This window comes from Papaver somniferum, chromosome 1 (assembly GCF_003573695.1).
Source record: "Papaver somniferum cultivar HN1 chromosome 1, ASM357369v1, whole genome shotgun sequence".
In the NCBI taxonomy this organism is placed as follows: domain Eukaryota; kingdom Viridiplantae; phylum Streptophyta; class Magnoliopsida; order Ranunculales; family Papaveraceae; genus Papaver; species Papaver somniferum.
Genome location: NC_039358.1, coordinates 231,000,321 through 231,064,912, shown reverse-complemented (window position 1 = coordinate 231,064,912; position 64,592 = coordinate 231,000,321). Strand labels below are relative to the sequence as shown.

Sequence of the window (64,592 nt, the reverse complement as noted above, 5' to 3'; positions counted from 1 at the left end):
CAAATATTGACAAATTGGTAGAGAGGTACTGGGACTAATGATTCGGCCAATCTTCATAACATAAGGCTTAATGATTTATTCTCAACAATAATAGCTCAAAACATATATGGACTCTTATTTTGCCAAAGTCGATTCTCAAAACATTGGTTGTAAATGTTAAGCATGGAACATCAAATCACCTAAGCTAAGCATGACCCATCTAATCAAATAACACCCAATTTAATCAAATCATATTTCACTTAATTTTTAATGCAAAAGTCTTAAAAAGAATTAATAAAATTACCCATTTATGAAGCTCGGCCTCCTCCATCGCCCCAGTGTTGGGGTTTAACTCATCATAGTAAAAATGCTCTCAAAATATTTCATTGATGCTCAAAAGTGTTTTACAATGAAGAGAAATACAAGAAATTGATGTAAAACAGAACTCTGCGACCCACAGAAGGCGTCCAGAATCAACGACAGAGCTGAGGTGCTGTTGTCGTTGAAGAACTACGACCCACAGATGACAGTCGATTTCACTGTTGAGGAACGACTGCTTCTGCGAGTCCGTTCTTCGTGTTCTTCAGGCGTGTTAATGGCAGCAGCAGCAGCAGGTAACTTCTCTGCAACTCCTCCTGCGCCTCTCTGCTCGCCTCCAAACCTCCCCCAAACTCTCGACCCAACTTTCTCTCACTTCCACCAGCCTTTATATACCAATAGGGTCCAAATAACTCGATTAAATCCGAGTTTATCTCCCTTTTTTCTTCACGTGCAGTTGAGAGAGAAATCTCTTTTCTGTTGCTTTGTACGCGTCTTCTGGCAATTTCTTACGCTCCAAAATTCTCCTAATCCTTAAACAAGACTAGATACACTTTACTTCAACGTAAAACTCTCCCAGAATCTCTAAAAATATATTTGAAAACTTCACAGAGAACACGTATTCTGTTTGGACTTTGATCGCTTCTCCCAGCCATTCCAGCCCAAGTTGATCGATAAAATCACTTGCATACGATCTGTTTATTATTAACAGGCCTAGCCCAATTGATTTCAGGGATTTAATCTCCCTCAAAACTGCCCAGAAATCCAACAGAGAATTATCAGACGTGAACTTAGTTTTCCCGCCAAATTCCATTATTTGAACTTTGAATGTGGTGTCCCCTTAACCAGACCTGGTGTCCCTTTAGCAGCTGCTTGGAAATGGGTCACCCCTTAGTAATTAGGTTACCCCTTATCCAAAATCAAGGGTCCGTATAGCAAGTGTCCTCTGGGGCATTTTCCGCACTTTTTTCGGGGTTCCTCCGGGGTATTTCTGGGGTACTTCCGGTACACTTCTGGGGCGCTTCCGGCACTCTATCAACGGAGGTTCAAACGCCGCATTTTCATCCAATTTCGCCGCAAATCCTTATTCTTCTAAAAACAGCTACAAATAAATAAGATAACCAAATAAGTATAGAATCAAGCACTAACACTATATACAATAGAGATATATTAGACACATAAATGCGTCTATCATGTTTCTGGTGTGCGTACTTCTGGAAGATTTGGTTTCCGTGTGTGTGGAGAAAATACAGAGGCGGTCAGGCTAAAATGGGGTACTAAGTATGCTTATATGGGTCATCGAAGGTTTCTAAGAGATAAGTCTCACCCTTATAGACGGAAAACATCTGAGTTCAACAAAAGTGTGGAGACAAGGGGTGCACCAAGACATTTGAGTGGCGTCGAATTATTCAACGAGACAACAACCGCAGACAAATAATTGGGGAAGTTGATCAAGCGGTCGGCCGTACATGAGTCTCCGTGGTCGAAGAGATCGATATTTTTTTGTCTCCCATATTGGAAGGTAAATTGAGGGTATTGACCAATTATACTTTGTAGTTACCTTACTTCAATATGTTTGTGTTGTTTAAAATTCCTTTGTAATTAATTAATCTTATCAGTTTCTGCAAATCCGGCACAATGTGGATGTCATGCATGTAGAAAAGAATTTTGCAGAGAATTTGTTTGGAACTTTTATGAGCCATAAGGACAAGAACAAGGATCGGCATCTGGCGCAAAGATTTGAAACTACTGAACTTGAAGCCTAGCTTGTGGTTGAAGGAAGATAATGGAAAAGTGGAGATGCCTCGTGCACCTTATTGTATGTCTAAGGCAGAAAGGGAAGTCATCTGTAAAACTCTTAGCACGATTAAATTTCCAATTGGTTACAGTGGTAATTGGAAAAAGAAAGTATGCCTGAAAGAGTTCCAATTGAAGGGTTTGAAGTCTCACGATTATCACATTCTGATGCAGGGGTTAATGCCTATTTTTATAATGCATTGTTTCAAAGATCATAAGCCTTTGCGCGAGGCAGTTCGACACTTATCATTTTTTTTCAAAGTACTAACTTTCAAGGTTATTGATCGTGCTGAGCTTCTTATAATGCACGAACGTGTGGTGGAGTCAATATGTGTGTTCGAAATGTATTTCCCGCCTGCATTTTTTGTTAGTATGACTCATGTTGTCGTGCACTTGGCAGAAGAGTCACATCAATTGGGGCCTGTTCAGTTTAGGTGGATGTACCCTTACGAGAGGTATATACGATTCTTTAGTTTGCTAATATCCAGTTAATTATTTTTGGAACTAAGCAAAAATTACATATCTTTGTTTACTGACTGCATATGCAGGATGATGAGATACTACAAGGTTCTAGGTCGCAACAAAAATCATGTAGAAGGCTCTATTACCAAACAGTATGATGTCAATGAAGGAGCGCGCCATTGCGTGGAGATACTTCCTGCAGTGAGGCGAAAATCTTTGAAGTGTCGTGGAAAGATATCAATGCCTAGTGATGTTTATGAAGGTCCATACCCAGCTAATTCACAAGGAAAATCACATTTTTTGACCACCGTAGAATATGAACAAGTTCGTTTGTGGATATTGAGACATTCAGATGAAAATACTGAATGGGAAGAGTAAGTAAATCCGAAGTTGATTTCTATTTAGATCGTTTCATCGCATTATGCACTGGATTTTAAGTTCAAAGAAATGAATATAGTATTAATCAGTGATAGATCTTAGTTTATTACTTTATTACATCTAATGAACTTAAACCGGAAGTTAACTACCACATGCTAAAACTGAAAGTTTCTTATTATCTTTTATATTGTTTTGTCGCTATTCTTGATTTATGGTTCAGTTTATTGCCATTAATTTTTAAACATTGGGGATTGTTATAATGACATTTTCAAAAATCTGTGTGTGCTCGCTCGAAGCAAGGTTATCTAGGAGTAGTAGTACTACTTGATTATGTTGTTAGGTATATTAGTTAATGCTTATATCAATTGTCACTTTGTGTGTTGTTTGACAGGAAGTACAAGATATACGTCTGTAATTGTAACCAAACTCGTACGGGGAGGATAAAACCTACAGAATACATTGAATGGCTACCGAAACAACTTGAAATCACTCCCATGAAAGATTTTCGTAGGCTGGAAATTGTTCTTACCTTCACTACGGTTTCGTACAACTCATATTTTGTTAATGGCTATCTTTTTTACACAGCCGATGCAGAAAAAAATTTAACTACACAAAATAGTGGAGTCACCATGGAAGCTTGCACCAGTTTTAGAGCAAGTTCCAGAGATACTAACTTGGTCGATGACGATACTACATACTACGGCGTTCTACAACGTATACTTAAACTGAAATTATTTTTTACTGTGATTGGGTGCGAGTCGAAGACAAAATACATGGATCCTATGTGGATGCAGATACAAAGTTGAGGTTTGTCAACTTCAGAAGGTTTATGAGAAGCTCAAAAGAAGTCGACGAGCCATTCATCCATGCTTCTCAAGCTAGACAAGTTTTTTACTGCAGAGATGTGAAAAGGGAGCATTGGAATTTGGTTTTGGAATCTCCAATAAGATCAGACCCCAATAAGAATGCTTTGGAAGATCCATTTGTCTTCACTGCAAATGCGAATGAAGATCCATCAATTTTGACAACTGTTGGAGATGATGAGTATTGGAATGGAGAAGCTCGGGTAAGGTTTCATTCTATTTCTTCTTACATGTCTCTTCTAGTAGATTCCATATTTTTTACCTTCACTTTCGTTTTAATTTCATTTTCTACAATTGGTTATCTTTCCAAGGGCACGAGAAATGGGGATACACGTACGTGAATGAACTTGTCCAACACCTTATAATTCAACTATTGGAAATCATGCAGCTCCCCTGCGCACATGTGAGTTTTCCTGTGCATTTTAAAGGCATTGTATAGTTAGAACCTTTACAATCAGTACTTGTTTAGCTCCCCTACGCACATATGATTACTAGTTTAGCTTGTGCAACTATCTTCTTCTTCCCCTGTATCTGCCTTCGATTTCCCTGAAGCTTCTGTTTTGTTGCAATCTTCTCCTATCGTAGTTATGGTTGTGTGATGATTTCCCTACAGTTTGTGGCCAATACTGCATGTATTTATGATTGTATATTTCAATGAGTTTTGCTTGGATAAATAACTTGCTCGGTCTACCATAGCCTGTTGCTGTTGTTTATGGTTTAGGAGTTGTACACTCCATTTGTTGTTTTTGGCTACGCATAAGTATCTTGCACTGTCTGCAATAGCCTGTTGCTGTTGCTTTGGTTTAGGAGTTGTACACTCCATTTGTTTTCTTTTTGGTTGTCTGTGGTTAGGCTTTTGCCTTCCATCTTGTCACGCTTCGGCGTTCTCCATCTTGTATTCTTTTTTCTTTTCATTTCATGATGAATGAAATTTAACCTTTCTCTTCAAAAAAAAAAAAAGAGTTTTGCTTGGATTGTATAAGTTGTTCAAATGATGTGAATTGTAGTTGTGGTTTTGATTGGTATGGTAGAATGGAAATGATTATGGTTTGATCCCTGCAATTAATGATCCAATAACTGTTATCTACATCACTTATATGTCAAATTACCTCGTACATGTGCTTTCAGCTACTACCCATTGCTAGAATGTCTGTCGAATTACCTGACACTGTTGTACATGACCTATATCTAGTAACTTATTTTGTTCTACCGTGTATTGTGAACTGAACGAAGTCATTGTACTGTTGTTGATTTTCTTTGCAGGAAGTTGCATGTGAACCAAGGACATAGCACATTGATGCTCTGCTTAATATCATTTTGAAGTATTGTCATAGGAGGAGCTGAATTATCATTTTGTTTTTTTATCAATTTATTAGTTTACCATGTTGTTGTCAGAACTTAGCAATCTTGGACATGTGTTATCTGAGCTCAGTATTTCATTTTTTTTGTGTAGTTTTACACCCAATGGAATGAATGTTAAAATTCTCAGTTAAATTTGAAGCTGCACTTGAATTTCAGTTAAAATTGAGTTGCATTTGAATTTCAGTTCAATTTGAGGTTGCATTTCAATTTCAGTTTGACTGTAATTTGACTTGACTGTAGTTTGACTTAACTAGACTTGACTTGACTGTTTGACTTAAATACCAGTAAGATTAATCCAGATTCATCCATTCAGACATTCAGCTGATCTGAATCTGATTTTTTTTATATTATAATTCAAATCTACGACCAATATCGCGGGTCAACGTTTAGTTACTGTTAGAAACCGTCTCTGTTCAAAGACCCACATCTTAGGGGTCGTTCAATTAAAAAACGCTTTATAAACGACCCTTTCAGAGAACCCTACAACGGATCGTTTAACTCGTATATATGACGTGTCCTGACAGTCGCGGAATTGTTGTTTTCCACTAGTGATATCTCTAGAGAATAAAAATTAGTAATGTGCATATACTAATTGGAGATTTTATATTGAGAGATTCAGAAATTTTGGACAAGCATTTATTGGAATGAGGAAAACCGAATTTTGCTATTCATTGCATATCTTGAGAATATTTTCGATTTTGGAAATTCCTTGGTGTCCAAACATCCTTGGTCTATAAATACCTAAGTTTTCGTTTCTAGCAAACTATCCTAAGAGCCAGGAAAACTTCATTCTTGTTGTTTCTGGTGGAGCCGTCTATTCGGAGAGGAAGGTGTCTTAATTAGGTGAAATCTCTTACGACCGCTCGTTTAAAATTTTTGTGGGATCAAGAAGCTTTACGAGTACCGTTGGTGGAAAAATAGATAATTGCAATGTTATTAGTTTTCGAATGGGTTGATTCACGGAGAGTAGGAACTTGGAAAAATGGAGTTGTTCTGCTGTAGTTGACAAGGAGTAGTACGTAAAGACTTGATTTAGACTAGTACTTTACTCTTACCTCTCTCTAACTCTCTCTCTTTCCATCTTCCTCGCTTATAGAGAAATTTCTTTGTTCTGTTTGTTCAAGTAAGTTTTCATTTGTTCCTTCTACAATTTTTGTCTTCGATATTTCTTATTTGAAGGGTTTTACTGAAGAGATATACTGGTATTTGGAAAGAACGAGAGTACATACTGATCAACACTAGTACATTTTGGCAAGTCTTGATTTAGACTAGTACCGCTTTTTTATATTTCCCTTTGATGTTTTTTTTTATATTCATCTTTGTTTAGAGAGATTTCTTTTCTGTGGTTGTTCAATCTTCCTAAACATTACCAACAGGTGTTCTCCTCAGACTACTCTTGTCACCCATAAGTAGAACATTTGAATATGTAAAATGCCGTGTAATAGGGTGTACATTAATCTGAAAATTGGAGATCAGTAAGCGTGTACCCTTTTTTTCGAAACAGAAGTAAGCCTGTACGGTTATGTTCCCATGATTAACTAATGTCTTGCCGTCGGTGAATTATTAAGATTGAGCCCTCGGCACCATAATCAGGAGATGTTACCAAATCTCCGATAGTTCCTAGCTCTCCACATTCATCCCAATTTTCATCTAATCCTGAAATTATTTTTGAATCAGCTATTTGTTGTTTTCCTACGAGCATAAGATCAAAATCTTGGTGAAGTGACCGGACGGCCCATATTGTTTCTGCACCATCTTTTACCTCTACTTCTTTGTATATCAATGTTTCATCATGCATGGTGTTAACCCTGAAATGGTCTACTAATTCATCATCAAGAAACATGTTCCTCCCCTCAATATCAATTCTAACCGATTCATTGTAATGGTCAATAACTCCGTTGGATGATAAACTTGCAGGACCATAAAACCTAACAAGAGTAACAAACACGTGCGGATGATGAATCATATTCATTGCAAAAGCCAATGCTTCTCGATCATCCGGGCCACCGAAAAAAAGTACAATCACTCGGTAAGGTGTGTCGGGCAAGAAGCAACTAGATTTTGTTTGCAGATTACTACCATCCATTAAGATCCCGACTGAGCATGGGGTGTGCCGCAACATATTTTGAAGAAGGGTTTTTATTGCACGATTGGAAATATTTGGTCTGGCCAGATCACCCCTCAGACTTGCATCTTGCCTGCAGAAAGGGAAGATAACGAGAGCAGCCTTCTTGTCGACTGCCATGGTGCATATATCGTTGTGCATTGAAGCATATGGAGAGATAGTTGTGAAGGGATGAACCGTAACAAGGTTCTTGTATCGGTTTTGCAATTTTTGGAAAACATTGATTATCCTTTCTGATTTGGTAGGGTTTGATGTGGAAGCAAGTTCATCCAATTTGTGGGATATAAGGAGAGGAGAAGCACGACCCACAAGCTCAACGAGATGGAGGAGGTAAATGGTGAGTGGGTGGAGTTTGGTAGGATTGGAGGCTTCAATGATTCTCATAATGGCGGGAACATCATCTATGGTATGGACACATACAAGCACTCGAAAATCTGAGTTGTTTTCATTCGACTGCAAAATTGACCTTCCTTTGTAGGTTAAATATTTCGATGAAGGTTCATAGAGGTATTTCACCGCGGGTGTAATAATAGCTACTAGCACTACAAGTGCGAGAACCATGATTGTATTTGATGAAGTAAAAATTTCCTGCAGAATAAATAAGAAAAGATGTCAATGGATTATTCAAATTACTTGGTAAGATGCTATAACATATTCTGCAATAACTAAAAAAAATAACTTTGTGTTTGAAGACGCACTTTGGTATTTACTGAGTCTAACCAGGTGTTAAGTGTGGAAACCTCGACAATGCCTTTAAGATTCATAATAAGTACAAGCAAGAAACTATCTCGCGGCGAGACTCCAAGAAGCACAGCTGGGATGAAAAGCCCGATAAACTTTCCAAGGATACTACCGAGGATGATCAGTAAAACACGCCATAGATATACAAAAGTAACTAAGTGAATGTTCGTCTTATATCCAACGATACCCATATGAAGAGGCATGAAAAATACAGAAACAATGCGTAGCTTCTTAACTAGAGCTGATCCTAAAGGTGGACCATCAGGTATAGCCAAACCTAGTAAGAAAACCCCAACTGTACCATTCAATCCACAATATTCACTAGCTAATCCACACAGCAGAACTGAAATCATTATCAAGGTAATGTAAATATCATCTACAGGTCTCCCTTCAGGGGTATTCTTTACAATCCATAACGCTGCCGGCCGCACAATAAAAAACACATAAATCACCGTCCCCAATAAAATTAACACTGCAGGTAGCGCATATGTTAGGTTTCCACTTCTGGTCATTTGGTGGAAAATGCTCCAGAATTTTAAACCCAGATGAAGAAAATCAGCAACCATTGATATATGAATCGCTGAATTACCTAGCTCAGAGTTAAGAATTTTAAAATCATCGAGCACATAGACGATAACAGGGAAGGATATCATGCCGAATAGATCTACTACTCTATCAGAGTACCTATTATATGTCTTTAGTCCCGGTACATTTTCATTTACGAGTCCATGGGAAATTTGAAGTCCAGCTACATAAGAGCAAACCATACAAAAGAATCCGATGATGCATGGTCGCCACCCAGCTCTCTTTAATATTTTGGGATCCATTTGCACTCCAACTTTAAATATATAAAACATGCAACTGAAATGAGCAAGCATGTCTACTACTTGAAATCCATCTCGAGGGAATATGAAATAACCAATTCCGACAGGGTTCTTGAGATGTGGCACCCTTATAAACGGAACGCCAAAAACCCATGGGCTAACAAGTATCCCTCCCTGTACATGTATAAAACATACAGTAAAAACTCTTTTAATTAATACTCGATTATTTAATAAACTTTTTTAAATAATATTTTTGGCCGGTCCCGAGTCGTGGACACCGTGCCAAATTAATAATTCGCTAAAATTATAAGTTAATACTTTTTTAATTACCTATGTAGGCCTCGTATGAAATATAAATTAATAATGCATTATATATATATATATAATTAAATATATATATTTTTGGATATTATATATATATATATATATATATATATTTAATACATATATGATTTACGAAGACTTTTTGAAAAATGATTTAGGTGTCTTCTGTTGTTTGCTAAAATCAATATCGCATTGAATTTCTTCTCTAATTTTTCTTATTATTGCAAGAATTTTTGGTATTGTTAAATTATCCTTCTTGTGTGCTTGAGTAATGTTCTACGAATTTCATAGGTCATTGTTGACTTTTTAACACTTTTAAGATGAGAAGCCATATTTATGGTATGATTTGTTTGTGTTAGTAGTATGATTTCATATTGTATTTATATAAAATATTTTTTTATTTGTTAGTAGTATGATTTCATATTGTATTTCTATATGAAATATTATTTTTTTTGATAAAAATCTATTTAGAAAATATGATGTGATATTATGTTTATAAAAAAAATGATTTGATATTGATAAGAAATTAAAAATATGATTGGATATTATATTTATAAAAATATGATTTGATATTGATATTGTATTTATATAGAAAATTTAAAAGTTATGATATGGTATCTTGTTTGTATAGAAACTAATTATTTGATATGAAATTTATTTATAAATTAATAAGTATTAATTTATCGGTTGATTAATGTCTCATTTAATTAATAAATGTGATGGTCCCGGCAGCAGAGTTTCTACTGTATATGACCAAGCCATCAATATTCATAAAAACAAAAACATACGTCCTCGAAAAAATAAAGAAAGCATAATAAACAAGCCTTACCAGTATTTGAGAAACAAGTAAGGGTTGATGGAACCGTGACAATGCCATATGTATGAAATGGGGTACAAGAGAAAGTATACTAATTTGCAAGCAAATACTTGGTAGAGGACCAAAACTCTCGAACTTATCTAAATCTTCGTAAAATAATCCTCCTTTGTCTGAACCGACTATGCCTGGAGTTGTACACATCCGATAACCTCTCGGTTTCAACATATCTCTCCCTCCTAAGCAGCAGCAGGAACCGCAAGCGTTCGGCAGCGAGAAAGGAAGCAACAAGGAAAGGAAACAAATGTTTTTATGTTTCTTCTTTTCTTCCGAGGTTTATATAAATGAGATAGAAAACTTGATTGCTGAGAAATGATAGATTCTAAAATTTGGTGTTCATTTGTTATTGACAGACGAATCATTATCCAACTACAAGGTGAAATCAACCCATTGACTATTTTCGGCTATTATCAGAAAATAGTCTATCAAATTCAGACTGTCAACCCCAAATTTAGTAGGCATTTCAGGTGGCACCTCAATAACTGCGTATGATTTATTGGAAAATGATACATGGCATCGAAAGTTAGTGCATCCAATGCACCCAACATGAGGTGGCATCAACATAGAGCCCGATATAGAAAATGAACATCTCATTCTTAAATATTATCTATCTATTCAGTTTTTTAAGTTCTTGTCTCGTTTTCCCAGTGCATCTGTCTTGTACATAACTTCTACTTAATAATTGAACCCTTTCCTTCGTGTTATAACCGAAATTTTGTTTTTCTCTCCAAAATAGAAGGCTCTTGGGACAGTCAAAAATCCGTCCCAACAAGATGTTAGGGACAGTTTTGTTAGCATCCCCAGATCCAACCGTCATTAATACTTTTGGGGGCGGAAGTGCGGATGTAGGGACGGTTCCCAAATCCGTCCAGATGAATTTCTAATGGTCATATAATGACTAATAGCAAAACGTAAAAAGCGTTGTTAAAGTTTGAAAAAATTTGAATGTTCTTTTCAGTTTCTTAGGCAGGATGCCTTTCCCTTTATCCTGTTAAACATTTATTCGGACTGCATTTTATCCCAAAATAGATTCTCGTTCATGAAATCAAGTTGTTGACAAAAAAGATTCGGTCATTTACACTACCAAGTCTCATAAAAAAAAAATCTGGAAAACAACCAAAAGGTGATATTTTCAAACTACCAAAATTTTACACAACTTGGACATACATAGTGCACCATCTGCACTAGAAATGAGAACGACCCTTTATAGCTCCTGAAATTAGCTAAACAAATTGTATCCTAAGTTATATACTCAGTTCATGTTTGCTCATAACAGAAAATTGAAATGAACAGTTTGAGCAGCTTCACATGGTAGAACTAGACTCGCCTATTTAATCAATGTCACCTGGTTGCAAAGTCTAAGAAGTGGCCCTATCTCTTTCTTTGAAAGATCTCGAATCATGCCAAAAATCTTCTCTACATATGCAGCTAATTGCTGCTTGAAGAGTACAGTTGGATACCTGACTTCATTTGATGTGTTCTCGTCCGACGTCCCAGCATCTCTAAAAGAAGATTTTAATCCCTGCAGAAAACCAATCTTATTGTGTCAGTATATAAATATAAATTGACATGGATAGGCAACTGATGAATATGATTTCTTAAATTGAATAAAATCAAAATTACTTACCTCTGCTATCCTCCCAGTTAATCCACGCTGAGATGAGTTGACAAGAAACCACCATTTCAGTAATCATGCGATGCGACAAGACGATCAACATCAATTGCTTATTATTCGACTGACGAAAGAAAATCTATGAACAGAACAACACAACAGAGAAAGAGAAAGAGAGGAAAATTACAGACCGCAGCTCTCATCTGATTGAGCCCACCATTTGTGTGCATGTAGAAGCAAGTACCCACGCGACTCCTTAGGAACCGAATCAAACAACCACAAGCAAAAAAAAATAAATAAATCATATATCGACAAAATTGAATTACACGGCATAATTAAACACAATTATTAAACAAAAATTCAGGTTACTTATGTGAATACTCAGGGACTAGGATTAACACAGGGCACAAAATCCTTATTCTGGGGAGCCTTCCATAGCTTGTCGACATTCAGATTCCGATTTGCAACATTCAATTCTCGTCAAACCTAAAGGAGTGAAAACATGAAAAAAGTATGACTACTTTGTGGTCAAATGAAACACTCCTATCCTATCTAATCCAATATACTATACTCTACATTAAATCCGAAAGGGCCTAAATTCTGTAATTCAATTAGCATTAAAATGCACGCAACAATCTGAAAGAGATAATTATAACGAGTACATTCCTGGGCATGAAAACCACTTGGGGGAAAATTGAAGAACTGTCATTCACGATGCAGTGAAAGTCTCAGTTTAATCTTTGCCAAGAACTATCGTGTGAAAGGCTCGGTTTAATTTTTCACGACGCAGTGAAATATTGAAGAACTGTCATTCACGACGAAGTGAAAAATTGATAATTATAACCTGCTGTTATTCCCCGTTGGAAAATGTACAACATTCACGACGCAGTGAAAGACTCGGTCAAATATAAAACTTATGAAAACAATTTGAGCAGCTTCACACGATAGAACGGAACTTCACCTATTGAATAGTTGTATATTGATGAACCAAAATACTTGAGTAATGAGCTTGAGGATTAAAAATGAAGGAACCAAGAATTTTATAATACTTTACCAGTTGTTGTTAGGTGACTTAGATGATTTCACAGCATTTCCTCGCACAATTTTTGATGTCTGCCAGACAATTGGTCAATATGAGATTGACAAACTCGATGCCTGGTTATGTTTAGTTATCTAAAATGGATACAAACTAAAAAGAGATATGTGAATGTCACCTGGATGCAAAGACCAAGAAGTGGCCCTGCTATCCTTAGGTAAAAGTGGAATAGCATCATAATTACTTACACCTGCTACCCTCCCAGTTAATCCACGCTGAGAAGGAGTTTAATCTATTTGTTGTTGACTTGGCTTCAACCTCCATGTAAGACCCTCCAACTGTATCTCAAGTTTAATCTTTGCCAAGCATCTGTACTTTATACTCTGTTTAAACAGGAATGAAAACATTTTCCATAGAAAGTTCCGTTACAAGCAGCAGTCACCTCCCACATGTTGGCGCAATGCGGAAATGCGATGGGTTTATGGAAATGAATTTAGGAAGAGAGGCTGGTTAATTGAAAGGTGAGGCTTATATTAATATGAAAATGAAAATATTACAAGGGGAATTTTTAGTGTAGCACTTTGGCTCACTATGTTTTTTACAAAGAGGCACTTTGGCTCTTACTCTAACTCTAGCTCTCACTCTAAGTCTTGTCTACTCACTTGAGTTTTTTGATGATCAAAATGAAACCATGGAGTGCCTATTTATAGGCCTAGTGAGTGACTAAGAAGAAAACTCTAGAAATGAAAATTCTAGGGACTATGATCGACCATGCCTTAAGAGAATTCTAGAGAAAAAATTCTCTAGATTACACGTGATTAAAAGGAAGACTCTAGAGGCCCATAAACTCTAGAATGTACTGGGCTTTACCTAGTACAGGGGACTTCAAGATTATTCTAGAATAATGATCACAAATTAACTTGTATTTTTAACACCCCCTCTTAATTTGTGATGTTAAGCTTGTGTCTAAAATGACTGAACTTATCCAACGTGACTGCTTTTGTGAAAATGTCCGCATTTTGTTCTTGTGTTGGATAGAATTGGAGCTCAATTTCCTTGTTTTCGACCAGCTCTCTGATGAAGTGATGTCGTAGCTCTATGTGCTTCGTCCGTCCGTGGAAGATTGGATTTCTTGTCATTGCAATTGTAGACATATTGTCACAGTAGATAGTTGTCGGCAGTTTTTGCCTTTGTTGTAGGTCGGTCATTATTCTACTCAACCACACTGCTTCACATGCCGCACTTGTTGATGTTATGTACTCTGCTTCGGCTGACGATAGTGCTACCGTACTTTGTTTTTTGGAACTCCAAGAGATAAGTTTTGTTCTCATACAGAAAACATAGCCCGATGTGCTCTTTCGGTCTTCAATGGAACCTTTCCAATCGCTATCTGTGAAGCCAATTAAATCATTATCTTCTTCTCTTGTATACTTGACGCCAAAATCCTTTGTTCCCTTGATGTATCGGAGAATTCTCTTTGCGGCGGCATAATGTAATTTGCTTGGCTCGCTCATAAACCGAGAAACAATACTTGTAGCATTGACGATGTCTGGCCTTGTATTTGTTAAGTAGATCAGTGAGCCGACTAGACTTCTGAATAAGGTTGGATCAACTTTTGTCGCTCCATCATTTTTTACCAATTTCTCATTGGTACCCATTGGAGTTGCAATTGGTTTGCAATCCATCATGTTGAACCTTTTCAGTAAGTCTTCTGCATATTTTTCTTGGAAAATGAATATTTCTTCGGGAGATTGTTTTACTTGAATCCCAAGAAAATATCGCATAAGTCCTAAGTCTATCATCTCATATTCTTTCATCATCTCCTTCTTAAATTTTTCTGCCATCTCTTGTTTTGTACTGGCATAAATTAAATCATCGACGTAGAGACAGACGATTACAAAATATGTACCTTGTTTTTTGATGTAGAGTGATGGCTCACTTGGACTTTTCTCAAATCCATTATCTCAGAAATACTTGTCGATTTTGTTATTCCATGCACGCGGTGCTTGCTTGAGACCATATAGTGCTTTGCGGAGACGATATACTATTTTTTCTTTTCCTTTGCAGACATATCCTTGAGGCTGTTCAACGTACACCTCTTCTTCAAGTTCTCCGTTTAGGAACGCCGAATTTACGTCCAATTGGTAGACTTTCATTTTGAGTTGAGCTGCCAAAGCTAACACCATTCGGATTGTTTCCATGCGAGCGACTGGGGCAAATGTCTCGTTGTAGTCAATTCCTAGTTGCTGGGAATATCCTTTTTCAACTAGCCTTGCTTTGTGCTTTTGAATTGACCCATCTTCATTATATTTTGTCTTGTAGACCCATTTCAGACCAATTATTTCTTTGTCAATTGGTTGATTAACGAGCTCCCATGTCTTATTTTTCTCGATTACTCGCATTTCTTCGTCCATGGCGTTTCTCCATTTTTCTTCTTTTGCCGCTTCCTCATATTTTTGACGTTCTAGTGCTATAAAAGCACAATTAGATACATTATAAATATCTCTTAGGGAACGCACCTTTCTAGGTGGGTCACTTGATTCAGATGAACTTGTACTTTGTTGTGTCGAACTAGGAGATCTCGGGCTTGCTGGTGGAGTGGTTTCTTCTTGACGTGGCTGATCTGGCTCGTCTTCGATGAGTAGTGGCAACTCGTAGTTGTCTGCTTCATCATTCCAATCCCATGATTTGAATTCATCAAAAATAACATCTCTTGAAATTACTAGTTCTTTTGTATCTGGCTTTAGAAGTCTATACACTTTAGACTCTTCGCTGTATCCGATGAATATTAGCTTTTCTCCTTTTTCATCGAACTTTTCTCTATGTTGGGATGGAATATGTGAGTATGCTACGCAACCGAAAATTCTGAAAGAAGTTACCTCGGGTTTTTTCTTATGCCAAGCTTCATATGGAGTTTTGTTGAGAACTGCTTTTGTTGGCGAACGATTAAGGATGTAGACCGCCGTGTTGACTGCTTCTGCCCAATAATTGTTGGGTAGCTTTCTTGATTTCAACATGCTGCGAGCCATTTCCACGATCGTACGATTTTTTCTTGCCGCGACGCCGTTTTGTTGTGGAGTGTATCGGACGGTAAGCTCCTTCTTAATACCGTTTTCTTTGCAGTAGTTGATAAACTCATTTGAGGTAAATTCTCCACCACGGTCTGTAAGAAAAACCTTTAGTTGATGGCCACTTTGCTTCTCTGCCAACGCCTTGAACTTCAGGAATTTAGTGAATGCCTCAGATTTTTGCTCGAGAATATACACCCACATCATCCTAGTATAATCATCCACGAATAGGAGAAAATATCTTTTGTTGTTGAGTGAAGTTGTTCTTGTCGGACCGCAGATATCGGCGTGCACCAATTTGAGGGGCCTTCTTGCTCTCCACGATTTGTTTGTGAATGGAAGTCTATGGAACTTCCCAAGAATACAACCTTCACATATTTTATCTCCACCGCTGATATTGGGAAGACCAATTACCATGTTCTTTGATTTTAGAACCTTCAAGGATCTATAGTTGAGATGCCCGTACCTCAAATGCCATAACTTGCATTCATCAATATGATTGGTACTCATTGCACGATTTTCAATTGATGGCATAGATAGAGGAAAGACAAAATTTCCTGACATTTTTTCTTTTTCCACCAATTGCTTGTTAATTTTATCATAAATTGTGCATTCTCCGTCTTCGAAATGTAGTGAGTACCCCTTTCTTATAAGTTGTCCAACACTTAATAAATTTTGAGCTAGGCCAGGAACATAAAGAACATCAGATATGTATCGAGTTTTACCTGACCTTGTACGTACGGATATGAATCATCTTCCTTCAACATTCTGGAACTTTCCATCTCCGAGCTTTACCGGTGGAATCTCTTGCTCCTCCAATTTTACGAAATATTCTTTGTTTCCTGTCATATGACTGCTGCATCCTCTGTCGACATACCATATACCTTGCGCTTCTTGTTGCGAGGTGAGGCAGGAATAAAATACTTGATTTTGAGAATCATTTTTCTCGGAATAGTTAGCTTCGTTAAGCCAACAATCTTTTTCCATGTGATTTAATTTATCACATTTGGTGCACTTATATTTACAATTTTCAGTTGCATGGCCAAACTTTTTGCAAACATTGCAATGGAGATTTGAGGAGTAATTTTTTCCGTACCTTTGATTGTTGTTTCTGTAACTTCCTTTTCCTCTTCCACGTCCGCGGTAGAAATTTTTGGGCCCTTGATTTGATGTCGACCCTTTCTCGTGAGGTGATGTTGATGACGATCCCCCTCTGGAGATTTCTTTTCTGGCTTCCGTATTTTTCTTTTCACTGAAATTTATTTTTGTTTGAAACGCCTGCTCCAACGGTTGCTCCGCGAACCTATTTATCCTTTTCTCGTGCGCCTCGAGTGAACCCATTAATTCGTGTACCGAGAGAGTCGATAAATTTTTGGACTCTTCAATGGCAGCGACGATGTGATCGAATTTGAACGGTAAGCTCCTTAAAATCTTTTCTACAACTCTTTTATTTTCTATGGTATCTCCATAACTACTAATTTGATTTACTATACCAGTAACTCTTGAAAAGAAATTCTGGATAGTTTCATTTTTTTTCATAAGTAGATTATCAAAATCTCGCCATAAGTTTTGTAGTTTAATGGAGATTACCTTTTCTGATCCTTGGAATGCTACTTAGAGAATATTCCAGGCCTCCTTCGAAGTTTTCGCCACCGAAATTCGAGGAAAAATAGTTTTGCTTACCCCTTGTTGTAGAAATAGTAGTGCTTTAGCATCCTTCTTCTTGTTTTCCTTGTACTCCTTTTTCTCTACATCCGTCCATGACGATAGAGCTTCTGCCGACTCGGGTACCTTATAACCATCTTCTACAAAATCCCATAAAATCTTGTGAAATGAATAATGTTTTCATTTGTAAACTCCAATAATCATAACTCTCACCATCAAAAATTGGAATTAGACTTTGGGTATAATTGAAACCTTGAATACTTTGGTTAATTGCCATGGATAGAGTTTTAGGATTACTGTGTTAGGTTTGCTCTGATACCAAATTTGTTGGCGCAATGCGGAAATGTGGTGTGTTTATGGAAATAAATTTAGGAAGAGAGGTTGGTTAATTGAAAGGTGAGACTTCTATTAATATGAAAATGAAAATATTACAAGGGGAATTTTTAGTGTAGCACTTTGGCTCACTATGTTTTTTACAAAGAGACACTTTGGCTCTTACTCTAACTCTAGCTCTCACTCTAACTCTTGTCTACTCACTTGAGTTTTTTGATGATCAAAATGAAATCATGGAGTGCCTATTTATAGGCCTAGTGAGTGACTATGAAGAAAACTCTAGAAATGAAAATTCTAGGGACTATGATCGACTATGCCTTAAGAGAATTCTAGAGAAAAAATTCCTCTAGATTACACGTGATTAAAAGGAAAACTCTAGAGGCCCATAAACTCTAGAATGTACTGGGCTTTACCTAGTACAGGGGACTTCAAGATTATTCTAGAATAATGATCACAAATTAACTTGTATTTTTAACACTACATTATATACAGACATTAAGCTCTAAGCATGTGTTTGCTCTAAAAAGTAGAATAACAATAAATAGTACTGGGACAGGGATGGAGGAATAAATACTCATTTCATGGGTTTGCACTTCTAAGTTATAAATCAACAAGCAATTGTATGATATCATTTTAAACCATACTAGGAGTATGGAGATGAACGAGAGGTCGAAAGTCACCAAGTCTACCTTCACTTTTTGTGGGAGTTCAGTAAGATATCTCAAATTTGATCTCTCTATAACAGAGTCAGAGACATGTTCATCTCGATGGACTTTTTCTACCACCTGATAAAATAAGCATTTACATTTAGTACTCAGCAATGTGTGGATCATCTGTTGATTTTAACATAACAAGGATACCTAAACCATGGTAGAGAAAATAAAATGAGAAGCTACTGAAACATATTACTGAACGTTGTGGTTTCCTTTGTTATTTTACAATAAAATTTGCATTAGATATCATAGGAACAAGTAATATACCTATCCATATCCTACATCTACTCCGTAAACAAATGGGGCGCGATATTGGAGCAAGCAATCAGTGAATCCCCCAGTCGTCAACCCTGCATCTAGAGTTACTTTTCCAGCAACATTAACATTTAGCAGTTCAATTGCTGCTTCTAACTTGTGCCCTCCCCTGAAAATTAGTACAATAAATCAATCTCTTTATGATTTTCCTGGTAGTGTAAAAGGGTAGGAACTCTGAAACTGCTACATTTAGTGTATGTACATACATATTTTGGGACTTGTGCATTTATTCTACAATTGCTTTCTCAGGAATTTGTGTTCCATCCTTATTTACAACTTTTCCATCAACAATTACTTTGCCCGAAATAACGGTTTCGGTAGGATTAGGAAAGATACAGGACATAAAGTAAAAAGAGAGTGACTTCCGGTACTGTCTCTGAGGACAAAATATGAGAATACACTTGTATATTCAACTAATATTTGCTACTGTAAAAGACTGATGGATGTACTTACTGACCTTGTATGATCCAAGATTGCATATAGGTTCGACTGCATTGCTGAAACCTTTCAGGACAAACTTCATCCAGTCTCTTTTTCCTGATATTTTAATACTTCATGGTTAAATGATGAAGACATCAATCACTGTCACCTTCCATAAGCATGAATTGACGGAGAAACAATTATCTACCCTGCTGCAAATCACACAAAACCCCCAACCTAACTCAATGCTTTACAGGCTGGAAGAGTTAGGATAAGGTTATTAAGACTGGTTAGCACCTACAGACTTCAATAGGGTTTCTACTTCTACATGTCTAACAGAAACCCTGCTAGCATCTTCTCCGAAACCAATCACAATAAGTCAATAACAGAAGCAAGCTCAATGTATGGCTTTTAAAGTTGCCACAGCAAACCTCAAGTACATAAGAAGTATTTCAGCTACTAAATTCAGGTAAATTTATTCGATATTCACACAATTTTCATTCCAAATTAGCAACAAACAACATCATATCACCAAATTCGACACAAATTAAACATCCACAATCCAAATGTACCATATTATTATTAGTTTAGGCAAAAATCTCAATTACGAAACTTGACCAAATATATTCCCTTACTCAAGTCTATGAGCTAACAAAGATTATTCAGCTTCAATGAAACAAATGTTGGCAGCAAATAATCATCAAATATTACCTTCAAAATCCGGTGGTGATTGATGAGTTACAAGAGTGCCACGATCAAGAGAGCGATCCTGCAACGTAAAGAAGAAAAACTATGGGACTTTGGCTGTAGATCTTTAATCTAGGGTTTTGAAATTACTAATTTCATGGATCCGATTGAGTTAGAATTAGGTTGAAATTGAGGGATTTGTTGTTTGTTTCAGAATTAAGTTAAATTTCGGGGATATCTTCTTCGATCTTCGGTTTGGGAAGCGGAGGGAGGGAATTTGAGCGAGGAAAAGTTTACAGTGAAGAGAGCTGAATATGGAGGGAGCATGATGATGTTCCCTTTGATTATTTGTGGGGTGTGCGAAATAATTATCGACTCTCGGGACTGCCTTTGCTCTGCCGTCCCTAATAATACACTTCTCGGACTAAGGGTGCACACGGTACGGTTCGGCTCGGTTCTTACCGAGGCCGAGTACCTGTACCTCTCAGGGGTCGGTTTCCAGATTTTGGACCGGCACCGTGTACCTCGGTTCCGGTATCATTCGGTACATGTACGGTTTCGGTACGGGATCGGTACCGGTCGGTACTTTTCCATCTCATCTTCTTAACTGTGAGCAATACTTTCATTACTGTATTTTCGATCACATCACGAAACCCAATTACCAGTCTGTCGAGCTACTTAAAAATAGTCTTAATTGCTGCCAAACAAACCCATGTACTCAGCCACTGAACCACCGAAAACAGCCACGACTTCTGTAAGTGCACTGGTCGTTCAAGCCTTTACACAAACACTTGATGTGCATCTTTGAGCTGTTGATGGAGATTTGAATTTGCTGTTGATTTTAAGCTCATAATATCTCCATCTCTACATTGCATTTCACATTTAGAACAAACCCATTCTAATAAACCTTCTCAAACACACATCATCAATCAATGGCATCAATCACTTCACAGGCAGTGGTATTCTCTTTCTTCCCATGTTTCTTTGGTAAAGGTTAACCCTTAGTTTATATACCCCTTTAATCTAACGGTTAATATTGATCCTTATCTCCCAAATCTAACGGTTTATATAATTCGGGACTTTCGGTCCGGTACGGCACGGTACTTGTATTGGACCGTGTACATGTACCTCCCAGACCTCGGTTCCTATTTTTGCGACCGGTACCTGTACCTTGTACCTCGGTTCCGGTTCGGTCCTTCGGTCCGGCTCGGTTCCTGTGCACTCTTATCTGGGACGGTTTGATAAACTTGGTCGTCCCAAGAACCCTTCTGTTTCGTAGTGTTCATGAGTTCATATGAGAAATTCGGGATGCAAAAAGGAGTTGAGAAATTATTTTTTATTCTTTATGGTCAATTTACAGTTGGCGTCAATTAATTGATATCAACTCTCCTCCATCTAATTTGTACGTGGCCCCTTCTTATTTTTTTGACACCTATCCCCTGAACCGTTTTACTTTTTGAAAAAAATAGGAAGTTAGGAAAAAAAGCTAAAAGAGGCCGCACCGCCATTTATGCTATCGTCTTTCTCTTATTTTCTTGAGCGAAGGTCAAGGAAATTCGTTATTCCTTGAAAAGGTGCGCTCACAGTCGAACTCTGCAACAAGGTAACAACAATGTTCGAGTTGGACTCAGTGTAACCCGTCCACTGAGTTGTTCCAATTCATACAAAACTTGCCCTCCCTAGTCAGTTAGGTTAACTACTCTCGTTAGGTTATATGGGTAGGGTGTACACGGATAGGATATGGTTGTAGGTTATCGCGTTACTTCTTTTCCCTTTGCCATTTTTGTTTCAGTTTTTCATTCATCTTCATGATATGCAAGCTTGCAGAAAGTCAGAGATTCTTTCTAAACTTAAGCTCAGGTTTTTGTGTTCTCTTTCATGCTTCTGCTACGATTACCTTTCCCCTCAACCTTAAATTCTTTCAATAGTCTCTTCTGCTTCAACCTAGATTTTGTTATTGTCTGTCGTTATGTTATTGTCTTCAGGATTATCATGTAATGTGTATATATGATTTCAATTAGGGTGTAATAGAATCTCTTATACAATTTAACACTCTTTTGTTTCTATTCAGGCAATCAAACTACAGAAAGATGGAAAGGAGTAGCAGTTTGACTCATATTTGAAGACAAGAAAAATGGGGAGGAGTTGCATCCACATATCATCTAACATCTGGCAATCAAGAAGGTAGTTTTAGATTCAAATGTTCTATATTTTAAAAGTTGTACTTACACATCAATTATGCTTATTCCATGAGACTTCCAATAATTTTAAAGTTTCAATTTTAATTCACCGTCAATTGCGCCTAGTGTAAGATTGAGGGTCGATATTAGAAGGTTGGATGAACAAATCTCACGTCCTGTAAACACTACTTTAGCTATTTATATACTTCCTCCGTTATTTTTTAATAGGCCAGTTTCTATAAATAAATATTTCAAAAAAATAGCCCAGTTTCGTAATCGGGAAAGTCAAATGTTACTTTAATTTTCTGGGACCACTTTTCTTTTAACTTCTTTTGATGACAAGTGTTATGTGGACCATTTCACTTATTTCTTTGGATGACAAGTGTCATAGGGACCATTTCATTTCACTTCTTTTATTGACAAGTGTCTAGAGGACCACTTTCAATAATTAGTTCTCTTAATTTCCTTAATTTTCTCAAAAAAAAAAAAAAAACTGGTCTATTAAAAAGTAACGGAGGGAGTAGATGATAAGGCTCTACATCTACATTTATCTATCTGAATTTGTAACTAAAATTCTGTATCGGGGATTCTTTGTAAAGAAAATCTTCTATTTAAATGAAATTTGTAGGATTACACCGGAATTGTTGGAAGAACTATTTATATAATGTAATGTTAGTGGTGAAAATTCAGTAGTGATGTGTGTATGCTTAAAAATTAGCTAGATAGATGAATGTACAATCGGCGATAGAAATTTTACCCATCTTAAGATGCTTAGTACATGTCAAAATGATTCAAGCATTGGCGACTGGGTTATCATACTGGTGGTGGATTTAAAAATGAGATATGAATACCCGTAATTTAAATGGGAAACGAGTTAACCCCGGGTATGTTATTCATATATGCTTTAGGTATTGAACTAATCCGAGTCACATTATTCATTTTTGCCGGAATCAATTTCTAATGTTATTACTCAAATATTACGTTACATAACAATAATGTCTTTTTGTTACGACTGCAGATCCGAGTAAATGATACATCTATTCTACTTTGGGAGGGATGATTATTACAACAATCTAAGATGTACAAGGGAAATTATCTGTTATTTGGTCTTGAAAAGTTATCTGTAGGTGTAAATTCTAAAAGTCAACGATGATGCCAAGCAATTGGATGCAAGATAATCAAGAGTTTGATGACAAACCATCATTTATGACTTCGGCCAAGCAAGAACGTAAGTAAACGCACTTGGTTATGAGGCATTCTTGGGAGACTATGCAATTCTGAAATATCATCTATAATGCAAATAATATGGAATTGTTAAGAATCATTTTTACGTTCTTGAAGTGGTTCAATTTCTTAGCACAGGAATGAGGTACAATCTGCTATGTTTTTTCTTAACATTTTCATAATGCAACTGTTAGACATTACCTGGCAGATTTTACATCCATGTTAACCTTCTTTTGTTAAGCAGTACATTTGAGATGTTTTAGAATAGACTATACGAAATACTTAAAATTTTAACTTCACCGGTGTGGTTGTGGATGCTATTTTGGCCTCCTTGGAAATTGCATCTTCTGTCAACCATGTTTTAAGTATCGTGGTACAAAAATATTTACTCACTTAGTATGGAATCCATCTTTAGATTTTTGGTACACAATATGCAGCCAAAAAAACAAACTTCACAGCCGTAATGAGATCTTCTTATTCATCAAGAAAATCAATGTTTAATCCTTTTCTGTAACAAAATCTTTTTTTTTTTGTGATATGTTTCTTAAGGAATTCATGATTGATTTTTGTTGGGTGAAAAACAAATATGGGCATGTTTTTTTCAGGGTTACAATCATAGGCCCGTTTTTTTGAAAGTTACAAATCTAGGCCGATTTTGACCGTTTTATTGAAAAACGACTAACGGTTTGGTTATCCACCTTTTTGGCACCGTTAGTGTGTCAGGAAAAGACTTGTAAGCCATTCGACTCATAAAACTCACCGTGTTAATCTTTGAATCATCGATTCTGCACAGGGACTCGGTGCTGACTGTGTAAACACGTGTACACTGCACACGTCATAGATTCTGCCACGTGTCAGTAAAAATGTGGCCCCCACAGTACCTAACGGCAGGATTATCTCTCATAAAAGCATATCTTTTTCTTTGTCTCATTTTCATTCACATCTAAAAATGGTTGGTGGTGTTCATCCTTCATCAAAATGCACCACTAGCAGCATCAAGGTGCAGTGTGATATGCGTGCCAAAGAAGACCATGAAACCAAGAGTTGTCCCTGGGTATACTCAAGGTGCAAACATGTACCTTGTAATGGAGTTAGAGCATTATTGAGATCTAAAACCGATCAAACAAATGGAAGGGCCTTCTTCAAATGTTTGAATCCCACCTACAACTACTTTGAGTGGTTTGATCTTGCTTCTTCTCCAGCTACATCACTTCAAATCAAGCTTCCAAGCCAACATAGTTGCATTGCCTATGGAGATGAGAACCACTGTTTCAATAATTGTCCATTAAACAATCACCCCTGCTTCAAACAAGACTACAATTCAAAGTTAGAACTAAAGGTTTGTAAGAATCAACACAATCTGAATATAGCATATCTGGTATGTAAGAAAAAAGACTGTGATGCGTTCAGATGGGCTTCAGATGCACTTGTAATTGAAACAAAAGAGACATTGAAAGGAAAAGTACTAGAAGTATGTAATGAGTTTAAGAAAATCTGAAAATGTAATAAAACAGAAGTTGTAATTGAACATTTCATAAAATGTTATGCAAAAGAAACTTCCAACACACATTGTCTTAAACTTCATTATCTAAAATTGCACCAACAATCCAAAGTGAAAAAGAAACTTCCAACATACATATCTTCTACACAAAATGAAAGTTAATCAACATAACCAACTCAGATCTTCATATACTTCTTTGTTTTCTTCTTGATCTTTGGATCTGACACTGTGAAGTTGACATTGTTGCTAACTGTACCAACCTTCTTGAAGTTCTGATTCATACATGAGGTTTGAGAAGTTCCAACTTTTTCTTTTGTCTTTCCCTTAACACCTTTTTCATATCTTGCAGCAGCTTGCTTAGATTAGGAGTGTAAATTTTTCCCGGCAGCCCGAGGCCCAGTACCGTCCGCCCTGTCCCATGACAACCCATGGGTGACCGTGGCCCTTTACGGGATGGCCCGACCTAGCTCATTTAAATAAGAGGGCCGGCACAGGCCACAATTCAAATTTTCTTGCCCGACTCAATACCCTCCCTATTATCCCGTCAATGTTACCCGCCCTGTTAGCCCGCCAGTGTTATCCATTTAGCTAGCTTAAGTGACTGTTCTCATTTGTTTTATCCTAGAATATACTTGGTACGTATACTTAATACAGTCAACCCTCATAGTTCTCATATGTATTTCTTAACTTTTACTCCATAAGAGTCTAAATTTGTTAACCATATAGAGAAAATATTGAGCAAAATCTAAGGCAGTTTCCTTTTCTAATGATTCAATTCAGGAAAAATTATAGGAAGTTTAGTTTATCTTATTCCCATCTCGATTCTCGTATTTGATTATGAATTTTAAGTAAAACTTGTGTATTATTACTATTTTATTTTTAATAATATATATGTGTAATATATATTTGTTTGTAATATTCAAGGCCCTCCCGGCCTTACCCGCCCGAGCCCAAATTACAAAACAGGTTTGGATAAGCCATGGGTACTAACTATAGATAAATAACCCTGCCCGCCCGGCCCTTTTAATTTCATGGATAAGAGATGTTCTGGCCCGCCCTATACCGTCCCATTTAATAAATAGGCCGGGCTACCCGGCCCGGCCCAATTTACACCCCTAGCTTAGATGATTCACCAACACAGCTCTGGATATTGTATTTGGTCTTAGTTGCACCCCTTACACTGGTACTTTGACCTGCAGATGAACCATGAACAACTTTTGCAGCTTTCTTGTTCCTCTTTGATGGACCAGATTCATAAGCTGTGAAAGTATCACCATCAACACAGGTTCTAGCCTTTGGTACCTTTGGATTAAAACCAACTGCTCCTCCAGCGCAAGTCTTTTCATAGTGACCTGGTTCTCCACATCTCTTGCATCTTCTACTTTTCTTTCCTGTGGGTGGAGGTTCATCATATGCTCTAATTCTCTTTCCCCTTGGTCTACCTGGTTTTCTGATGTTCACTGGAGGTTTAATCATCTCTTTCAATGTTGTTTGGATAAGAAGAAGAAAACAAAGAAAGTATCATATATAAATGAAAGGCTGAAACCCTAAAGGAATCAAATATGGATATTTTATTTATTGCACAACAAATGATAATGACAAAAGCAAGAATGGGTCAAAGACTTTTCATAGTGATAATGTACCTTTTCATAGTCTTCTGGGCCCAACAATGGGTTGAATTCTAGAGCATATGTTCTCTTGTAGCTGTCAACCCAACAATACTTGTCTCATCAAACTCAGCAGTATCCCACAAAGACTTGAACTCTTCTTCTTTATCCAGTGACATGGGAGTACAAAGATCATCTGACCACAATATGTCTATCTTCTCATCACCCTTCAGTCTCAGCTTTGGCCTGATCATGTCCTTCAACCTATCAAGTCCCATATCCTCTCTAAATCATCTGACCACAATTGTCAACATATCATCTGACCACAATTGTCAACAAAGATCATCTGACCACAATTGTCAACATATCATTCCACACTTGAAGATTCATTCCTACAACATAAATCATATTAGCTATTCTCAGCAACTATCAACATATGAACATAAATCATATTACATAAACAAGGTGAAAAACAGAGTGATAAACAGAGACAAATAAACCCTAGAAATCTAACACAAACAAACCCTAGAAATCTAACACAAACCCTAGAAAAATCAAGGGTCAATTCATAGAGAAACGAAAATCAACATAATCATCTAAAAATCAAACACATAAACCCTAACCCTAGAAATCGAGAATACCGACAACCCAGAAAAATCGAAATACCCATAAACCCTAGAAATCGAAAATACCCATAACCCAAAGAAATCGAAACACCCATAAACCCTAGAAATCGAAAATTTCCCTGAATCCTAGAAATCGAAAATTTCCAAAAACCTTAAAAATACAATAAGGGTCTCGTTGTTACCTTTCAGTTCGTGTTCTACCTCGTCGTTTCTTTGTTTTTTTTCTTTTATCCATCTTCTCTTCAGTCTCTGAATCCATCTTACTAAGTAGTTTCTTTGATCTATTAGGTATACCCATCTTACACAGTAACAAAAACTAGTGATATTTCAGACGACTGAAGTGAAAATCCCAAAGAAGAAAGAAAATTGCAGGAAAAGAAAAATTAGTTGCAGAGGGAAGAAATGGAGAGACGAAGAAGGGAAAATATAGTAACTGAAAGACCTTTTCTCTCTACTTTATTCTTTTCCCGCATGTTTATTTCATCTCAGCCGTCCGAAAACATCGAGATCCAATGAAATTCAGATAAACGACTAAAATCTCATGATGGGGTCGTTAATTACGAAGTGAGTTAATCCTATCCTTCCATTTTTCTTTCCATCTCGGATGACCACCACGTGTCAATTTACGCGTGGCTAATTTATAACACGCATCTAACTTGCGCCTAATAGCATCCACGTGTATAAAGGGCAAAGGGGTAATTGCGCTTCATTAACTCATCTCATCTGATGAGAAATTGACCTTTTTGACCGAGAAATTGACCAAAGAAACGGATGTGTATGGAAACATGGATGGAGGCCTAGATTTTCATATTCGAAAAAAACAGGCCTATGGTTGTCTATCGGATTGAAAAACAGGCCTAAATCTGTTTATATTCCTATATACCATTTTTGTTCTGTTGATTGTTACAGAGGCTCCTTTGCGCTAGACTCCAAAGATCCCTCTGTTATTTTCTCTTAATGATGTGAGCGCCTACTACTCCAAACAGGATTCCAAATTACATAAAATATACTCCCCCCGTTTCCAAAAGACAGTCCGCTTTGACTTTGTCAAAATATTAAGGAGACCGTAGTAGTTTACATGCATACCCTTAGTTACTTGCCTAATTTATTTGGATAAAAATGTTAGTAATAAAACTACCAAAAATTGTTATGTAATTGTAATTAGAAAATAAAAAAATAAAGCTAAAAGGAACAAAGTATATATTTGTTTCCTTAATTATACAAATCTCATTAATATTTTAGGTTGGGTCATTAAGAAATAATTTATGAATATAAAACCTTAAGGGTATATTAGAGAGTTTATTGGAAAACTATGACTATAAATAGAAGCTGGACACAATTTTGAAACAGACCAAAATGGAATAGAGGACGGTCTTTCAGAAACAGAGGGAGTATGATCTTCTTTGTACTCACACCAGGATTCCAAATTACAGAAAACATTCAGTTTGTTAACATGTGTAATCCTGTTTGTTCTCCTTGTGTTTCTCATCTTTCCGATAGTCCAGTAATATAAACTGGGTACCTCGATAACACAGTCTATAAATTTCAGTGAGCGCCTTAGTTTTCAAGGTACTACAAATTATGATGGATAACTCACTTTTAGGGTAGTATAAATTTAACTAGGTACCCAAACCGGTCTGTAGCATAAAACAAATTGGGAAAATTGTTTTAAGTTCCGGTGGAATAGGTTTGTACTTCGGGCATATATGTACTCCAACTTGATAGACTTTGGAGGTGATGGAATTGTTTTTGCAGTAAGTGTGCCTAAATCAATAATCTGTATGTACATGAGGCTATTTATTATTGAAGTTGCAATGAAAAGGAAAAAATGACATCACCTTATGCATTACTTCGTTGACAGAGATACTCTCCGCAGCTTTTCATAAATATTGAAAGCACACATGAAAAAAATTCATACTAAAGATTACAGTTTGAACATGTGCAATGAGAACATGTTGTGAAACTACAAACTGAACAGGTATAAATACTGGCACTAAATTGGTAACACTAAAGGAAGTCGATACTTACTGACAAAGTTTCTTAAATTTCTTGTAGAAGTCAAAAGAAAACCTCAAGAATTAGATGTATATGATGCTTCACATCCTTAAACATCAGTGAACCTTCACATCTTTAGACACACAACCTTAGAATATTGTACTGCTTTAATAATTATAATTTTACAAGAACCACACCAGGTTTGTTGATTAACTTTTACATTCATCTGACCAGAAAAAATCGTATTAAATAGCAATTACATGGCCCCAAAAATAAAATTGCTACTAAAAAGATATTTGGCACATATTTTAACAATTACGGCCACAAATGAATATATACTTCACAGATACACAACTATTTATTTTAACAGAGGTTTAAACGAGTCCCCGCTGTAGATTTCACTGATTTCGGCTTTTCCTTTGGGGGCATGTTGAACTATTCTTTCTCGGCGATGTTGGAGCAAAATGATTTACGTGCAAAATAATAACAATTAAAAATGAAGCCCTAGTTAGTTGTAAGAGTAAATAGTTATATCCATTTGTTGACAGGACCAACATTAATGTAAAACATAATTAAAGTACCAGAATCTGTTTTGCTAGTGTCGTCGAGGGTTTCATGCCTGCAGTCTCTGGTTGACCATTACGTTTACTAGATCCTCCCCTGAAAATGACACAACATGAGTAAATCGTTAGTACACATTAAACGAAACATCGTTTTGCCAAGGAAAAAAAAAAGACAACTGAAATTTGGAACACTAATATACATTTGATCTTCTTTTCCCTAGTATTTTTCGTAAGTGCTGGATTCTGAAACTATTATACCTTTCTCTACCGTCCGCTGACCGATCGTTATCTCCCACCGGACTACAAAATTACATAAACCACATCATTGTTGCCACCACCTAACCATTCATAAAAACAAATCAAAGTTAGCTGATGAATTTCATATGAATTTGTATCTAATTTCTTGCACCCTGAAATCAAAACATATGAGGGTTTTTCAATCTTACTACACAAACCAAAACACAAAACAATGAAGGATAGGATTCATTAACTAATCCATTTACGTTGAATACATTAAAAAATAAATATACCTCATGCAACTGAACAAAACCTATGTTCAACATAAAATTCATTAACTAGGTAATTTAGAAACTAAAAATAAATTTTCCAGATGAGATGTGTCATCCTTAGAATAATAAGGTGTCATAACTTGATAACCAAAAATGTTACGTAATGTTTCCATGAATTCAAGTTCATAAATGTAATGGGTTTACCACATTTTATTCAAAATAGTGACCAGTACGCTTCAAACTAGAGTCCCATCCGCTCTTAATTCACAATATCAATTCAGTCGAGTACAATAGGCATATGTGAAATAGATAGCTACCTTAAATATAACATGTTAGATGCGTACTTCGATGTGTCTACATGTCTTTCATTTTCCCAACACACAGATCTAAGTATAAGGTAAAAAAACATGAACATGACAGCACATCCATATACACCTGCCCATTTGAAAATTAATAAGATTTGCGAATCAAATTGTACAAAATAAGCTTTGACAAGAGTGGACACTATAAATGTTTAACCAACCAACAACTAACGGATTGAAGATAGATTTCGACTTGAACACAGAATTTAAGTTATCTTCGGCAAATATCAGCAGAGGTGAAAACTAAGAAAACTTAAAGGGAGAAAGCGTTACCCGCACAACCTTAGTAGATTTTCATTTTAGAGCGTCCAACTGATCTTTTCCACGTCACTAGAATTGTTCTGAGTGCTCTGTTAGGCTGGCACTATAGTTAGACACACCATATATAGATTACGGTTAATGATAACATAATATTTTTTCAACATGATGTCCAAGTATGACATGAAACAATAAACATATACTCCCATTACCTAATAATATAAACTAGATAATTCCAATACTATCCAATAAAATAAACTGGGTAAATTGTAAAAGTCTCGTATATAATAAATTGGGTAACAATAAAATGATTGTATGAAATAAATTGGGTCTGTGGTTTGTGAGCATATGAACTTGTTTGGATTTTCTTCTCGCATATGATATATACAGTGTTCATGGAACCAAAAAATACGTAGATGCCAGAGTAATTTCTTTCGTCTACGTTCCATCCAACTTCTACACCAATTTTCTGGTCAACCTTACACATACATGCCATTTTCAACATAACCATGAATGGTTTGCTCCAAAACTCCAAGACACTATAGTAAGTCATAGAACAAACGTACCTCATGGACATAAAGGTGAAATTCTGAAACATACACGGATTCAACGAAGTATCAAGAACAGAAAGATGGATGGTCGCACTCAACATACAAAAACAATTGTTGTGAACAGGTTAACTGCCTCTGTATTGGAAGATTGGCCCAGGCATCTTCATAAAACATTATTTCCACAGGTCCCTTTTAATTAATTCAGTTGGGTTCCCTCACCATCAACTATTATGAGGATGCTGGAATCTAAAAGAGAAGCATGGGGATTAGGAACTTAAAGAGTAATAAGAGCGTTAGGATTTCAAATAAGAAAGAACCAACATTAATTACAATCACTTTTCTATCTGATGTAAATGAAAAATTAAATAGAAGTACATCATATACCATATGTATTTGATGAATTCATATCTACCAGTCTCTGACTCTGCAAACTTGCATATGAAGATGGTGAAACAGAAAATGAAGATGAAGATAATGGATAGTGGGCACTGAAACTGAAACAGAAATTAGAGAATAGAGATACAGGAATAACCTATCCTAACCCCTTTCTTTTCTCTCAACACCTCACCCGTATAACCTAACCTAACCTAACCAGGGTAGTTAATAAAGTAACTCAACCAGGGGGCTAGGTTAGAGACAAACAGGTTTTATTAACTCACCGGGTCAAGATGAGTCCAACTCGCACATGGTTGTTACCTTGTTGCAGAGTTCGACTGTGAATGCACCTTTTCAAGGAATAACGAATTTCCTTGATCTTCGCTCTATTTTCTTATACTCTATTTCTCTTCTTTTTTTTCTAATCATAATAAACTCCATTGTTGGACCTTTTGTTGTCGATAAATCTCTACAACAGATAGGATGTAGAGATATTTACATTTTTTTAGTAAGATGTTTACAAATAAGACCTTTTGTTCTTGATAAACTCCATAATAAGGTGTTTGAAGTCACAGATTTCCACAACGAGTTCTAAGAAATCTACTAATAAGATAATTAAATTTTTTTAGGTCCACTTATTATTGTTTGATGTAATTATTGATCTTCATAACTTTTTCATATGATTTTTGTGCATGATGTTTTTTTTATTTTAGGGCCTTGCCATCATTGATTGTGAAAAGTCCATTTTTCACAAATTTCTACCGATGAAATATGAAATTTTCATTTTTACTAAAAGTGAAAAATCCAACTTTCACTTTATTCTCATGTGATAAATGGGGTTTTCATTTATTTTTTAAGTGAAAGGATCAATTTCGTTTGTAATTAATAATAATGGAAACTTTTTCACCAGTTTTGCATGGAAAAACTGGAATTTCCACAAATATTTTTATTTTGTAACAAGAAACTTAAGAAGTGAAAATTCATATATTCTATTTTTTAAATTAAACTAATTAGGGTAAGAACTTTGACTTTTACACAAAGATTAATTTTAAGAGGTTAGATAAGGTTTTACCTATTTTCAATCCTTATTTTTCCTATTTCCCATCCTTTCACAATTTCAAAAATCATTTTACTATTCAAATCTGGTTTTTCCTATGTATCACCTACAAGAGTCAATAGACTCTGACTAGACTATTACAATTATATTTGCCTTTTTGTTTATCAATCTCCATTTTTCATCAAACAAAACAAAAAACTATCAAGTTAAAAATCCTTGGTTGAATTCCTATCCATCATTATTATTATCATAACACACCTTTTTTTTAAATTTATATCTATGGTTTAATTCGCCAAGGACGAAGATGAATTAAACCGTGATTAAGTGATTAACATATAAACCCCTTTTCATCACCGATGTTCAAGCAGTAACTTCTTGTTAAAAAATCTGAAGAACTAGTCATCCAGCTACACACGACTGTTCAAAATTTCAGGCGTCCGGTTATCGATCGAGTTACGACCGACTACAAATGATAACAGTCAACAAATTCTGACCGGCAAACTATAGTAGATATGAATGTATCATATTACAATTCAGAAACAGTATATATACTAATTCATTAATCATATATACAGATAAACAACTTATCAGTGACCATGATAATTGTTTAGCTCAATTAATCTATTAGCTATCAGACAATCCTTATCTTACATAATATCTACCACTACGGGACTTCCAAACTCTCCATGTATCCTAACTTTACACAACCAACGAGTACCCAATTTAACTTAATTGTTAATGGCCTACTCCGGAAAGCTCATGGAGAGACTAGTTCATCAAAAAACTTAAAAGAAGAAAATTATAGTAGGCACTCAAAATAGAGATAATCAATGAAAAACAATCCGACCCAAAGGGAACGATTAGTTCATCATCCCAATAGTACCAACAAAATCAAATTTAAACATGAATTCCTACATATAGTCACACGCTTAGAAAATTACAATTAGGTTTAGTTTTGACCTCGTTTTGGGATTTGATTTGCTTTAACATCCCGTTTCCGTAGGAGGCATCAGACAAAACCAAAAACTGAAAACAAAAATTAGAAAAAATGAGATTGAAGGTTGCTGTGATTGTGGAGACGGAGTAGAAGTACTGGTCGGAGATGGAGAAGAAGAAGTGATGATGTGCCTTAGGCTTTTCTCTTTATTGGGTGTAAATAAAATGTCAAACAGATGTTACTTAGGACTTGTGAGAATACATGTGGGTGATACTTAGGATTATTGAGGATGGGAATTAATGTGGACGTGAAATAGGAAAAGTAGGGATTGGAAATAGGAAAAACCTTAGATAAAGGAGTAATTATAGGAGTTGTGATAAACTATGAAGAGCAATTTTAGCAAATTGATTTTCCACATGGTTTTAGTCTAATAGATTTCAATAACAAATTAATTTCCTTTTTTTTTATAGAAGGTTATTAGAGTAATCATCATTTTCCCATTCCTCTAAAATAAAAATATTTTTTTTATCGAGAGTAGTCCCCCGTGAAGACAACCCTCTAATAATGGTAGTGAAACTCACTACATCTAGCTATAACCCTCTGTTGGTTTTTTGGTTTTCAGATATTTTCTGAATACTTCCTACCATCTAAAATCGATTTCCTGAAGAATAATTTCTAGGGTTTTGAAAAACGTGCATCAGTAGTTTCTTCTCGATAAAATTATGATCAGGTAATAAATTTGAAATCTCTTCATCCCAATCTTGCTATTCTGGGATGAAAATCTCGAAGAAAAAAGACTCAACAAAATTTTTTAAGGGTTTCTTGATCTAAAAATCTAAATATATTATCATTTTTTTGTCGTCTCTTAAAAAACTATATTTGTAAGACTGGAAAATATAGTACTAATCTGTATGTCAATTTTTGAATTGACATCCATAACTACATGAAAAAAATCTCCGATAACAAATTATATATGGTCGTCGGCGTCCATATTTGTGGATAGTGAGTTATCACCCGAAGATTCATCATTCATCTTTGAAGATGATGAAGTTTCACATGGAGATTTATTATTAATCCACCTTCGTAAGGAAATCCATCTTGATTCTGAATATTCGTAACTGATAACCTAAAAGTTTCTGAATATAGCCTCTTGAGTCTGTAGAATGTTATGAAATTGTTTTGGGTGATCTATTCGTACTCCCTACTTAATAAAAAAATTTATTCCACTAATAATTGACCTATCTCAATAAACAAGGGATATTTCTAAACCTGCCATTTTGATTGATTATCGTTTATAAGAACTATGTATGATTCAATATCCATGTTTATATTCATCACATAGGTGTTTGATAATGTTTATTATTGATATAAAGTTTACGAATATCCATGGTAAAGTTTGAGAGATAAATTATTTCTAAATTTTATTAGTTATTATCTATACGGGTATAATTGTAAAAATACTTAAAAAAACACCCCTTTCCCTTTCCTTGCCTGAAGAATTATACAAACTTTATCTAGGTCATCTAATAGTGGGACCGAGGGAGTATAATATTTTCCGAAAGGCTACTTTGAATCAACATGATATTCATCATTTTACCATTCCGAATATGGGGTATTTTGTGGGTTGAACATCTTGATTTTTTACAAATCAAAAGAAATAAAACAAAATCTATTATTGTGTTCCAAAATCTATCTCCTGAGAAGAAATCTACATTATAATAAAATTAATATCGACATGCAAAAATTATCCTAAAACCCCCAAAATGCAATGTAATTCAGACTTTATCACTGTCACTAAAAATTTACCACGCGACTCAAAATCTATATGTATATGTCCACATAAATAAATTTGTTAATGTAACTTTTATGGCTTGACATAGAATATGCCAGTACGACCAAATGGATGTTGGGATCCAAAACTTATCATGTGATCTACTAAAATTACACGTAATGCAAAATTTACCACGTGCTATACTGTATAATTCATCCTTAAATTTACATCTTGTCTTTGACTCGCGAGTCTCACATGGCGCGAATAGATATCAAATCGTTCGTTTTTTTATTTTATTTTTCTGATGTCTTCGAGAGACCTGACTTGAGTCACTCCGCTTATGTATCTGACTCAAGGTTATTTGAGTCAGGTGTTGTTTCATACCTGACTCGACGAACACGTATCTGATTGGACTAAATTAACATAATAACGATTATGTTAATTTATAATTTTTGAGTCAAACATAACGAGTCAGACTAATACGATCAGTTTAGCAAAAAAAAGAAAAAAAAAAAAGCAAATAGCCTTGTAATCTAACCGGTAAAATATGTATTGTAATAAAAAATCTACTGATTACCAAAAAAAAAATTAAAAAAAGAATCTACAATGTTAAGGTCGGTTCATATGGGCATGGAAATCTATAAAGTTTGCCATTTTTGCACCCACTAAGGAGAACTGGAAAACTGGCCTGACTAAGTGGCAAATTTTGCACTTAGACAGGCCAGGTCAAGTTTCTACCGAGCGGTCGAGTCTCGACCGCTTGATCAAGACTACACTGTTCGGTGTTGTTTATACTGGTAGCGTCTTAGACTAGTCTTCTCGATGGAAACAAGACCGTTCGTTAAATCCAATCCAACGTACATAAATTCATCTGTCTATAAATACCCAATTCTAATTTCATTTCAACTTACCCCTTCTTCCTATTTTCCTATATTTTTCAATGGCTCAAAATATGTTTATGGCTCAGTTCATAGAAGAGCAACATGCGACCGAAAATCAAAGAGTTGAACTTCGATCTAATGTGCAAATTAAAATAAGAAGAGCAAGAAGTGAAAGAGTTGCACAACAGCGCAAATTTAGCACGTTAGAGGATGAATGCATCTGCAGGAATTATATTTTCTTCACTAATCATCCAATCGTTGATGGCGCACTACAGGGCATTCCGTTTTGGGGACGCGTTTTACTGAAATTTGAAGAAGAAACAACGAACCTCAACAATCGTGATTCGCTGTTGTTAAGTGCACGGTTCTCCGTAAATTCTAAGAATGTTAACAAGTATATTGGTATGATAAGTGAAGCATCTCGAAACATGAGAAGTGGCGAAAACCTGCTGGAGATTGATCAAAGGTGTCGTGCAAAGTGGCTCCGTGACAACGGAAAGGAGTTCCGATATGGAAGTTGTTATGAAATCTTAAAAGTGTTGCCCAAATTTAATCTAATGTATATATTTTAAGTTCCCAATGTTAACTTAAATAGAAAACTTTAAAAGAAGATTACTATTCATCAAACAAAAGTGCAATTACATTAACGATTTAAACCACGATTCAAATTAACGATTAACATTTATCTATCAAAGTAAAGATTACCAAATATGTATTCCCCTAAGCATTTTTGATCATCTGAAAACTCACTATTTTGAATCTGAGATGGTGGTTGAGTAGCATCAGGCGATTCATAGCCTGGAAAAGGTACCGGAGATGGTTTAATTAGAGCTTAAAATCGGTGAAATACTTAAGTAGTTGGGGTATGTATTACAGATTGACTAAATGCATTCATATTTACGCCACCACCAGGAGTAATTACAGGACCTTGGGGCATGAAACCAATAGGAGATTGGAACTGAATATCCGTCATCTCCATGTATGCTGTTGTTGCTCCTGGTGCTGTTGGTAGATGAATCTCTTCCACCATATTTGGAGTAGAATGACGACTTCTTCGACCTTCACCATTTACACGACGTTTTACACTTCTATCACCAGAGGAAACGCCATCATGACCTAAACCTATTTGAGAACTTGACCCTAATGGAGTCTCAGGCATTTCGAAACTCAAATTCCTCCTCTGTATCTGCATCTGTCTCAAGTAAAAACTCTGGAATTCATTGAAAAGAGACGTTAAATTGTTCAACTGGTTCTGGTACTTTTCTGGTGATGCCACCACACCATAATATGGATAACTCTACTGCCCAGTTTCATTATTAAGTGGAACTGTAACAATATCTCCACCGGTGATAAAGTCCGGACTTCCCAAGATATTTGAGGCATATTTGACGACCCCATTTGACTGTTAGGATACGTATATGCTTCGCCCGTCGATAGTGGAGATTGGGATGAAAGATCTGTAAGTGGAAAATTTCCAATTGCTGGAAAGTCAACGCTACCTAAGTTTTGTGGATGAACAACAATATTTAGCTTGCATACCCTTTGAAACCAACTGCAGTACTCAAAGTCATCATCTAGGATTTGGATCAAATCTTCAGCTCTTTCCAAGGTTCTCTATTATTTATCAACGCCAACCAATCATCCTGTGAAATTATTGAAGTTGGAAATGGGTTGATTGCTTTTACCTGGAGAAGGAGATAATTTTTTTTTTGTGAATAAAAACTGAAGGGAATGGTTTAAATCGCTACCGGTGCAAACTCCACCGGACGGTCGCGTTGAAGCCGCTGTCGGTGTAATCTCGACCACTTTACTTATTTCCTATAGTGGCGTGGCCAGTTTGCCAGCGTGACAAAGCAAATAGATGGGTTAGCCACCCCCATAAAAACCGGCCTATGCCCTACTATAAGCCTTATTTCGTTGGGCCAGTCCAAAAAGCACGGTCGCTTATCCATCTACCGCAAATTGACACAGTAAGAATCCAATGGTTAATATTAGTTAGGGTTTGGTCCCTCACCCCTCCTTTAACTATTTATAGTTATCTCAGTTCCTCTTCTCCCATCACTGCTTCAATTCCAACCTCTGGCAATTCCAAAACCGCCGCATCTAATCTTAGATTCATCTCTTCAAATCTAATTGGATTGATTGGATCTTATAAGATTTGAGGTTCAGTTTTAGGGTTTTTTGAGGTTCTTGTTTCTGATTCTTAAACAGTATTGTGTGAATGATGAGAATATGAAATTTACAGTTATCCCTGTCTGAGTAAAGCAGTGCTGATTTTTCCAAATCTCTGACACCAATTTTGATTGAAGTTTTAATCGAATAGCCGGTGATGATAGTTTTAATATGGTTGACAGAAATGCAATATGTTCAGAAAATCATGAGCTAGGACGGTCTGAGGCTTTGATTTGTTTTTGCATCATTCTTGTATCGATTTGATTTGATTGAATAATTTTGATTTGAGATCTTGCCTCTGTGATGAACTATACATAATTTAAGTTTCAGCCTTGTCTGAATAAACAATAATGTTGAAATCTAGTATTTGTTCTGAGGGTGAATGTCAATCAATCAGATAGTTTATTGAATTGAGTTTTATTTGTTTGGTTTTTATACTGTATTGCGCAAATCTGATTTTTTCCTGATTTGTATAACTTCTTTTGATTGAGTTGACATACCAGAGGAAGATTGTGGTTTCTAATATGATCAATTAGAGTGAAAATTGGTTTCTAATATATTAGGATTGTTTGTGATATGTGAAAGCTGTGTCTGAATTGTAGGTAAAGAAAAGTGCACTCGTGAAAATTTGGTTTGGTTTTGATGGATCAGTATGAAGAAAAGATGTGTTTGTATTCATAATCTTGTTTTCTTTTTCCTAGACAAAATCTTGATTTGTATGTCGAATTATATGAATTGGGTTTTGCAAATGGATGTCCATTTTGTTGGGAAAGAGTAAACAAGTTTAAGAGTATAAACGTTATATATTTATTTAGTAATCATTTGGATGTCCATGTATCTATTTCGCCATCATTTTGTTTTCTGTAAATTCAGAGATACTATGGCTCACTAGCATATTCTGACTCACACTTCTAGCGTAACAACAAAATCCATGTACATATTGCATGAGTTAAAGCCATTATCCCTAAACGAGTTCACCGGAATTTATAGGGCGCTCCCCGGAATCGAATTTTCCGTTCCTTGGACTTAAGATTATCCGTGGTGGAAATTTGGCTAGGTCCCTCTAAAGTCGAAAAAGGACATTTTTGACCATGTCTATTTGTCCCTATGCAATAACTTGACCCACCAGTCTCAGGTTAATCATAACTTTTGCCACCTCGTTCTCTCCACCCAATTTCTGCACCAGAAAATTCAGAATCAAAATATATCTCCGGAAGAAGAAGAAGAGTAAGCAAGCATTTCTTTTTCAGGTAATTTTTAAACTTTTAATCTACATTTTTTTTATCAGCTGATTTGAACATCAAATTAGTGAGTTTATTAGTTCGATTGAAACTTAAATTGAGTAAAATGAGTCTAGTCGCTTCAATTGATACAAGAAATTAGGTTTTCCTTCTCATGATTCCCTCTTATTTTCTCTAGTTTTTGCTCTGTTTTTTAAACAGAATCTGACTCTCGATACCTATGAAGGGGAATTCAATACAGATTATTTTACTTTTTTTTGAGCTCTGTACTGAGATTGTTTTTGTTTTTTGTTTTCCTTTTGTGAAGGAAATGGAAGAATCTGTCTCTAGAGCATTAATGGAGTCTGATTTTGTGGAAACTAAAGTATTAGAAGCGTTGATTGGTGCGTTTAGTTCAACATTCTCTCTTAGAGAGATAGCTTCTGCTTATTGCAAAGCTGGTTGTAACCCAGACATGGCAGCTCAAATTCTTTATGATGGTGCTGAAAAGCTAAACAAGAACTACTCTAATGCTGCCCTTGTCGTTAGCACAACTCAATGCGAAACAAGTTGTATATCATCATCAGCTTCGTGTGAAGGTGTTGCTCACAAGACAAATTGTGCAGATAATAGGAACTCTATGGCATCAAAAGCGACAAAGATGGCTGTTTCAATTGGTTGTGCTTCTGGTGTTATCGGTAAGGGGTATGGGATGCCCAACACACCTGCTTGGAGTCCCAGGAGCTGCATATTGTGTGGGAGTGTTGCTAACAAGCCAAATTGGGGTGAAAACAAGGGTTCAAAGGTTTCAAAACCGGAAAGCCGGCCTTGTCTGCTGGTAGTGCTTCTGGTGAGGGATATGTGATGCGCAACACACCTGCAGATGGTCCCGTGAGTACAAATGAACCATTGGAATGGGATATGAAGGACCTTCCGATTGATGAACTCATAGATGAAGATGTTTCATCAGATTCAACAGCAAAGGAGGACCAAATGCATACAGGTACAGGGGGATTTTTTTTTTAATATGTTTCGGGATAGTCTGGTAGATGGTTAGTCGGTTTATGCTGCTTCTTAACTTCCTAATTTAGAGTTTACTTAACCCATGACTTCCACTGCTCACTGGAAGTTGATTTCTTGCAAAGATAAGAGGTGCATTTTGTAATTGAACATACTGCAGGAACAATCAAAAGATAGAAAGCGGACATTTTAGTTGGAAATTGATGTATTGCCAGGCTTGGAAATGCCATGTTTCTAATCTATTTTTTGCCACTAACTCCATCCCTTTTCAAAATAAACCTCACTTTTACAATTAAAAGATAGAAAGCGGACATTTTAGTTGGAAATTGATTTACTGCCAGGCTCGGAAATGCCATGCTTCTATTTTATTTTTTGCCACTAACTCCATCCCTTTTCAAAATAAACCTCACTTTTACAATTTTTCTTCTCCTTTTTTGTTGTTTGAAGAATTTTCTTTGTTTTATCGACTTTTACTTTCTTGGTGGTGTTTTCAGCAAACACTATTTGCATTACATCTTAGGATTTAAAGGGGTTTCTTATAAGTTGAAGCTGCAACATATTTTTTTTTTATTTTAATTTGGCGCTGACTTTTGAGGGTTCTTGTGGATTCAGAACCAGGGAAGATTTTTGTGGGTGGAATGTCATGGGATACCGATGAAGCTACTTTGAAAGATCATTTTAACAAGTTTGGTGAAGTGGTGGAGACTAATATTCTGATAGACAGGACTACAGGTTGTTCAAGAGGTTTTGGGTTTGTTCGCTTCTCAGATAAATCTGTAGCTGATAAAGTTCTTTTAGAAAAACATGTCATTCTTGGAAAAAAGGTAGATGTGGGAAAAGTAGTGCTAAAGCATAATAATCCTTGCGATCGAAAGGGTTTTAATAAGAGTAACGGTAATAATGGTCAGTTTAGGACAAAGAAATTTTTGTAGGTGGTTTATCTCCGAACCTGACTCGGGAGGAGTTCAAAGCTTATTTTGAGAAGTTTGGTAAAACTACCGATGTTGTTATTGTGTATGATTTTTTAACACATATACCCATGGGTTTTGGTTTTATCACTTTTAATTCTGAGGAAGCTGTAGAGAATGTAATGCAGAAGAGGTTTCATGAGTTGAATGACAAAGTAGTTGAGGTTAAGAGAGCTGTTCCTAAAGATGTGAGTAATAATGGTCACAATGGTGGTTATAATATGAGAATTAACGGCGAAAGAGGAGGATCTCTTTTTCTTGGTGGAGAAGGTGCTTGCAGGCCAAATCGGGGTGCAGTTAAGGGTTCAATGGCATCAAAACCGAAAAAACTGGCCTTGTCAGATGGTAGTGCTTCTGGTAAAGGGCATGCAAAGCGCAACACACCTGTGTATCGTCCCGTGAGCGCAACTAAACCATTGAAATTGGATATCAAGGACCTTCCGATTGATGAACTCATAGATGAAGATGTTTCATCAGATTCAACAGCAAAGGGGGTCCAAACACATACAGGTACAGGGATTTCCTTTTTAATACGATCCGAGATAGTCTGGTATACTTAGCTTTGCTTTATCATGGTTATAGTTGGTTTGTGCTGCTTCTGAACTTTCTAATTTACAGTTTACTTAAGCCATGACTTACACTGGTCATTGAAAGTTGATTTTGCTAAGATAAGAGGTGCATTTTGTAATTTTAGATAGAAAGAGAAACAAGTAAAAGATAGAAAGAGGGCATTTAGTTGGAAATTGATTTACTTCTAGGCCTGGAAAAGCCATGTCACTAATCCATCTTTTTTTGCCTGCTTTACCAATTAATTACAATGCACCTCCTTGTTGTGGCATTTTGTCTTACAGTCGGAAAATGCAGCCAAGGTAATGTTTGTTTCTTCCACTTCATCCCATTATACCTAGTCTTGTTTCTTCCACTTTACCACGAGACATGTTAGTTGCATAAATAGAATGGTAAAACAAATACGAAGCTGGAGCATAGTCATAATACCAATTTACGATATAGAGAAATCTTCTTTTTGATGTTAGGTTTGCTCTTTTACTGGTGCCATGGTTGGTTTATGATAAAGATTTGGTTTCTGTTGCAATGTGTTCACTTCCTGCTTAGTGAGTAGTCATTGCTACACTGGGAGTTCGCTGTCAAAATGCTATTCTTTCACATGTAATAGTTAAACTGGTCTTTTCTTTTAGGCTAGCTATCACTGAAGGAGTCCCACTTTGGTTAATGTCATTGAAATCTGTGGGATGATTAAACTTTTTTTTCTCGTAGTCTTCCTTATTGGTTTAGCTAGGATTTGCTGCACGCAACATAACACATCCGCGGATGCATTGCTATTATAAACCTGTCTAAGGAATCAAGTTTTTACTGTGAATCTTAAATTTATCAGAATGTAGATTATAAGTGCAATTAGGTTCCTTACAGTGCCTGTTTGTTCATTTAGCGTTATTCTGCAACGTAGTATCTTTTGCTCTTTATTATGTCTTAATCACTATATAATTTTCTTGCATTCCTTGTATGCCAGATGTATCTTCATAACCGTATAACTTCCGACATCATAAATTTTCATTTTTGGTTATTATAAAAGTTTGTCTGGTAACAGCCACCAAATTGAATTCGCAGGTGCTTGTGGCCATGATGCGGAAATGGTGTGGTAGGTGTTCCCCTTCCAACAAGATCTTCATAGGTGAATACGAACCGTGTCTTGCACAGAAATGGAAATTACTTAGTTTCAGAATGAGAATTTATATGCTTTTAGAAAAATGTACATACCATCACTTGAAAATTTTGTGGTTCCACCTTAGAAAGCACGAACACTAGAAACAAATTGTTCCAAATGAACATGCTGTGCATAAGAAATCAACAATTGCAATGATGAATCCGGGCCTGGGCCTGTCGGCTAAGACGGTACACTCGTTGAGGAAATGAGTATAGCCACCACGCAGCCCAGAACACTAAGGGCATCTCAGTCACAGACCTGTAATTTCATCTTCACACAGTAAAAATAAAATCCAATGGTTAATATTAGTTAGGGTTTACCTCCTCACCCATCCCTTTGCTATTTATAGTTACCTCAGTTCCTCTTTGATTTTTCTCCGCCTGAATAAAGAACCGCCCCCATCTAATCTAGATTCAGCCCTAACCCTATTTGTTCATCGAAACCAAAACCTAACAAAGCCGTCAATCTGCATGATGAATATTAGATTGGTTGAATCTCAGTTTTAGGGTTAGGTTCTTGTTTCTCCTTTAATGATTTTAAGTTTTATAATAACTGTTTTTTTTTTTTTTTTTATTTGTTAAACAGTATTGTGTGTGAATGATGAGAATATGAAATTTACAGTTATCCCTGTCTGAGTAAAGCAGTGCTGATTTTTCCAAATCTCTGACACCAATTTTACTGTGATTTTTGATTGAAGTTTTAATCGAATAGCCGGTGATGATAGTTTTAATATGGTTGACAGAAATGCAATATGTTCAGAAAATCATGAACTAGGACGGTCTGAGGCTTTGATTTGTTTTTTCATCATTCTTGAGTTTGATTTGATTTACGAATTTTGAATCCAGGTTAGCAATAATGTTGAAATCTAGTATTTGTTCTGAGGGATGAATCTCTTTTGATCTGTTCAGTCAGAGAGATGTTACTTACTGTAATGCACAATGCTGATTTTTGTTTGATCTAGTGGAACTTTTTTAAACCCATTAATCAAACACTTCGATTAGGTTGACACCACGCCACCTTCTTACAAAACCTAATTCGGAACTCCAATTTTTACTACTTTTTCCTCTATTATTACTACTTTTGCCTTTTCTCGCAAACTTGTTCTAAATAAGTTTTTATATCATTGTTGTGATTTGGGAAAGCTGTATCTGGTTGTAGGCGAACTTGGACAATCTTGTAGTACTGGTATTAAAAGTGCACTATTGATAGTTTTTGTGAGGCCATTCATGGAGCATAAAGGCTAGAACCCTTTGTAAAGTAACATTGTTTTGAAGGATTAGCATGAAAAAGATGTTTGTATTCATAATCTTGTTTTCTTTTTCCTAGACAAAATCTTCATTTATATGAATTGCCATTGGGTTTGCAGAATGATGTTCATTTTGTTGGGAAAAGTAAACAAGTTTATGAATAAGAATTTAGATGAAGTGAAGAACGCAATACATATTGCTTTAAACATGAAGAAAGACGCTATGTTGTTTTGATTTTTAAGTCCGAATTTGATATGCAAGTTTTAATATAAATCTGTTGGATGGTCTTCATCTATTGTACTGCTTAACAGTTATTTGGTGTGAGCTCTTTATGGTGCATACTCGTGACTGATAAAAACGTTAATGTTTATCTTATTTCAGGTGAACTATGGAGGAAGTTATTTTAAGATATATGCGACGACGAAGAGATGCGTTACATCCTCCACGCTATGACAATGTTACTGGTCGAGATGCTGAAATCTTGTATCAGGTCTTGGCGCAAGAGTTGCATGATTTGCAAACTGAGAGGGGTCTAGGCAGAGAGGTGACCAAACGAAATAGACGCCAGGTAAGAGCGAAAAATGAAGAACTGAAGCAGGTGTTAAATTTTCTTAAAGAACAAAGTGGACGAAGGTTACAATGGCAAAGAGAAGAAGCTCAACAAAGGATGACTTATCTTCAAAACGAGGATGGTCAGTATGTTAGATCTTTAGCAATCAGCAATGACATGTTAGCAAGAAACGAACAACGAGAAAGAGACGTGAAGATAATGGCCATTAATATGGATACATTGGCTGAGAATGACAAGATGGTCATTAGAGAAATGAAAAATGAAATTATGATTCGTCATGGCCATAGCCAGCGCTGTTGAACCACTTGACAGTTATTTGCATTAATTTGTAGTTGTAAGTTTAAGTATTTAATTTCTAGTGTTGCATTAAGTTATTTGCATTGCGTTAAGTTATTTGGATTGTATCATTGTACCCCATAGCCGTAAAGATGTTGACTAATGAACTTGTTTTCAACTTAGTAGCATAAAAAATCATTGGGCGGTTGTTAGATTGGGGAAAAAGCCACGCTTTCATGGTTGAATCTTTGATGTTGGACATCCATAGTACTAAGTCTCATTAATCATGGGCTAAATTGCTAATTAACTTGTGTTATAGTGTATTCATTCATTAATATTATGGCTCACTTGCAAAACATTTCCGACGACCGTCAAAGACATGGGATAATAGAGTACGTAGCATAAAAGTCTGACCGGATTTGCATTTGACAATTCAATCTACTAGGTTGCATTTATTGCTACGAGCATATTCAATCATTCAAAGACAAATGATTTTTGCTAGCGGCCTACAACCAAAGCTGCTAATAGGGGTGTAACAAAATACATATGATTTTTTTTTTCCCATTACCTTTAAGTTAGTACACTGCCAAACAATACGATACCCCCATTGGTAATGTTGCCTACAACTTTTGTAACTTTTGTAGTATGCGCTCAAAGTTCCAATATTTCCCACTCATCATTGGAAATGTAAGGGCTTTTTACAAAAATAGGCCAATTTTTTTGGTGCTTTTCAAATGTAAGCCATTTTTTTTTATTGCTAAACTGGCAAGTTTTGACCAAAAATGATGGATGGAAAGTTAGTTGCAGTTATCTTCCAGCTGTCCATATCTTCTTAGCTAAAAAGACGTTTTAGTCCTTCAAATCTTCATCAACGACACAGATTGCATAATAAAGAGAACGGCTAAGATGTCCTGTATAGAGTACACGTGTAGGTTTGATAATGAAACATGTCCGTTGAAGCATGACCAGTTTGATAATGAGATATAAAGTTTTGAATGTGAATCTGGATATGCAATTGTAAAAAATCTTTTCAATTTGGTGTTATCTTGGGAATGGTTGGTCACTGTATAATGAAGTAATCCCTCAAGGGATTGATACTTCCCAGTTCCCATTGGTTCAAACTTCATGAAAATTGCGCGAGCTGGATAGCATGAGGGGTTCTGAAGGAGTTCCCAGGTTCCAATTTGGTTGAACTATGGGTAGTGAATGCTAACCTTTTGGTGTCTAGGTAGCTCAAGATAATACGTACTATGGACCTGCAGCTCTTTGTACCCCGTCTCTCGCGAATTCCAACTTGTTCCCGTCTCTCGTGGATTCCATCTAGTCCCCGTCTCCCTTGGAATGCAACTTGTTAATCCATGAGCCGATATTGGTTGGACCCCGTCCACAATATCGAATTGATGCACAGTATTAAGACCAGAAACATAGATATTAGTCAAAACTGGAGGGGTCAAGGTGAACTGTGAGTCTGTTACAGACAGGTTAACCTTACATGAAACTTGACCTCTGGTACGCCTTAGTTGAGGTAATAAAAGGTCCCAACAGCATTTTGCTCCTTGTCTTTTGTGGATTCCAACTTGTTAATCCCCGGCCTGAAATTTGTAGGGTCGCATCTAAATGTGATATCCAATTGCTGCACATTATTAAGACCAAAATGTAGTAATTAGTAAGAAGCATTAATCTTGGATCAAAGCTGTGGGGAGAAGATATAATAGGCAGAATCAAAAGAACGCCTACACAGTACTGAACACTTTCAGCAGATTACTGTGGTTGCTTAACATTTTCTCTTGTTTCTTTTTCAGTCTAAAACATGTCAGTTTCTTTTGCTAGAGGTGTGCTGTTATCCCAAACCATTGAGAATAGAACCATATAACTTGAGCTAGAAATATCTAAAGCACCTTAACATGATAGAAATGCAACTTACAGATAGGAAAAGCTTCATCCCTGTTAACAAAGACTGGGGAGCATTGGCAGTAGAATCAATAGATGGTCTCCCCTCAAACACAGTCACCCTACCAACATGATATGTCGCCATTATGAAATCATGCTCAACGACAAAAGCAGTCTTCTTTGCATAAAGGATAAACCTCTTAATGGCTTTTGGTGAAACAATAGGCTGCTCTGAATCAAGATAAGCACTCGGTTAGTCTATCAGATATATATCTGCAGGCTGCATTAACCATAAACACAATTTGTAAAATTGTAATGAATCAATTCAATTTTCTGTGTCAGTACTCAGTACCGACCAGTCATACTGAAACAAACTCATGAATGCCATTACAACTGGAATGAAGATCAAATTAAGATAATAAATAAGAATACAGACCTTTCCAAGACAAAAACATAATGCAACTCTTTGCCGCTCTCCACCTGAGAGATTCTTAACTTGCTAATCCATTGATTGCTCAATTTGGAGTGGTTTCATGACATCTGACACAAACAGAGGATGCATGCACGCATCACGGATTCTTTTGTGCAGAGAGTCTCTAACAGAATATAGAGACTTAGGACTGATCTCCTGGGGTTTACCCGATTATGGTTATCAGATTGCTTATCACACTCCAACAATAAAAACCAAGATCCTAGACAAACATGTTACCAGGATTGATGGCTGCATCTGTCTGAATTCCGCCACTGATTGTAACTCCAGCTTGGCACACCAGCGACCACAAAGACAACGACGAACTAGTTCTTACCATGATAATTTGTAACTATATGTCCTTGTTCATCCCAAATTACTCCTGAACCATTTCCTTCAGGAACCTGGGCACATGTGTAGTAAATGAATGATCAATACCAATAGGATTATAGGCACGAGAGGCTGGTATAAGAACTTAAAGTAACTAATTTGTCATTGAACCCAAACAGTTTCTAAACTAAGATTTCAAAATACTCAAAGACCTAATCCACTGGATTGTAATAACTCATGCCATCATTACCTCGACAACACATGGCTAGCCATCTAACCCATGGATAGAGCAGTGGCAAAGAGAAGAGACGTGAACTGACTACTTCAAGACCTGAACTATCGTTCAGGCTTTCTGTCGAACACCTTTGTGTGTGTGAAACTGGGAACTCAGAGATGGCTATTTTGCTGTTGTATGAGCTCCCCTTTAACCTTCAATCGAATTGGAGATAAACCCATTCTCGTGTACCTTCTCAAATACACATACATTCACTAATCAGTCACCATTCATCCCTCAAATCAATGGTGGTAGCTCAAGTTCTTTCCTGTACGGCAGCCGACATCTTTTTGGTTCCAAATTTGCTTTTGATGTGAAATTTCTAATCAGTCACCATTCACTAATCAGTCACCATTCATCCCTCACTCACACAATCATCACTTATGGATCAATTAGAAGCTCGAATCGCAGCTTTAGAAATGCAATCACATGAGGAATCTGTCACATCGAATTTTCTTAGGCAACCTGAAATCTATGCATGTCCCGCATGTGGTAGTTTAGACCACCCTGTTGAGAATTGTCATATTTTGCATAATTTTAGGCAATCTAGAGAAAATCCAAGGTATGAAATGCCCATAAATTGTGAGAACGGTAGTCATTGGGACCATAATCAATCCTTTGAGGGTTGCGATCAATATTTTGTAAACCCTAATGACCATGCACACATGTACCATTCACCACAATTTGAACATGAAGAATTTGGTACTCCCATGAATTTAGACTCCACCACGGAAGCTTTAAGACTCAGTAAGCAAGACTTTGATAGATCTACATCACGAATTCATGCATATTTAGATCAGATTTTGCTTCACCTACAAAAGGAGGAAATTCATGAGGAAATGTATGTTGTCCCTAAGGAAGTGTCTAGTCCCATTCATGTAAATAATGTTGAATATGAACCTAATTTAGAGGAACATGAATCGACTAATGACACCACCACTGTTAATGAGGACCAATATGCATGCTACCATGATGATGATTATGATGATTATGATGATATGTTAGAAGAACATGAAAATATTGTGGAACCTGTTGGTTCAAAAACATATGGCTTCTCTCCCTCGACCTTCATGCATGTTGTTCTTTCTAATACTCATTGTAATTCATATGATTTTGATATTGACATGGGATTCGTACAATTATTCTGCGAAGATGAGCATGACACATGAATAATTGAGTCTTCTGTAGACACTAATATGCATGAAAATATATTTGATGTGTCTGATTCTCTACCTAGGTCACATTGTGATATTTCTCCTGATTTGCCGATGCATGAGAATGAATCTGTTGATGATGTTAATGACTCTGATTGTGATCTTGCCAATTTGTTTGATGATTGTGAGCATGTTGTGACACTTGTAGAAGACTTAGGAGATGTTGATGTGATTAATAATGATGTGCCTATCTTCCTACATAAGTCACAATCTGATGGCCTTCCATCCAACCTAGATTTGGTTTGTACCGATATTGTCAAACCAATTTTTCTGAGAATGCCCAACCTAGGTTTGGAACTGTGTGCTTCCCAAGTCCTCTTGGACTATTTTGCTTCTAAGTATAATACATTTGAGGAACCACAGTTGGAATTAGCATGTTTGCCCGTCCCTAGCACAGTTCATTTCGAGCTAGACCTTGTGCATGATGAACCCCCAAAACTGCGAGATTTTGTTTCCAAAATTTTATCCGTTGAAAAATCCAGGTTTGGGGGTAGCTCATTTTGTTTCACAGTTAAACTTGCGTGTCTTTCCTGTTATATTTGTGTGAAGCTGTTGAAACCTCTACACTTTGTCTTTTGGGTTGATCCTCAACTCTTTAGATTGTTAGTGTATGGTGAATTTTTTGTATATAATCCAGTAGATAAAATTTCTTAAAAACCCTTTTGTTCCTTTTGTATATATTTTGCTAATCCAATATGATCTCGGCTGACATATGTTGGATTCTTTCCTTGAATAACGGAGTTCTAATATTGCTTTCGCCGAAATCGGGTATTCTCTTTCCTTTTTCTCTACTCAACATGATCCTCTTCATATGTTGTATTATAATTTTGTTCATATTTTGAAACATTGAGGACAATGTTTAGTTTAGGTTTGGGGGTGAAAAGTAGATACTTTGATAATATGCCATAATTGAAAACAAGAACTCCTTCTTTTTGAAAAAAAAAATGAAAAAATCAAAATAAAAATTGAAAAAAAAAAACATAAAAATGGAGCTCATTTACCTTGAAATGTTGACTCTTGTGCAAATATGTAATTATTAGGAGTCTTAGTCTAGATATTTAGGCACCCTGATTCTAGCACAATTCACATAGTGATAAGAAATTTGCACGCGCACGATCTACCAATACAGGATAGCCTCGATCTTCAAGGTGTTGATAGGAAGTCACGATTGCCAATCACTTTAGAATACTGAACGAAACTTGACTAGCTTGTCTTTGGTTGTTGGTTGGGATAAAAGGTGGAGGTTACATTAAGAAAGACAACCATCGAATTTAACTGGGTGCATCAAAAAGGGCTACCTCTTGCAAAGTGTCATGTAATCTTTTGTTTCCTTTTGTATATGTATCAAAAGTGTTTCTTTGAGCAAAAAAAAAAAAAAAAAAAAAAAAAAAAAAAAAAACGTGTATATATCAGAAAAAAATATCAGAAAAATACAAAAAAATCAAGTATTTATCAATTCCATCATCTCTTGTTCCAAAAATAAAAGAGAGTAGTCAATGTAAATAAGAGTCATGTAAAGAGTCATTTTGTTGTTTCATTGTAATAAGCAAGGAGGGTGTATGCCATTGATGTACAACGCGAGTAATTGTGAAATACCTCCAACTCATTCACAACTCTCGTAAAGTCCGGACAGCTAGCTAGATTTCGACCTTGGTTCTTAGCCTGAGAAACTATCTCTTGGTGATTAGTAGTCATAACATCCGATCTTTCTTTACACATGTGTAGATACACTTTACACTCTTATCACATGTCTTTATTTGTTATCAGTGCTAGGATTGTGCCTTGGATAGCTAGATTGACATCTCCATTTTGCTGTGAGCTTAAACTGACTTGCACATGTCACATTTGATGGAATCTGAGCTTATATTTTGTCCTAGAACTTTGTAGGTACGTTCTAAGCAAACCTTCACGAGACTTCAACTCATCCACTAGGGACACTTAGTGGTTTAAAAGGCTTAGTGCATACGCTAAATGCATTCGAGAGACCAGCGACAGTGTATAGGTAGGATTTCCTTAGTTTTGTTTTACTTGAGGACAAGTAAAATTCAGGTTTGGGGGTATTTGATGAGTACTAAAAAGTGCATATTTCTATATATTTTTCTTGGCATTTAACATCTCTTGTGCATTAATTCTACATTTTATCCCATATTCTATGTTTTCGTTGTTTTCAAATAAATACTTTTCTTAATTAATTTTGCATTTTTAGGTACAAATAAATCCTGGTTAACTCACGGAGCGAAAAGAGCAAAGGAACGGCAAAGACTCTCGCTAGGAGGAAGCGAAGAATGATGTTTGCAAGAGCCGGATCAACTAGAAGTGGGCTTCAAGAGGAAGAATTGTTCTTAAAGAAGATATGGGCTTGGCATACCCAAGGCCCAAAACCCTTACCCAAACCCATTTCCAATATCCATACCCGTCTCCATCGTTATCCGTCAGATTGGATCACATCTGAATCCAATGGTCGCAACATCGCCAATACATCAAAGTCTGAAGCTCCTGTCTAACACTACAGCACCTAACTCCATCTGGAGCCGTCAGCTTCGTTGTATCACTTAATCCAACGGTCTCAGAGCCTTCTTCTATCTTGCCGTTAGATTCAATCTGAAGTTGATGATCCAACGCCTTCCACTCGTTGTTCATCAAACTCCGCTGCACCTGCTCAACACCTAAGCATCAAACCCATCGACCCAAAACAAACACCCACTCTCTTCTTCCCCAAATACACTTCCCCCAAATTTCTCCTCTTCCCCCGACCATGGCAGACACTGCCATGTCTGCTCCGCCGTCTCCGTCTCCACCACGACCACAAGGACACCACCACCATCACCTACCTCTTCCCTAGTCGTGTCTGTCTTGTTCTTAGCATTGATTTTTGATGCTACCAAGAAGACAAACATAACTAGGGTTTCACAGTGGAGAGAAGAAGGAAATTGGAGCAGCGTTCGAGTAGCAGAAGCAAGTTGAAGCATGGGTCAGCGCTCAATTGCAGAGAGGGGACAGCAAATTCAGAGGGTATGGTGAGTTTTTCCCAAATTCCTATAAACCCTAATTTTGTTAAATTGGGGGTTTGGTGTAAAAACCCTAATTGGTGTTTTGATGATAAATAGAAAGTGAGGGTCTAATGTTTTGGGTATGTCTGGATTAGCCAGCTTCACTCTCTAGAGGTCTGGACTAGCCAGGACCTCAATTGTCCTGTTTTGTTCCAAGTTCAATGTTATTTTCCATGTCCTGTTTATATTCAAATTTCAATTTCAGTTCAGTTTATTTCAAGTTTATGTTTATTCAATTCAGTAGTAGTTGCATTATGTTCTAATTCATTGTGTTAAGGTTTAGATGAAACCTCAGTGCACTGTCTGATAGTGGAATGCTAGGTTAGAGCCTTAGTGCCTGTTTTGCTTGTGCAATGGGGAAGAAATTAGTGCTCTGGTATGCCTGTGATTGACTGTGCTGTCAAAAGACAGTCAATATTAGGGGCATATCAGTGAGCAAGCTGATTTTCCTCCCATTCTAATGTATGCATAGGATATTCAACTCAACCTAGGATCACATTGTTTGGCTAGGACACAAAGGTGGACTCTAAGCCTTAGCTTAGACCACAATACCTTATTTCAGTCACTTGCAACTCCGAATCTGTTTTTCTTATTGCTTAGTTAAATTTTCCTTGCTGCTTTGTTTAGTTTTTGTGCAATTTACAGCTTGCTGTGCACTGAAATCAGTGCACTGTCTCCCCTGCCCTTGGCTCACAGCCTTGGTTCATGCCATTTGCCCTCTTTGTTTCACTGCCACTATAACATTGTGATCTTGCATCTTGTTTTACATCATCTGCCAGCATAGTTTAACTTCTTTATGCACTCCTAATCCCTGTGGACTGATCCCTCTCTTACCTTCTATACTAAAACTTGGCCTTGTATACTTGCAAGTTTTTGTGTGTCGTTTCTAACCACACCAAGTTTTTGGCGCCGCTGCCGGGGATTGGTGCTGTGTGTTGAAGTTTTTTTTTCCTTGCTGTCTTTCATCTACCATTGCATCTCTGTCAAGATCATTGCATGCCATTCATTCCTGCCCTGCAATCATTGCACTTGTAGCCTGCTATCATTGCACACAATCTTTACAGCCAATTTCTGGACTGTTGCTGTTGCTAGGGCTGCACAAGAACCGGTCAAGAGGACCTGTACCGTCCTGGAACCGAAAATACCGGACCGGAACGAACCGGTACCGGAGTGACCGGTACAGGGACCGGTACAGAAAATTAGGAACCGGAGTTTACCGGTACAAGCACCGGTTCTAGGGGGAGTACCGTCCTGTACCGACCCAGATGTCCCGGTTGATTAGAGTCGTTGAGATCTTTAACATTATTAATCCTATCGGTCCATCCAGTTTAGAGAACCCTAATATCTAATCTTGAGTAACGCTTTCAGCTCTCATTTTTCTTTCTTCTTCCTTTTTCCCTTTTGAAGAGCTGCCTCTTCATCTAATTTCTCTGAACTGCACTTACCAACCAGGCAATCACCATCATCATCAAGTCTTACTAGTTAGTAGTTACTAGTTACTACACCAAAGGTAAATCGATTCTCTAATCTTTTCGATTTCCTTTTTGTTTCTGATTTAAAACCCTAGAAATTGAAAACGCTTTAACAGTATCGCTTGACTAATCATCTAACCCTAGTATTTATACTTTATACTCAAGCAGGTTGTTGTGATTGATTTAGGGTTTGAGATTGATTGAGCAATCTATCTTATGAAATTAACCTTGTTGTTGCGAATGATTTAGGGTTTGAGATAGATTTGATAATTCGAAGACATAAATCTTCTTTATGTACTGTGTGATAACTATGAATGGTTTGCAATTATGAAGATTTAGTTGTATCTTGTATGTCAGTAACTCAGTATGTGTATGTCTCATTTGAAGCACTTTTGGAGTAACAAAAGTGTGAAAAGGAGAAAGAAATCTATTTCTTAACTTGGATTTGTTTTTTACTTAGTTTATATGATAACCCAATGCCCATGTTCATGTTTTAATTCAATTCTGCCTAGTTTTGTGCAAGTTTGTTGCTTTTGTGCAATAGAACAATGAGTTAGGAATTGAATTGAGCTTAAAGTTGTTTGGTTTTGGTACGAACACCAATTATAATCCTCATTGTTGAGTCAGAGACTCAGAGACAATTTCTTTCTTCTTGGAGTGGGATTTGTTGACTTGACTACAATCCAAATTCCCAAATTTCGTTATCTTAGTACTGACTAGTGACTACTGAGGTGTCTTTCTATGGCCATAGTTTGCTCCCACTTCTCAATAGCACTTCAAACTATGTTCCAACCTTGCTAAGATTAAGAACAAATACTATATTAGACATTTTAAAATATGTATTGCACTTAAATTCTGTCGTATTGTAGTTGTAACTGACGTTTATGATTAAATGATACAGACAGTAATTAATTTCATTTCTAACAAGCATTTCTTACTTCTTAGTATATAGACAGGTTTTAGACAGTACCCATCTTTCGGGAGGTGGAAAATTGTGAGTTCTTAACTTTTATGTATTTGATATCACAGGTTGTGATATCACTGGCCTTATTGGAGAGGAAGTGCATATATGTGGCCTAGGATTGCAAGTGCAGGTTGTGCATCCAATGCCATTGTTTGAGAAGTCCCCAATCATTTTTGTTGCCTTACATTTCTTGTCGGTTGTCGCAGACTTATGGAAGTGTTGTTTTTACTATTTTGTAATGTTGAACTTTGAACTGAAGTGTGTAATATTGTTTTAAACCTTTGTTTATTTTGAAATTAAGTTGTAATATTGAACTTTGAACATCAGTTTTTGTATTTTGAGTTTGGTCAGGTAAAAAACCCGGTACCGGACTTATACCGGACCGGTACCGGAGGACTTGTACAACTCCAGGTACAGGTACCGTCCTCAAAATGAGGTACCGGTCAATACCAAGTACAGGGACCGGTTCCATAAGAAAACCGGGCCGTACCGGAGTATGTGCACCCCTAGCTGTTGCTGCAGCTGGGACTGGTGAGTTTCTGCTGCTGTTGAACCTGGCCAAGGAAGCTGCTGCTGCTGCCAGACCAAGCCCAAAGCTAGTGCATCTCTGCCGCTGGGCTGTGCTGCTGTTGCTCCTGGGCTGTTGCATCTCAACAAGTTGTGGGCTCGTACAACTGAGCTGGGCTGCTGCTACTCTGCGAACTGGGCTCCTAGTCTGCTGCTCCTGAGCTGGGCTCCGTTGCTGCTGGGTTTGTGCACCTTCTCTGCTGGGCTGCTGAACCCAACTCTGTTGCTGGGCTTGCTGCGTGAGCTGTTAAGGAAGATCCAAAGCCCAACTGGGCTTGTGCAACTTAAGAAAAGGGATAAAAGCCCAACTGGGCTTCCCTCCAAAAAGGTAAGCCTAAACCCAAACCCAAATTTTTTGGGCTTGTAATTTTTTTGGTTTGTAATTGTAATTATCTTTTTGGGCATGTAATAATTATTTTAATATTTATTTCTTTTATTTTATTTATTTTTTTATTTGGGATTGTAATAATTTTAGTTTTATTTTTATTTTCTTTTTTTTTGTGGGTTTGTAATAATTAGTTTTATTTTTATTTCTTTTTTTATTTGGGCTTGTAATTTAGTTGTTTGTTAGGCTTGTAGTTTCTTTTAAACTAAAATTTGGGCTTCAAAACCCAGCACAAAAAAAAAAAAAAAAAAAGAAAAAAAAAAAAAGAAGAAATCTGCTCCTAATTTCGAAAACCAAATTTTTAATCCCATAAAAACCAAAGTTTTCAAAACCCATAAAAACCAAAATGCTCCCATTCAAAAACCAAATTTTATTTTCTTTTAAAATAAATAAATAAATAAATATTTTCTCTCCCATTCAAAAACCAAATTTTTACTTGCTCCCAGATTTTAAAACCAAATTTTATTTTGCTCCCACATTAACAACCAAATTTTTTTTTTTTTATCCCACCAAAACCAAATTTTTCCCAAAAATCCAAACCCTTTAAAAACCAAATTCTGAGCTTTGTACATTCTTTACTTAGCTTTTGAGCCAATCATGAATAGATCTTTTTCTACAGTTGGGGAGTACAACAAATCCCTTAGAGAACTTGCATATGGACAAACTTCACGTTATGAACCTTCCACGGACCATGATGTCAATAGTCATAGGAATTATTATGGACATTTTCAAAGTCCCGAGCCGCAATACATGAACCCTAATGACTATTCATACATGCATCATTCATCGCAACGTGAAAATGAACATTCTGCTAGAGCCTCACTCACACAATCATCACTTATGGATCAATTAGAAGCTCGAATCGCAGCTTTAGAAATGCAATCACATGAGGAATCTGTCACATCGAATTTTCTTAGGCAACCTGAAATCTATGCATGTCCGCATGTGTAGTTTAGACCACCCTGTTGAGAATTGTCATATTTTGCATAATTTTAGGCAATCTAGAGAAAATCCAAGGTATGAAATGCCCATAAATTGTGAGAACGGTAGTCATTGGGACCATAATCAATCCTTTGAGGGTTGCGATCAATATTTTGTAAACCCTAATGACCATGCACACATGTACCATTCACCACAATTTGAACATGAAGAATTTGGTACTCCCATGAATTTAGACTCCACCACGGAAGCTTTAAGACTCAGTAAGCAAGACTTTGATAGATCTACATCACGAATTCATGCATATTTAGATCAGATTTTGCTTCACCTACAAAAGGAGGAAATTCATGAGGAAATGTATGTTGTCCCTAAGGAAGTGTCTAGTCCCATTCATGTAAATAATGTTGAATATGAACCTAATTTAGAGGAACATGAATCGACTAATGACACCACCACTGTTAATGAGGACCAATATGCATGCTACCATGATGATGATTATGATGATATGTTAGAAGAACATGAAAATATTGTGGAACCTGTTGGTTCAAAAACATATGGCTTCTCGCCCTCGACCTTCATGCATGTTGTTCTTTCTAATACTCATTGTAATTCATATGATTTTGATATTGACATGGGATTCGTACAATTATTCTGGAAGATGAGCATGACATAGGAATATTGAATCTTCTGTAGACACTAATATGCATGAAAATATATTTGATGTGTCTGATTCTCTACCTAGGTCACATTGTGATATTTCTCCTGATTTGCCGATGCATGAGAATGAATCTGTTGATGATGTTAATGACTCTGATTGTGATCTTGCCAATTTGTTTGATGATTGTGAGCATGTTGTGACACTTGTAGAAGACTTAGGAGATGTTGATGTGATTAATAATGATGTGCCTATCTTCCTACATAAGTCACAATCTGATGGCCTTCCATCCAACCTAGATTTGGTTTGTACCGATATTGTCAAACCAATTTTTCTGAGAATGCCCAACCTAGGTTTGGAACTGTGTGCTTCCCAAGTCCTCTTGGACTATTTTGCTTCTAAGTATAATACATTTGAGGAACCACAGTTGGAATTAGCATGTTTGCCCGTCCCTAGCACAGTTCATTTCGAGCTAGACCTTGTGCATGATGAACCCCCAAAACTGCGAGATTTTGTTTCCAAAATTTTATCCGTTGAAAAATCCAGGTTTGGGGGTAGCTCATTTTGTTTCACAGTTACTTGCGTTCTTTCCTGTTATATTTGTGTGAAGCTGTTGAAACCTCTACACTTTGTCTTTTGGGTTGATCCTCAACTCTTTAGATTGTTAGTGTATGGTGAATTTTTTGTATATAATCCAGTAGATAAAATTTCTTAAAAACCCTTTTGTTCCTTTTGTATATATTTTGCTAATCCAATATGATCTCGGCTGACATATGTTGGATTCTTTCCTTGAATAACGGAGTTCTAATATTGCTTTCGCCGAAATCGGGTATTCTCTTTCCTTTTTCTCTACTCAACATGATCCTCTTCATATGTTGTATTATAATTTTGTTCATATTTTGAAACATTGAGGACAATGTTTAGTTTAGGTTTGGGGGTGAAAAGTAGATACTTTGATAATATGCCATAATTGAAAACAAGAACTCCTTCTTTTTGAAAAAAAAAATGAAAAAATCAAAATAAAAAATTGAAAAAAAAAAACATAAAAATGGAGCTCATTTACCTTGAAATGTTGACTCTTGTGCAAATATGTAATTATTAGGAGTCTTAGTCTAGATATTTAGGCACCCTGATTCTAGCACAATTCACATAGTGATAAGAAATTTGCACGCGCACGATCTACCAATACAAGGATAGCCTCGATCTTCAAGGTGTTTGATAGGAAGTCACGATTGCCAATCACTTTAGAATACTGAACGAAACTTGACTAGCTTGTTCTTTGGTTGGTTGGGATAAAAGGTGGAGGTTACATTAAGAAAGACAACCATCGAATTTAACTGGGTGCATCAAAAAGGGCTACCTCTTGCAAAGTGTCATGTAATCTTTTGTTTCCTTTTGTATATGTATCAAAAGTGTTTCTTTGAGCAAAAAAAAAAAAAAAAAAAAAAAAAAAAAAACGATGTATATATTCAGAAAAAAATATCAGAAAAATACAAAAAAATCAAGTATTTATCAATTCCATCATCTCTTGTTCCAAAAATAAAAGAGAGTAGTCAATGTAAATAAGAGTCATGTAAAGAGTCATTTTTTGTTTCATTGTAATAAGCAAGGAGGGTGTATGCCATTGATGTACAACGCGAGTAATTGTGAAATACCTCCACTCATTCACAATCTCGTAAAGTCCGGACAGCTAGCTAGATTTCGACCTTGGTTCTTAGCCTGAGAAACTATCTCTTGGTGATTAGTAGTCATAACATCCGATCTTTCTTTACACATGTGTAGATACACTTTACACTCTTATCACATGTCTTTATTTGTTATCAGTGCTAGGATTGTGCCTTGGATAGCTAGATTGACATCTCCATTTTGCTGTGAGCTTAAACTGACTTGCACATGTCACATTTGATGGAATCTGAGCTTATATTTTGTCCTAGAACTTTGTAGGTACGTTCTAAGCAAACCTTCACGAGACTTCAACTCATCCACTAGGGACACTTAGTGGTTTAAAAGGCTTAGTGCATACGCTAAATGCATTCGAGAGACCAGCGACAGTGGTATAGGTAGGATTTCCTTAGTTTTGTTTTACTTGAGGACAAGTAAAATTCAGGTTTGGGGGTATTTGATGAGTACTAAAAAGTGCATATTTCTATATATTTTTCTTGGCATTTAACTCATCTCTTGTGCATTAATTCTACATTTTATCCCATATTCTATGTTTTCGTTGTTTTCAACAATAAATACTTTTCTTAATTAATTTTGCATTTTTAGGTACTAAATAAATCCTGGTTAACTCACGGAGCGAAAAGAGCAAAGGAACGGCAAAGACTCTCGCTAGGAGGAAGCGAAGAATGATGTTTGCAAGAGCCGGATCAACTAGAAGTGGGCTTCAAGAGGAAGAATTGTTCTTAAAGAAGATATGGGCTTGGCATACCCAAGGCCCAAAACCCTTACCCAAACCCATTTCCAATATCCATACCCGTCTCCATCGTTATCCGTCAGATTGGATCACATCTGAATCCAATGGTCGCAACATCGCCAATACATCAAAGTCTGAAGCTCCTGTCTAACACTACAGCACCTAACTCCATCTGGAGCCGTCAGCTTCGTTGTATCACTTAATCCAACGGTCACTCAGAGCCTTCTTCTATCTTGCCGTTAGATTCAATCTGAAGTTGATGATCCAACGCCTTCCACTCGTTGTTCATCAAACTCCGCTGCACCTGCTCAACACCTAAGCATCAAACCCATCGACCCAAAACAAACACCCACTCTCTTCTTCCCCAAATACACTTCCCCCAAATTTCTCCTCTTCCCCCGACCATGGCAGACACTGCCATGTCTGCTCCGCCGTCTCCGTCTCCACCACGACCACAAGGACACCACCACCATCACCTACCTCTTCCCTAGTCGTGTCTGTCTTGTTCTTAGCATTGATTTTTGATGCTACCAAGAAGACAAACATAACTAGGGTTTCACAGTGGAGAGAAGAAGGAAATTGGAGCAGCGTTCGAGTAGCAGAAGCAAGTTGAAGCATGGGTCAGCGCTCAATTGCAGAGGGGACAGCAAATTCAGAGGGTATGGTGAGTTTTTCCCAAATTCCTATAAACCCTAATTTTGTTAAATTGGGGGTTTGGTGTAAAAACCCTAATTGGGTGTTTGATATAAATAGAAAGTGAGGGTCTAATGTTTTGGGTATGTCTGGATTAGCCAGCTTCACTCTCTAGAGGTCTGGACTAGCCAGGACCTCAATTGTCCTGTTTTGTTCCAAGTTCAATGTTATTTTCCATGTCCTGTTTATATTCAAATTTCAATTTCAGTTCAGTTTATTTCAAGTTTATGTTTAAATTCAGTAGTAGTTGCATTATGTTCTAATTCATTGTGTTAAGGTTTAGATGAAACCTCAGTGCACTGTCTGATAGTGGAATGCTAGGTTAGAGCCTTAGTGCCTGTTTTGCTTGTGCAATGGGAAGAAATTAGTGCTCTGGTATGCCTGTGATTGACTGTGCTGTCAAAAGACAGTCAATATTAGGGGCATATCAGTGAGCAAGCTGATTTTCCTCCCATTCTAATGTATGCATAGGATATTCAACTCAACCTAGGATCACATTGTTTGGCTAGGACACAAAGGTGGACTCTAAGCCTTAGCTTAGACCACAATACCTTATTTCAGTCACTTGCAACTCCGAATCTGTTTTTCTTATTGCTTAGTTAAATTTTCCTTGCTGCTTTGTTTAGTTTTTGTGCAATTTACAGCTTGCTGTGCACTGAAATCAGTGCACTGTCTCCCCTGCCCTTGGCTCACAGCCTTGGTTCATGCCATTTGCCCTCTTTGTTTCACTGCCACTATAACATTGTGATCTTGCATCTTGTTTTACATCATCTGCCAGCATAGTTTAACTTCTTTATGCACTCCTAATCCCTGTGGACTGATCCCTCTCTTACCTTCTATACTAAAACTTGGCCTTGTATACTTGCAAGTTTTTGTGTCGTTTCTAACCACACCAAGTTTTTGGCGCCGCTGCCGGGGATTGGTGCTGTGTGTTGAAGTTTTTTTTTCCTTGCTGTCTTTCATCTACCATTGCATCTCTGTCAAGATCATTGCATGCCATTCATTCCTGCCCTGCAATCATTGCACTTGTAGCCTGCTATCATTGCACACAATCTTTACAGCCAATTTCTGGACTGTTGCTGTTGCTAGGGCTGCACAAGAACCGGTCAAGAGGACCTGTACCGTCCTGGAACCGAAAATACCGGACCGGAACGAACCGGTACCGGAGTGACCGGTACAGGGACCGGTACAGAAAATTAGGAACCGGAGTTTACCGGTACAAGCACCGGTTCTAGGGGGAGTACCGTCCTGTACCGACCCAGATGTCCCGGTTGATTAGAGTCGTTGAGATCTTTAACATTATTAATCCTATCGGTCCATCCAGTTTAGAGAACCCTAATATCTAATCTTGAGTAACGCTTTCAGCTCTCATTTTTCTTTCTTCTTCCTTTTTTCCCTTTTGAAGAGCTGCCTCTTCATCTAATTTCTCTGAACTGCACTTACCAACCAGGCAATCACCATCATCATCAAGTCTTACTAGTTAGTAGTTACTAGTTACTACACCAAAGGTAAATCGATTCTCTAATCTTTTCGATTTCCTTTTTGTTTCTGATTTAAAACCCTAGAAATTGAAAACGCTTTAACAGTATCGCTTGATTAATCATCTAACCCTAGTATTTATACTTTATACTCAAGCAGGTTGTTGTGATTGATTTAGGGTTTGAGATTGATTGAGCAATCTATCTTATGAAATTAACCTTGTTGTTGCGAATGATTTAGGGTTTGAGATAGATTTGATAATTCGAAGACATAAATCTTCTTTATGTACTGTGTGATAACTATGAATGGTTTGCAATTATGAAGATTTAGTTGTATCTTGTATGTCAGTAACTCAGTATGTGTATGTCTCATTTGAAGCACTTTTGGAGTAACAAAAGTGTGAAAAGGAGAAAGAAATCTATTTCTTAACTTGGATTTGTTTTTTACTTAGTTTATATGATAACCCAATGCCCATGTTCATGTTTTAATTCAATTCTGCCTAGTTTTGTGCAAGTTTGTTGCTTTTGTGCAATAGAACAATGAGTTAGGAATTGAATTGAGCTTAAAGTTGTTTGGTTTTGGTACGAACACCAATTATAATCCTCATTGTTGAGTCAGAGACTCAGAGACAATTTCTTTCTTCTTGGAGTGGGTTTTGTTGACTTGACTACAATCCAAATTCCCAAATTTCGTTATCTTAGTACTGACTAGTGACTACTGAGGTGTCTTTCTATGGCCATAGTTTGCTCCCACTTCTCAATAGCACTTCAAACTATGTTCCAACCTTGCTAAGATTAAGAACAAATACTATATTAGACATTTTAAAATATGTATTGCACTTAAATTCTGTCGTATTGTAGTTGTAACTGACGTTTATGATTAAATGATACAACAGTAATTAATTTCATTTCTAACAAGCATTTCTTACTTCTTAGTATATAGACAGGTTTTAGACAGTACCCATCTTTGGGAGGTGGAAAATTGTGAGTTCTTAACTTTATGTATTTGATATCACAGGTTGTGATATCACTGGCCTTATTGGAGAGGAAGTGCATATATGTGGCCTAGGATTGCAAGTGAAGGTTGTGCATCCAATGCCATTGTTTGAGAAGTCCCCAATCATTTTTTGTTGCCTTACATTTCTTGTCGGTTGTCGCAGACTTATGGAAGTGTTGTTTTTACTATTTTGTAATGTTGAACTTTGAACTGAAGTGTGTAATATTGTTTTAAACCTTTGTTTATTTTGAAATTAAGTTGTAATATTGAACTTTGAACAGTCAGTTTTTGTATTTTGAGTTTGGTCAGGTAAAAAACCCGGTACCGGACTTATACCGGACCGGTACCGGAGGACTTGTACAACTCCAGGTACAGGTACCGTCCTCAAAATGAGGTACCGGTCAATACCAAGTACAGGGACCGGTTCCATAAGAAAACCGGGCCGTACCGGAGTATGTGCACCCCTAGCTGTTGCTGCAGCTGGGACTGGTGAGTTTCTGCTGCTGTTGAACCTGGCCAAGGAAGCTGCTGCTGCTGCCAGACCAAGCCCAAAGCTAGTGCATCTCTGCCGCTGGGCTGTGCTGCTGTTGCTCCTGGGCTGTTGCATCTCAACAAGTTGCTGGGCTCGTACAACTGAGCTGGGCTGCTGCTACTCTGCGAACTGGGCTCCTAGTCTGCTGCTCCTGAGCTGGGCTCCGTTGCTGCTGGGTTTGTGCACCTTCTCTTGCTGGGCTGCTGAACCCAACTTCTGTTGCTGGGCTTGCTGCGTGAGCTGTTAAGGAAGATCCAAAGCCCAACTGGGCTTGTGCAACTTAAGAAAAGGGATAAAAGCCCAACTGGGCTTCCCTCCAAAAAGGTAAGCCTAAACCCAAACCCAAATTTTTTGGGCTTGTAATTTTTTTGGTTTGTAATTGTAATTATCTTTTTGGGCATGTAATAATTATTTTAATTTAATTTTATTTCTTTTTTTATTTTATTTTTTTATTTGGGATTGTAATAATTTTAGTTTTATTTTTATTTTCTTTTTTTTTGTGGGTTTGTAATAATTAGTTTTATTTTTATTTCTTTTTTATTTGGGCTTGTAATTTAGTTGTTTGTTAGGCTTGTAGTTTCTTTTAAACTAAAATTTGGGCTTCAAAACCCAGCACAAAAAAAAAAAAAAAAAAAGAAAAAAAAAAAAAGAAGAAAATCTGCTCCTAATTTCGAAAACCAAATTTTTAATCCCATAAAAACCAAAGTTTTCAAAACCCATAAAAACCAAAATGCTCCCATTCAAAAACCAAATTTTATTTTCTTTTAAAATAAATAA

At 36.6% G+C, this 64,592-nt stretch overlaps 4 protein-coding genes, 1 long non-coding RNA gene and 4 other non-coding genes across 11 annotated transcripts; 6 read left to right on the top strand and 3 right to left on the bottom strand.

Annotated features, from left to right (window-relative positions):
* Positions 1–6,693: 6,693 nt before the first annotated feature.
* Positions 6,694–11,889, bottom strand: LOC113272065 (cation/H(+) antiporter 15-like). The gene is made up of 5 exons (XM_026521974.1): positions 11,851–11,889; positions 11,675–11,701; positions 11,393–11,569; positions 7,983–9,023; positions 6,694–7,872 (listed from the first exon to the last, which is right to left on the bottom strand). The coding sequence occupies exons 1-5, from the start codon at positions 11,887–11,889 to the stop codon at positions 6,694–6,696; spliced, it is 2,463 nt and encodes an 820-aa protein (XP_026377759.1).
* Positions 11,890–17,870: 5,981 nt separating this feature from the next.
* Positions 17,871–20,235, bottom strand: LOC113338385. Its single transcript, XR_003354754.1, has 4 exons — positions 19,921–20,235; positions 19,247–19,466; positions 18,742–18,898; positions 17,871–18,546 (listed from the first exon to the last, which is right to left on the bottom strand). It is a non-coding gene; the product is annotated as an uncharacterized LOC113338385 (long non-coding RNA).
* Positions 20,236–38,368: 18,133 nt separating this feature from the next.
* Positions 38,369–45,678, top strand: LOC113318717 (heterogeneous nuclear ribonucleoprotein A2 homolog 2-like). Of its 3 annotated transcripts, XM_026566947.1 has the most exons (5): positions 38,369–39,715; positions 40,014–40,688; positions 41,318–42,183; positions 43,300–43,330; positions 45,025–45,678. In XM_026566947.1, the coding sequence occupies exons 3-5, from the start codon at positions 41,745–41,747 to the stop codon at positions 45,026–45,028; spliced, it is 474 nt and encodes a 157-aa protein (XP_026422732.1). In that variant the 5' UTR covers positions 38,369–39,715; positions 40,014–40,688; positions 41,318–41,744; the 3' UTR covers positions 45,029–45,678. The 3 variants fall into 3 exon arrangements, with proteins under 3 accessions (XP_026422732.1, XP_026422738.1, XP_026422723.1); XM_026566953.1 differs by lacking the exon at positions 43,300–43,330; XM_026566938.1 differs by lacking the exons at positions 38,369–39,715; positions 40,014–40,688; positions 43,300–43,330 and having other exon boundaries at positions 42,047–42,183.
* On the top strand, positions 38,507–38,591 carry LOC113342019. Its single transcript, XR_003356330.1, has one exon. It is a non-coding gene; the product is annotated as a small nucleolar RNA R38 (small nucleolar RNA).
* Positions 38,616–38,692, top strand: LOC113342280. Its single transcript, XR_003356549.1, has one exon. It is a non-coding gene; the product is annotated as a small nucleolar RNA snoR20a (small nucleolar RNA).
* LOC113272057 (heterogeneous nuclear ribonucleoprotein D-like) lies at positions 40,017–41,637 on the top strand. The gene is made up of 3 exons (XM_026521967.1): positions 40,017–40,383; positions 40,482–40,688; positions 41,318–41,637. Exons 1-3 carry the CDS (start codon positions 40,017–40,019, stop codon positions 41,635–41,637), a joined length of 894 nt encoding a protein of 297 aa, XP_026377752.1.
* On the top strand, positions 43,986–44,070 carry LOC113342014. Its single transcript, XR_003356329.1, has one exon. It is a non-coding gene; the product is annotated as a small nucleolar RNA R38 (small nucleolar RNA).
* LOC113342275 lies at positions 44,107–44,183 on the top strand. Its single transcript, XR_003356541.1, has one exon. It is a non-coding gene; the product is annotated as a small nucleolar RNA snoR20a (small nucleolar RNA).
* Positions 45,679–46,993: 1,315 nt separating the features above from the next.
* On the bottom strand, positions 46,994–47,950 carry LOC113338367 (ABC transporter E family member 2-like). The gene is made up of 3 exons (XM_026583801.1): positions 47,817–47,950; positions 47,415–47,611; positions 46,994–47,123 (listed from the first exon to the last, which is right to left on the bottom strand). The coding sequence occupies exons 1-3, from the start codon at positions 47,833–47,835 to the stop codon at positions 47,007–47,009; spliced, it is 333 nt and encodes a 110-aa protein (XP_026439586.1). The 5' UTR covers positions 47,836–47,950; the 3' UTR covers positions 46,994–47,006.
* Positions 47,951–64,592: the final 16,642 nt, after the last annotated feature.

Coding starts and splice junctions, on each gene's coding strand:
- LOC113272065 (XM_026521974.1), bottom strand. CDS start 11,889: ATGCACACAAATGGTGGGCTCAATCAGATGAGAGCTGCG. Junction 11,702..11,850: donor TCAATCAGATGAGAGCTGCG/GTCTGTAATTTT, acceptor AACTCATCTCAG/CGTGGATTAACTGGGAGGAT. Junction 9,024..11,392: donor TTCTTAGACTTTGCAACCAG/GTGACATTGATT, acceptor ATACATGTACAG/GGAGGGATACTTGTTAGCCC.
- LOC113272057 (XM_026521967.1), top strand. CDS start 40,017: ATGGAAGAATCTGTCTCTAGAGCATTAATGGAGTCTGATTTTGTGGAA. Junction 40,384..40,481: donor TTGTGCTTCTGGTGTTATCG/GTAAGGGGTATG, acceptor GGTGAAAACAAG/GGTTCAAAGGTTTCAAAACC. Junction 40,689..41,317: donor GGAGGACCAAATGCATACAG/GTACAGGGGGAT, acceptor TTGTGGATTCAG/AACCAGGGAAGATTTTTGTG.
- LOC113318717 (XM_026566938.1), top strand. CDS start 45,032: ATGGAGGAAGTTATTTTAAGATATATGCGACGACGAAGAGATGCGTTA.
- LOC113338367 (XM_026583801.1), bottom strand. Junction 47,124..47,414: donor GGATGAAGCTTTTCCTATCT/GTAAGTTGCATT, acceptor AATAATGTGCAG/CAATTGGATATCACATTTAG.